Source organism: Spea bombifrons, chromosome 1 (assembly GCF_027358695.1).
Source record: "Spea bombifrons isolate aSpeBom1 chromosome 1, aSpeBom1.2.pri, whole genome shotgun sequence".
In the NCBI taxonomy this organism is placed as follows: Eukaryota; Metazoa; Chordata; class Amphibia; order Anura; family Pelobatidae; genus Spea; species Spea bombifrons.
In genome coordinates this window covers 85,896,316-85,968,404 of record NC_071087.1, presented here as the reverse complement: position 1 = coordinate 85,968,404, position 72,089 = coordinate 85,896,316, and the positions used below count along the sequence as shown (strand labels likewise).

The 72,089-nt window shown below is 39.4% G+C and overlaps 4 protein-coding genes across 5 annotated transcripts; 2 read left to right on the top strand and 2 right to left on the bottom strand.

The window, feature by feature from the left end:
* The first annotated feature begins 20,736 nt into the window (after positions 1–20,736).
* Positions 20,737–25,563, top strand: TRMT10B (tRNA methyltransferase 10B). The gene is made up of 8 exons (XM_053465799.1): positions 20,737–20,945; positions 21,339–21,453; positions 22,030–22,157; positions 22,669–22,821; positions 23,086–23,164; positions 23,730–23,797; positions 24,935–25,058; positions 25,288–25,563. Exons 1-8 carry the CDS (start codon positions 20,742–20,744, stop codon positions 25,413–25,415), a joined length of 999 nt encoding a protein of 332 aa, XP_053321774.1. The 5' UTR covers positions 20,737–20,741; the 3' UTR covers positions 25,416–25,563.
* Positions 25,564–26,998: 1,435 nt separating this feature from the next.
* On the bottom strand, positions 26,999–29,678 carry EXOSC3 (exosome component 3). Its single transcript, XM_053465802.1, has 4 exons — positions 29,390–29,678; positions 28,561–28,710; positions 28,154–28,305; positions 26,999–27,529 (listed from the first exon to the last, which is right to left on the bottom strand). Exons 1-4 carry the CDS (start codon positions 29,630–29,632, stop codon positions 27,325–27,327), a joined length of 750 nt encoding a protein of 249 aa, XP_053321777.1. The 5' UTR covers positions 29,633–29,678; the 3' UTR covers positions 26,999–27,324.
* Positions 29,679–38,400: 8,722 nt separating this feature from the next.
* IGFBPL1 (insulin like growth factor binding protein like 1) lies at positions 38,401–52,798 on the top strand. 2 transcript variants are annotated; one of them, XM_053465801.1, is made up of 6 exons: positions 38,401–38,421; positions 38,654–39,050; positions 47,215–47,324; positions 49,553–49,669; positions 50,456–50,615; positions 52,554–52,798. In XM_053465801.1, the coding sequence occupies exons 1-5, from the start codon at positions 38,416–38,418 to the stop codon at positions 50,609–50,611; spliced, it is 786 nt and encodes a 261-aa protein (XP_053321776.1). In that variant the 5' UTR covers positions 38,401–38,415; the 3' UTR covers positions 50,612–50,615; positions 52,554–52,798. The 2 variants fall into 2 exon arrangements, with proteins under 2 accessions (XP_053321776.1, XP_053321775.1); XM_053465800.1 differs by lacking the exon at positions 38,401–38,421 and having other exon boundaries at positions 38,522–39,050.
* Positions 52,799–53,340: 542 nt separating this feature from the next.
* ALDH1B1 (aldehyde dehydrogenase 1 family member B1) lies at positions 53,341–55,008 on the bottom strand. The gene has a single exon (XM_053456361.1). It carries the CDS (start codon positions 54,991–54,993, stop codon positions 53,725–53,727), a length of 1,269 nt encoding a protein of 422 aa, XP_053312336.1. The 5' UTR covers positions 54,994–55,008; the 3' UTR covers positions 53,341–53,724.
* Between the last annotated feature and the right edge of the window lie 17,081 nt (positions 55,009–72,089).

The window sequence follows — 72,089 nt, the reverse complement described above, 5'->3', positions numbered from 1 at the left end:
ATTTTTTAACCCCTTTGTGACAATGGCTGATTTTATTTTTTTGTACCCTTTGTGACAATGTCTCTTTTAACATTTCTACAATGCTCGTGTTTAGCTTTAATTTTCTCCTCTCTCAAATTATATATTCTTTTTTTTCAGGACAAGAAGGGCTTTCTTTAGATTCCATTATTTTGAGTATATCATCTAATGTACTAATAATTTTCTTATTACTTTTAGTTCATGGTATCTCATGTATATCATTCTAATTGTACTTTGTACCTTTATTAAGATCTATTTATATGATACTCTGAGATTACATTGTATTACTGTGAATATCAATAAAGGTAAATTGAACAGAAACATCTCCTGAGTAAAGTGATACAACCCATGCATAGGTATGCCTGGTTGTTTGGTGACCAAAGAGCCACATTATGGAGGTGCACAATTTTCAATGATGAACTCTGACATTTGATGATCCTGTTCCCTTGCCCTGTTTGGGACATCTTTGAAAGCGACCAATTCAACTTACCCCATGAAACCATATATTTTTTAAAACCATATTTATTGTTAAAGGGCGCCGCCATCTTGTTAGAGGCAGTATGTAACAGGTGGTGGTTTGAAACGCCCCTAGGAGTGATCAAACGGGGCTCCTAACATTTTACATTTTTTGTCTATTGTCATCAAGGGGTTAAAAATGTGTTACAAAATACCCTATATCCCTCCCAGTAGCAATATGAAATGAAAAACAGTAGCACTTACACTGTGGCCAAAATAGATTTTTTAAGACAAAATTTTCATCCAGTTTCTCTTATATGTTAATCTTAATAAATATATTACATTTTTAATATAGTGCCAGCTAAATTGAAAACCACAAACAATAACAGAGGTTGAGGGGAAATGAAACAGTAGGAGAGAACTGCTTGGACAGGGATGAGTTGATCAAGTAAGGATGATCTGTAGAGATTGTTGGGCGTTCAGATGGCTTGATTAGGATGTAGGCTGAGAGTGCTAGAAAGAAAGGTTGAACCCTTCTAGAAAAAGGTGGGTTTTCAGGCAGCTATTGAAAGTCACATACGAGGGAGAAAGTCTGATGGAACGAGGAAGGGAATTTTTATAAAAGGGGTACAGCATGGGTGAAATCCTGAATATGGAAAGAGGTAATGAGAGATGTAGGTCATTGGGGTATATTTGGATAGGAGGGTAGAAATATAAAGGGATATGGAGTTAAGGACTCTGTAGGTTATATGAAAAAAAAATTGAAATTATGTTTAAGAAAGACATAGAAAAAACACAAAACTTGTCCAGGTCCGAGAAATAGCATTGGTCTTCTGGGGGTTTATACAAGCCTTTGATGTAATTATAAACAAACTGTTAAACTATTTTTGTTATATGTCATAAACATTTTGAGAGGGCAGCTTGTTCTTTAGAAGTTACAGTGTTTTGGAAATTCACTACTCACTCACTCCCGGTCTCAGTTTGTTTTGTATGGTATTTCACCCATCTGGAATCTCTTGGTGCCCACCTCTAATGAAAAGCTGAGTCCAGACGTGGGACCTCCTTGCTCTTTTTTGCCTATAGGGATAGCAACCGGACCCCACTGATGAGGACCATGAAAAATATGTCTGGGGTTGTTGGTTCCCTTGTGCAGGGAAAGTTTGCTTCGCATTTCAGTTCTGGACTGCCCTTGGAGCAGGATCAGACAGATATGTTGATGGGGATATTTCCTCTGTAATGGTACAAGAGAGCTAAAACAGAGACCCACCGTAGGAGTTGCCATAAACAGGCATGTCCAAACTTTTCTCGAAGAGTGCCGGATTTGATGAAGTGAACATGTGCGAGGGCCGACCATTTTGCCTGACATTCTTTGAACCATTAAAATTAAATGCAAAGTAACTATTTTATGCAAAGTTTATTGAAAACGGGCCGCAATTGCTCCTCGGGCCGGACTTTGGACATGTCTGCCATAAACCATAGAAGCTTAGTTTGTGCAGGGTCATGTGACTATTTCTGCCTCCAAGGGGGAAATATCTGGCATCCACCCAATGCAGGGTCTGTCTGGAAAGGAGGTATAGGGCAGTATTAATATTTTAAAGGCTGTGCGCGGTGCGCCTACTTCAAACGTTATTTCCTTGACATTGTCGTTGCGCTTCCCTGCTTCAGCCACACCAGGGACCTAAATATAATAATTTATATTGTGTTCAGAGATAATTCTTATAGTACAAAGTCAGCAAATTCGTATGGTAAAACACTAAACAATGTGGTACAATATAGGTTTAAAATTACAATGAAAATAGATGATAACAAAAATGTTTTACCCTGTCAAAAAGAAAATTAGAAAAATAGTTTGCACATAAAATTAATAAATATATTAAAAAGAACATTTTAAATCGGGAGACACCAAAAATGTATCTTAATGGCAATTTACAAGAATACACAAATAGTCTTCATTGGGTGCATGGTACAAAGCCAGACATTTTGTTTTCAGCAGATTCCCATATGATTTGGCTTTCTGTTTATGTGTGGGTATCTTGCAGCAGCATGTAAATACCTTATAAATACTGAGAATCATATTGCTTGTAGGTGGCAAGAATCTGTCCTTGGGCTGATTTTGGATAGTGTTCTGTGTGAAAGCAAGGTTAAAAAATGTTATTCAAAACCTTGTATGGGAATCTTTTTCATCACTTTTATTTTTGTAACTTTAACATTTTATTTATCAGCTGCTTCTTACCTGGCAAAACGTGTGTGCCTGAGACACCATTGAACCAACCAAGGGGGCCTTAGCTGAGCCAGATCCCTGGACTTGAACTCCAACAGAAGGTGCAGAGGCATTATTAGATCAGCACTGCCTGACCCCCCTAACAAACTGGCTTAAAACAGTGTGCCTGAACCCACACTATCAAGCCCAGCATTAGTTTTCAAGCAGATTGTCTTCTGTTCAACTATTTGTATAGTTTCTACTGTTTAAATAAGGGCCATAGTACAGCTGTTTTTGGTGTATATATATATATATATATATATATATATATATATATATGTGTGTGTGTGTGTATGTGTGTGAAGAAATTCTAAAAATGTACATTTTAAATCTAAAATGCATTCGGATTTATACAAACTTGTTTTTTAATGAAGAATTGCATTTGTTTAAATCTCTGATAACGAGGAGGGACCCACCGAAACAAAGAAAACTAATGTCAAAACCCAACGAAGTTTCGTTAAGCTTCGTTCATTCATTCGTCTGCTACAGATGAGTCATCTCTCACTCTCCAATATTTTCTAGGGCAATTATAAGATGTTACTTTTTCTGGGGTGAGGCAGGATTAAACAAGCTATGATTAGCATTTTGGCTACACTGGGTACACTGTTAAGTTCAGAGTCCAATAAACCTGACAGGTGCTTCTTAAGTATTAACAAATGCAAACTGCCTGTAAAACAATTGCAATTCCAGACATACAGTCGTGTGAATAAAAAAGTACACCCTCTTTGAATTTTATGGTTTTACATATCAGGACATAATAACAATCATCTGTTTTGAAGGGCTGCCAGGAGAAAGCCTCTTCTTTCTTAAAAGAACATGGTAGCATTGCTTAGGGTGACAAGGTGTAATATGTTAGGTGTTTTCCATCTGATATTTTATTTGCCTGATTTTTAGACTTGCTAAGGAGCAGATGATTGTTATTATGTCCTGATATGTAAAACCATTGAATTCAAAGAGGGTGTACTTTATTTTTCACACAAATGCATCTATCCTGAAAAAATGCTATCTCAGATCAATCTAAAACTAAACATATTAATAATATCTTTGTAACCAAAACACCAATTGAGAGGTGCAAAGATGAGGAAATGAAAAATAAAAATCTCAAGGGTTATGTGGACCTCAAGTTATTTCTGCTATGAGGCTGTTCCACATACCCACCATCCTCCCAGTAAAGTAAATATTGCTTACATTTATTAAGCCTTTATTATATTAAATAAAATTACAAAGCTAAATGTTTATGGAAATCCCATTCATCCATCCAGGTTGCTGTGGAAACAAGAAATAAACTGGGGAGATTCTCCTTCTCTTAGTAAAGTTAAAATGGTGGTTGCAGCAACAAACAAATGGACAAAGATTTTCGTATTGCGCACATTCGTTTTTGGTTTCTTGGGGTAAAATTTGGCACGAAAACGAATGCACAAGTCTAAATAAAAGTACAAATCTCAGGGGGACCTCAAACTTCTGCTTGGAGGCAGATCCACCACACCCTCTCTAAAAGAAGTCTTCCTTACATTAAGTATAAATGTATTACATTAAATAAAAGTAAAAATCTCAGGACAAGCATAATTAATATGCAAATGATAATTAATTATTTCAGTGTCTGTAAGACAGAGCAGATTCTATTGTAGGCACTGTGCGTTTTCACCTGTCACTTTCCAGCAGGGCAGCCCCCCCCCCCTCTGTCAGCATGGTCTCTGCTCTTGCCAAGAGCTCAGAGGAGCTCAGAAAACAGCTGGAGAAGGTAAGTGAGCAGGTGGCGGGGACAGATACAAGGCAGGGGGAGGGTGCATGCGGCACAGATGAAAGAGTTTTTTACAATTAATTCTCTTTCCCAGATACAACTTATTTATTAATGATCTTGCAATAAATATTGAAAGTCACTTGTAGCTGTTTGCTGATGACACAAAATTAGGTAAGGGACTTTTTTTCCCTGTTGTGGCATAATTGGTAATTGTCCCAAGTAGGGTTGATTATGCCTTTTTTGGATCACCTTTAGAACTTTAGAAGTGGGTATGTGTGAAAGGTTGAACTTGATGGACTGAAGTCTTTTTTCAACCTACTATCCTATACTACAAAAGCCCCAAAATTTTATCTGAATCAAAAGGGCAGGAAACTGAATTAATTCTCAGAAAACTAATGAGCCAAAAACTAAAAGAAAAATTATTTCGGACCTCGTGACAAGTCTAGTTGTCAGTAAAGCTGGCTTATCTTGGTTTACTGATCCACGTCACCCAACCACCAGCTCATCTGTGCTTTAATGAGAACTTCTGCTTGTCTCTTAGGCACCTCTTGATATCATGGGTTCAGTGAATGAACCTGGTCAGTCAAGACTGGGTTCATGCAGATATGTGCGGAAGGTTATTAGCATTTTGTGTATACATGCTCCCAGTGCATCTATACCAGCAGCTGGTGTAAGATTCAGGTGCTGTCCCATAGAACATTCTTTACAATAAAGACAGGAAACATTTGTAATGCAATGGCTTGGTTGCAAGTATTGTGGGTTCTTTTAGAACTGGGTTGAGTTCCTTTAGGCATGAAAATACATGTAGCTGTACCTGTTTTAATTTAAAAAGCACTTGATTTGTTCTGTCTTTGGAGCCATGAAGGCTGTTTGCTTTTGGATCATTGGATGTAGACCGAAGTTGGAACTGTTGGGTGGTCTATGCCTTTTTTCAGCTTTACTATGTAGCTATTTAAGTGCTGTTTAATGTATTTAAAGTAAAATACAGGCCCATTGACCTGTTAAACAGTGGCGTCCCCAGCTTTCATATTTAGGGGGGGCACATGGGGGGCCAAGGACCAAAGTAGGAGGGCAATTATAAAACGCTACATTTACACTATATATATATATATATATATATATATATATATATATAAAGCGCCACGTAAACTGTTGTCGCTATATAAATAAAAGATAATAATAATAATGAAAAATACTCCTCGTCTTATAATCGGGGTCGTCCTATAATCAGACCTCAAATAGGTCCGACTATGAGACTAAGATCCATATCCCCCGCAGCGCTGCAGGGGACCTGGATCCTCCTGTCTTATTCCCCCCATTTAACCCCCCAAAACTTACCGGTGCTTTTGACTCCCTGACATCTAAGTTTCCTTTTTAATAATATTATTCAGATTGAAATAAGAGTAAATAACACAATACTTTTACTTTTCCTCTCACTAGGCCTAGAAAGTTTTGTCCTCGGAAGTGACCACAAATTCTGGATCAATAAAAATTACAAAGTTCTATTTATCCCTACAGTAAGTAAAATGCCAGGAAAACAGATGACCAAACACATATCAGGACAGGCTCTGCCACACTGACACCCAAACACACACCCCAGGACAGGCTTTGCCACATAGACCCCCACATCACGATGGGATAAGCTACTAAGAGTATAAAAAATGCTTTCCACATTGCTTTGTTGTTTGTGTGTATTGCCCTCTTGTGTATTTGTGCCCCCAGCCACCCCCCTTTGTGCATTTGTGCAATACACCCTTGTGTATTGATTTATTTGATGCCCCCAGCCAGCCCCCCTCCCTTGTGTATTGATGCACCAACCCCTTTTGTACTGGTTAATGTAATGGCCTCCATACCCATGTGTATTACTCCCCCGTTTGTGTATTGATTTATGTGACGTCCTTCTAACCACCCTGTTGTGTAATTATCTCCCCAGCCACTCTCTTTTTGTATTATTTAATTTTCCCAAGGCAGCCCCCGCCCTTGTATATGTCCCTCCTTCTGTCTATCGCGTAGAGCTCTACACGCTGCCCGGAATAAGCACTGGGGACTCAGATGCAGGGGACCCGGATCCTCCTGTTTTATGCCCCCTCCCAACTTACCGGTGCTTCTGAGTGCTAGGTGCTTAGTCCGGGCAGCGTGTAGAGCTTCGCTTGAGCGTGTAGAGCTACGCAATTCGCTTGAGCGGAAGCTGTCTACGTGAATCGCGTAAAGCTCTACACGCTGCCCGGACTAAGCACCGGGGACTCAGAAGCACGGGTAAGTTTGGAGGAGGGAGGGAGAGGGAGTGTTAAATGGGGGGCATAAGGCATTTCTGTAGGCAGAGTGCTCTGTGAAATGCCTTTTAACTCCCTTAATTCCACTCTGCCTCCAGAAATGCCTTTTAACCCTCTATACGCCACTCTGCCACCTGAAATGCCTTATACCTCCCTATATGCCACTCTGCCCCATAATATGCCTTTTAACCCCCTAAATGCCAGAGTGGCATATAGGGGTATAAGGCAATTCTGGAGGCAGAGTGGCACATAGGGGGTCAAAAGGCATATCATGGGGCACAGTGGCATTTAGAGGGTTAAACGGCATATCATGGGGCACAGTGGCATATAGGGGGTATAAGGCATTTCTGGGGCAGAGTGGCAAGCCTGGGGGCAGATGTGCATGACTGGGGGGGCAGGTTGAAAAAAAAGGAAATAAAAACAAAATATTTTTCTCAATCATAGCTTTTATTAACAAACAATTGTTCACATAGTTTACATGAATTAACATATACCGGTAAAACTTTTTTTCCTTTAGGGTCGTTTTATATTTAGGCTTTTTCTTTTTTTCATAAATTAATATTCAGATGTTGGGGGGTCGTCTTATAATCAATTTATTATCAATAATAAACGGTATTTAGAATAAAATACTTACTTTTTTACTGGCCTTTGTTCTTCCACCACAAGACCGCAAACTGCTCTTCTCCCTCGCGCTCTTCTCCCTGTCATGCGGTGACGAGCAACTGTTCTGTAAGAGCCCGTTCCCTTGAGCGCCACGGGGCGGGACGAAGAGCCTCAATGATCAGTGTAGGCAAGCCATTAAGCGGCCAGCAGAGGCGGTTTTACAGCCGCTTTGAAACTGGCAGCCGCATCGGCTGCAATTAGATCTTGGTGTGCCGGCACACCAAGAAATGCCCCGGTTTTCCACCGGTGGGTGGGGTCATTTCGTACTTGACTACCGGGTTTCAATTGGGGAGGCACACAGGGGGGCACAGCATAATGTAGGGGGGGGCCATGGCCCCCTCTGGCCCCCCCTGCCGACGCCACTGCTGTTAAACACAGTTGCACTATCCTATATAAATATTACACAATTTACTTTACCCACATTCTATTAGTTATTTGCTCACCTTATCATAACCAGTTAGACCCTTGCCCAGTTTTTTTGGGTACTCATCCAAAAAGTTATGGCTTGTTAGATTTATGACCACAATATAATTGTAAGTTGTTATTAACTGTTTACATGAATATGGATAGCAAGGAATAAGTCAGCCAAAACAGACAAAAGAAGGAACAAATTTATATGGAAGATCGAAATATAAGAATTATTATTATAAACCATTACACATTAGTTTAGGACATTAAATAGCAAACAGTTCTATAGACCAACTAAAACAGATACATCCAAATGATCAGTTAACATGCAAAAAAGTTTGAAAAATTAAATACAAACCAACCCTAGATTGTAAGCTTGTTTGACCAGGTCCCTCTTCACCTGTTGTTTCTGTAGGTCAAATTGGTATGTTATATATTACTTGACATGTCCTGTTTACCCATTGTACAGCCCTTTGGAATATGATGGCATTATATAAAACAATAAATAATAATAAATAACTCCAGGTTACCCAGTTACACCATACTGGCATTTATTTAAAGGCTGGAAAATTCCAATGAAAATAATTCTAATTTTTTGTCTATTTTCTTTTTTACCTTCAGTTTCATTATCATTGTACTACAAGCCAAAATGGAATTATTCTTTAATGGAATGTTTGAATGTATTGGTAACAATATTTTGGACAGCTGGTTCATGGAATGCATTGATAAAAAAGTCTACCATCAGACATCAAAACAGCTAAGAGAAATATTGGAAGATCGAGGAAGACATTCTGGAGGAAACAGACGCTCTTTCAATAATTCTGGAGCACATGCTTGTATTTACTCTTGATGAAAGCTTGTAGCATCTTTTTGTGTTACTATTTACATAAACTTTGAACAATTTGTTATGGCTAAATAATGAATTGACAGTTTGCAGTAATGCTCGTACATCTGTGTTCGTCTGTTTATTAATAGAAAGCAAGTTTAATGACATATTATACAATAGCTGTTTTTGAACCACTACTCAAGGTTTTTGCCACTCAAAAATTCTTGATTTAACATCTTTGAAAATCATGACAAGGCAGATGCTGTAAAGCATCAATAAATGATCTATAACATTACACAACATGGCTTCCCAAGTAGCTCAGAAAATAAGACATCTTGCAGTAGACTATTAAAGTAATAAAAGCAACAGTCACTGGGTTATGGGGACTAGGATTGGCAACAACAGCTCTCCCCAACTTTCCCATTGGCGCATATGGGACCGATCTCCCCCAGTAATGTAGCAGAGGTTTTGCTGCCCTAGCCACTGTGTAAAAGAGGGTAATTGCCTGGACTAGTTACTCTATAAAAACCAGTTGTAAGGCATCTGGATAAATAAAAGGGGTGGCTTTCATTATATATTTTCCCAGTCCTTCATATGTTTTGTCTACACACATGTCCAGTGTACTGTGGAATCGAAGAATGTCAATCCATGACGGATAGTTGTTATCTGGGTTGTTATGACATAAAGGATTGTGGCCACCATTTTGTCCATGAGTGTAACTACTCTAAAATGTTATGGTTATTTTACATGCTTCTATCCTCAATTATTGTCGTACTCCCTATATAGGTGTCTGTTTGTACCAAATGTGTTTTTTGAAGCATAGCAATAGAGCCGTATTGGTTAGTGACTAGAACTACCATATAAACAATCTGAGCAGCTGCTTAGAGTCCATCATTGGGCTAATGGTCCTCTTCATAGGATGTGGTGGACGCAAGCTACACAATCCTCATAGACATACTTAAAAACTTAAAAGGTCTCCACAACCAGAGCCCCCTTCTCCCTATAAGAAGTAGGAAGCGGGTGTGCCCAAGTTAACCAGTGCTAGGCATGTGTAGGGATGGAATTGGGCCTCTGAGCAAAATTTGAATATTTCCTAGGTGTGTATATAGAGTTATTTTTTTTTAACCAAACGTTTATGTAGAAGTACTATATAAGCTGTTGTTTAAATAGGGACCAGGAGGGCTTAGAATTAGACCCAAAATAAATATCCCAGGCCATACTGCAAATTTTTTATAATTTTATAATTACACCACCTCTGTGTTATTAAATGTTTATGAAAACTCTCAAATAATTGTAATCAGTATATGAGAAATATACTCACTTTAAGACCAAGTATAGGTGTCACATAAACCTCTATATAGTGCACATATATTTTAAATATTTGCATTTTACAGTTAGTATATTACATCACTTGTGGTGTGGACCAACAGATTACATCTTTTGCACTGAATATATTTAAATGGAAATAAACAGTGTCTTAGATTTTTGTAATTTATATAATTACTTTCTATGATTTTACATGTATAAATCTTTGAAAAACAGATGATGCCAAAGTATAAGAAAAACATGGCATCACATCTGTTATCCTATAAAAATGATCACAGCACCTGGTGTATATTTTCATCCAATGAATTGGTAGGGTTCACTTTTTATTTGTAGTACATGTGGGAGTTTATGCAATCTGGTAATACACTTTGCCTACATTTATAATTGATGTGATTTCAACATTCTAAATTGTAAAAAAATAACTGATTATCTCTCTAATTAAGCAAATTAGGATACTTCTAGTTGGAAAAAGGCCTATAAATTAATAAATAAATTAAACTTATTAAAATACCAGTACTTATGGGGATTTAATAAATGGAATATAGTATAATGTCAAATTAAAAAAATAGATTGTCATATCCAATCAATTATGACACTATTGTTTTTAAATAATAATGGAGAGTGTTGATGTCAAAGTGTCAAAAGTGCCAACATATATGTCATTTTTTTCACATACAAAATAAATGAGTGCTATAAACTAAGATTTAAAATTTGTATTTATTTCACACTACAATTTCTGAAACCCAGTTAAAACACAAAATAATGTTAAAAGACAGCTATTGAGGTTTATGTATATGCAACTACCTAAAAAGCATAAAATGTGAAAGGGGCTAGTAACAATTAAATACAATGGGAATATTGTGTAATGGTGTATTCCTCCTATTAAATACATGCACACACCTGAAAACCTAAACTATACCACTATGAAATTCAAAGTGTATTTTTTCACCACTGGCCTAACATTAAGCATCTCTGTCTAGCCACAACCTAAATAAAAGAGGCAATAAACAAAAGAGGCCCACTTCCATGCATCTACATGGTTACTATGTCAAGTTGCCACCAATAAATTAAAATTAAAGGTGCTGTTCCACCTACCCTGCTTACATTTGTACCTAATTGTAGAGTTGAAAATCTATTTATAGTAATGTCGGATTACCAAACTCGTTCCAGAAATTATTCCTTTATACATCTGTGGATGTACATATATATATATATATATATATATATATATATATACATTTTACATAAAGCCCATGCACTGTAGGTAACAATACACAGGGTAGGCACACGTAAGAAGATGTTAAATCCCATAGTTATGCTAGAAAATACATATTTACACAAGTATACCAACCTAAAGGGAGGAATCAGATTGTACTTTTTTGTTGGTTGCAAATCTGTTAATTGGTCTATGAAACCATCACTTTATCTGGAAGTTGACATATAATTTCATATTGTTATTATTATCTTTTATTTATATAGCGCCAACAATTTACACAGCGCTTAATAGAATACATATATTCAAGGGGTATGACAAGACGAGAATTGACGAGAAGACAAACCGATACATTAGGTGGAGAGAGCCCTGCTCGCAAGCTTACAATTTTGAGGGAATGGGGTGACAAACATAAGGCACATATAAAGGGTGAAAGATAGTGTGGTGGTTGTATCAGTGAGAAGGAAGTTCTAGCAGCTAAGATGGTGCGGCTTCTCTGAAGAAGTGAGTTTTGAGATTGTTGGGAGGGAGGGTAAATGTTGACGGTTCGGTGGAAGTAGATTCCAGAGATATGGTGCAGCCCGAGTGAAATCTTGTAGACGGGAACAGGAAGAGGTGATAAGTGAGGAGGAGAGCCTTAGCCCATGAGAAGAACATAGGGATCGAGTAGGAGAGTATTTGCTTATCAGGGAAGAAATGTATGGAGGAGCAATGTTATGGAGGGCCTTATGTTAGTACCAGGATTTTAAATTTAATTTTAAAGGTAAAAGGGAGCCAGTGGATGGTTTTAAAGAGTGGGGAAGCAGAAGAGGTGTTGTTAATGTTGATAGAGAATTCAGGTAGTGGAGTGGAGATGGAAGGAGGGAAGATAATGAGTTCAGTTTTAGAAAAATTAAGTTTCAGGTAGCTTTGTGACATCCATGAAGAAATAGCAGACAAGCAATTGGTAATACGAGACATGAGAGATGGAGAGAGATCAGGAGAAGACAGGTAGATTTGGGTATCATCTGTATATAGACGACACTGGAGGCCATCATTTCTCCTGATCTCTCTCCATCTCTCATGTCTCGTTTTACCAATTGCTTGTCTGCTATTTCTTCATGGATGTTTATTAGTTTGCCAAGAGATGAAGTATAAAGAAAGAACAGCAGAGGGCCAAAGACTGAACCTTGGGGGACGCCAAGCGAAAGTGGAAGGGGTGATGATGTCTTGCCAGAGAAGCTGACAGAGAAGGAATGGTTAGACAGATATGAGGAGATCCAGGAGAGAGCTGTGTTTCGAATGCCTGTAGAAGCAAATGAGTCAAGAAGAAGATATCAAAAGCAGCAGAGAGATCCAATAGAATTAGAATGGAAACGTGACCTTTTGCTTTGGCAAGTCATTGGAGGACTTGAGGGGTTGTTTGTGGCTCAAATTATAGGTAGAAAAAAATATTGTCAAATTTCCTCTTTAGTCTCAAAAGGGTAGAGTTAGCCTCACCACATACATCTCATTCAATATGTGACACATATATTTGATCTACCATTGTGTAAGCCTATCAGATATGATAATTTTGACATGTTGTTGATCTACTAGAAAAGAAGAATGTGATTTAACCTGGAAATGTATAAGAAACAAAATGTTTATATTCCAGGAATAAAACCAAGTTGTGTGTTGCACAACAATCGCAACTAAATGGCTGCAAACTACATTTGAATAATTTTTTAACTTGCAATCAGTGATTGCTTTGAAATGGTGCATTTCTTGGAACCTTCTTGGATGACTTTCTGTATTCAACTAATAGCCAGTGAACTGTATACTTTGTAATCACTTTCTGGTTTCCAGTGAGATGCCTGCATGAATCATGCTATTTTGTCCACCTACATGTTTATTTTTTTTAGATACAGATAGCTTTTCAAATATTGTGTCTTGCTCTAATTTCATGTTCTCACTATATAGCCATCTTGCATTTGTTAACCTGCTGTGGGTTAAGTTACTGTTGAATTGAAAACAGTGTTTGATCATGACCGAGGCACCGCCTATGTTGACACCCTCCCCTACAAACCCTCTCAAATAATACATATACAATCACATTAAAGTCAAAAATGCAGACAATTCCGCATTTCAGCTTCTTGTCACAAAATAACGTAAATCACAAGTAATATATGAAACAATGACATATGATTAAATATCATAAACATTACAAGAACCTTATTACAGCAACTCTCAACTTAACTGACAGTTGCCTTACTTTTACAATCAGTTTCACCGATCGTGAACCAAACCCAGTTTAACACCATGTCTCTGTTGAGACGACCAGCATTCCAGGCAAGGCAGCCAAAACACTTGGAATCACAAATGCACATGCCCAAGGAGACTTCTGCACTTATGCCTGAGGCTTGTGCACCACGAGTCAAACCACACTTCCTGGTGGTTAACCTGGTGGCCACAGCCAGAGGATGCAAACGCCCTTTCGCATGGGAATAAGTCTCTGACCACACAAAGACACACAAAGGGAAAGCAGACCAGAATTGCAAAAGGTAAGCTTTTATATCCTCAATCAGTATTTTGAAGTAGTAGAACCTGGGGCAAACCATGGACACAAACATGGCAACACTGCTCCATGGACACCCTGTCCCAAGTCATACCTTGGAAACCGATCCATCTCAGCATGACTTATCCAGATCCAAACCAAGCTGCCTGCCCACTGCTATATGAATAGACCTGAGGAATTCTAAAATTAAAGCTAAACAAAGCTCCCTAGGTGATACACAAACCACTTCCAGGACCCGGACCAGATCCAGAAGCAACCCAAAAGACACTGGTATGCGGGAATCAGCAGCCCTACACCCACTTTGAAAACCACTTAAGGCCTGTTTGATCATAAGTCCTTAGTCTGGTCTTGCTCCCCACAAACTTGGGAGATGAAGCCAAAGCCCCCTCCTAACAGTCCAGTCCCAAAACTGACACCCTAGAAAAAGAACAGGTGACCTATAAACCACAACAGGACATCCATCTTACTGTCCCCGTGGATGGGAAATTGGCACCACTCTTACCACACCTTATTGTAGAACCTACATGTGGACGGGACTAGGGCCCTCTTCAGAAACAACTCCACTCCTGTTCTCCCAGCTTCCACATCCACCTGGGAAACTGCCTTTGTCTGCCTTCAAGACCAAACAGAAGAATCGCTCCCACCGCAAACAAGAAAAAGAATCAGCAATACTGTTATCCATACCTAGGACATGAACGGCCCCCAAACTCATATTGCATTGTAAACAGGAGAGAACTAAATAGAGTACCAACCTAAGCTGATGAAGAGGTAAGATTTTTAACCATCTAGACCACTGACAAGTTATCACACCTGAAACTAACTTGCCAATTCGCCAAGTGGTTCCTCTAAAGTTCCACCACCACCAAGATCAGGAAGATTTCTAAAAAGGTCAAGTTCGTAGTTAGGCCTCCAGCCTTCCACTGGTCAGGCCAATTCCTGTCGCACCAGCTCACCTGAAAATAGGCCCCAAAACCAACCAAGCCTGTTGCGTCTGTCCACAATTCAATACCTTTGTTTGCTACTGGCTCCCCCAACAACAACAATTTCCTGTTGTGATCAGAAGAGTGTATCCCACAACATCAGATCCTCCTTGAGCCTCTTGGTCAAATGGACTAAATGGTAGGGGTCCATGGAGTGAATCCTACATGCAAAAATGAGCTTGCCTAGCAATGACTGCTGCTGTCTGAGCTTAGCCTTGTACAAATGCAAACACTAGCAACTAAAAACTGAGGATCTTCAATCTGCTCGGAAGCCAGTGGGACCTGAAATCCCTATCTACCTGTTGCACCAAAGCCAACAATACTACACACTGAGAGGAGCCTGAAGGGCCCAAGCAAAGAAAATCATCCAAATAATGAATTATAGAAGGGTGCACAGAAACCTCCCTGATGACCCATTTCAAAAAATTTGCTAAATGCCTCGTCTCCACTGGCAACCTAGCAAATGCACACAGCTTTGGTGAACCGCCAACAGCTGACATGCAGACTCAATATCTGTCTAGTTCATTAGGAAACCATTGCCAAAAGTCCTCGAAAAAGTGAACGTGCCTCCCCAATGCTGTTGAGATAGCAGAATAGCCCCAAGGAATGTTAATGTGTTTTCTGCAAACAATTTGTAAAAGTGTGAGGTATGAGGTGATACCTCCTTTTCTTGTTTTCTTCTTGCTAGTTTTTTGTGGCCCTATCCAGATTACATTTTCCAAGGGGAGAAGGGAAAAAATTCGGGTGTTGGCCCGGAGAGTTCCAAGGTATGACTATAGGGGAGGAGCCCCAAGGTACCTCTGGATACCCCAGTCCCCCCTGAACCCCCTAGCAGCCTCTATCTAAAAAAAATAGAGACCCATGTTCACCCTGCTTCTGATCTCCAGCCAAGATGGATGCTGCAGGCCTTTCCTGTGTGATACAATGGAACTCTGATGAAAAACATCAGGTGTACCCAACAGACCATATTCAGCTACATTTGTGTGTCTGCAACTGAGCTCCCCCTCTGATTGGGGACTCCCATGTGGTCTTCATCCCATTGCAGATATAGCAGGCCTCACTCCACACTGCCTTCCATCCTGACTCACCACCACCTCCACTAGAGAAACTTCCTTTGCACCAGCACCAGGGCATCAACCACGCTTCCTTCTTTTTCCTACTTCCTTTTCCAGCTTCCAACGCTCCCTGCTGACCATCAGGTCAAAAGAGGTGTGAAGGAAGTTACTGAGCAAATTAGGTTAAGTGCGAGTGGACTTTTTCATGCTATCCTTCCACATCAAGCTGCTTGTCTACTGCCCAATGATGGCAAGTACTTAAATTGTTTAATGCAAACTTAATAGCTTGTAGATAGCATATTCAATATCGCCTCATTCCTCATTCCTGTACTGATGCTCAAGGGGTGATACTAAGTATGCTCTATTATAAATTTCCATTAACTATTATTATAGATTTTATTTAAAAGAAACATAGATTAAGCCTTTTTCCCCAATGCACTATTCATTGGTTTTTAAACAGCATGTGCTATATTTACGCGGAAACTACGTGTTTTTTATTTGCACCAAATAAGGTAATGCTGACTCCTACTGGTAATATGTTGGAAGCACACCCAAATGAATTAACTAGGTCTCTTGTAGATGCTGTATGTACTTCAAATGATGACCATCACCCTAAACAATTTTTTTTAAAAAAATTTACCATATGTACCCCAATCATGATTGTTTTTCATGTTTAGTGTACCCACACAAACTAAATATTGTTTTTTCAAGGAAAGATTGTGCTTTAACCACAAGCTGATTTTATTTTTGAACCCTTCATGACAATGGCTGTTTTAACATTTCTGCGGTGCTCGTGTTTAGGTGTAATTTTCTTCTTTCCTGTTAACTGAACCCAAACAAGTTATATATTGTTTTTTAGGATAAGATGGCCTTTCTTTAGATTTCATTTTCATTATATTATATCATTTACTATTAAAAAAAGTATAAAATATGGTGAAAAATTTTGAAAAAATGACTTTTTCTGACTTTTACTTGAAAAATCTTTTACTCATCTATAAAAGCTAATGAAAAAACCTGCTACAGATTCCCAATGTTTTTATGTTTTTTGCTTATTTTCTGTACGTTGTGGGGCAATAAGTACAAGTAGCGTTTTGCTATTTCAAGACCATTTATTCCAAATCTGGTAATTCTTCCCCATGTGCCATTTTAGGTATCTTTGAAGCTGGCCAATTCAATGTGCCCAATAAAACCATATGTTTTTGAAAACAAGACACCCCAGGGTTTTTTCAAATGCTGGTATTTTAACTCTTTCCATTCACTAATTCTCCCACCAGCCTTTTGTCAAAGTTAGCAGTAGTATTTGTGTGTATTTTTCCCACACACATTGTAATTTAGGTATGGATTTACAGCTCCTAGTATATGTCACTGTCACACAACAACCCATTATGTGTTTAGCAACAACTCCTGAGTATAGTGATACCACCCATGCATGGGTTTGCCTGACTGTTTTGGGGCAAAAGAGCCATATTTGGGGCATGCACATTTTTCAGTGTTGAACTTTATTTGGTGATCCCCTGCCCATGCCCTATTTGGTACATCTTGGTACATGCATGGGTTTGTCGGGTTTTTGGGGGGCTAAAAGGCCACATTTGGGATGTGTGCATTTTTGAAATTGGATATTAGACACGTGGTCATCCTTCCCTCTGTGTTAATTGGGACATTGTTGAACCCAGCAAATTAAATTTACCCCATCAAATCATACATTTAACATGCCAGTATTTAACTCTTTCCATGTGAGAATTGTTTTAAAATAAAGTGCTAATTTTAAGACTTGCGCATAAATATATATATATATACAGCATCTGACAAAAGTGAGTACACCCCTTCCATTTTTGTAAATATTTTATTATATCTTTTCATGTGATAACACTGAAGAAATGACACTCTGCTACAATGTAAAGTAGTGAGTGTACAGCCTGTATAACAGTGTAAATTTGCTGTCCCCTCAAAATAACTCAACACACAGCCATTAATGTCTAACACCTTGGCAACAAAAGTGAGTACACCCCTACGTGGAAATGTCCAAATTGGGCCCAAAGTGTCAATATTTTGTGTTGCCACCATTATTTCACAGCACTGCCTTAACCCTCTTGGGCATGGAGTTTCACAGGTTGCCACTGGAGTCCTCTTCCACTCCTCCATGACGACATCCATTTGAGGATGCCCCACAGATGCTCAATAGGGTTTAGGTCTGCAGACATGCTTGGCCAGTCCATTAGCCTTTACCCTCAGCTTCTTTAGCAAGGCAGTGGTCTTCTAGGAGGTGTGTTTGGGGTCATTATCATGTTGGAATACTGCCCTGCGGCCCAGTCTCCAAAGAGAGGGGCTCATGCTCTGCTTCAGTATGTCACAGTACATATTGGCATTCATGGTTCCCTCAATGAACTGTAGCTCCCCAGTGCCAGCAGCACTCATGCAGGCCCAGTCTATGACACTCCCACCACCATGCTTGACTGTAGGCAAGACACACTTGCCTTTGTACTCCTCACCTGGTTGCTGCCACACACGCTTGACACCATCTGAACCAAATAAGTTTATCTTGGTCTCATCGGACCACAGGACATACTTCCAGTAATCCATGTCCTTATTCTGCTTGTCTTCAGCAAACTGCGGGCTTTCTTGTGCCTCATCTTTAGAAGAGGCTTCCTTCCGGGACGACATGCAGACCAATTTGATGCAGTGTGCGGCGTATGGTCTAATCACGGACAGACTGAACCCCCCCACACCTCCAACCTCTGCAGCAATGCTGGCAGCACTCATACGTTTATACGTTAAAGACAACCTCTGGATATGACGCTGAATACGTGCATTCAACTTCTTTGGTCAGCAGTGGCGAAGCCTGTTCTGAGTGGAACCTGTCCTGTGAAACTCCTGTATGATCTTGCCCATCGTGTTGCAGCTCAGTTTCAGGGTCTTGGCAATCTTCTTAAAGCCTAAGCCATCTGTTTGTAGAGCAACAGCTCTTTTTTCAGATCCTGAGAGAGTGTGTGAGCAATAACACCAAATTTAACACACCTGCTCCCCATTCACACCTGAGACCTTGTAACACTAACAAGTCACATGACACCAGGGAGGGGAAATGGCTAATTGGGCCCAATTTGGACATTTCCACTTAGGGGTGTACTCGCTTTTGTTGCCAAGTTGTTATACATTAATGGCTGTGTGTTGAGTTATTTTGAGGGGACAGCACATTTACACTTTGTATTTACAGCCTGTCATCTCTTCAGTGTTGTCACATGAAAATATATAATAAAATACTTACAAAAATGTGAGGGGTGTACTCACTTTTGTGAGATACTGTATATTTATTTTGGATTCCTGCGTCCCCCTGGTGGTAGAAGAGACGCGGCTCGCACATCTGCCAGGTAAGTAACGGGCCCGCTACTAGAGTGGCAGACCCGGTCACAGTTGTTGCAGGCTTAAGGGGCACGTGCCCCTTTTGCCCTGCATAAGGATGGCTGTAGACATGCCCGGACCGTCAATTGTCATCAAGGGGTTAATGTATAATAATATCTTACCAATGTCAGTAAGTGGGCAGGTCCGGCAAGGGAAGGCTCTGGGTACCAGAGCTAATAAGTTCCCAGGTATGGAGATCATGGATCTCCTGCTAAATGGCCCAGGGCTCCACAATGAGGAAATTCCATAGGGCTATTACGATTAAATTAAAATTGGCAATGTAGAAAATTGTTAAAACAAACACACATAAGACATAGTGGTACAGAAACAGAAGACAGCTCTGCTTTTGCCAATGTACAACCTAGAATTATTTGACTTTAGTGAGGATCACTGGCATGGAGATCTTAAAGTTGTTCTAGGATGCAAGTAGGATAGATTATATGATTTTCTGAACAGGTAGATTGTATTGAGTATTAGAACATGTTCTGCTCCATAGCCAAACCCTAAATTATTTCCCTAATTTATCTGATAGATCGGATATAGGATGTTATGTACGCAACGCACCCCTGAGATTCACCACACTCCACAAATTTCCCGCCTACACGGTTGCGTCTCGCAAGTTTCTGTACCATGTGACCACGCGAGTCACGCGTTCAGTCGATGTCAGCGGCATAATAGGAAGTAGCCTGTTTGATGTGCTTTCACGTGCTTTCCGGCTGCTGCTTTTAATCTCTCAGCCTGTCTGATTTTAATCTCTTTACGGGTAAAAACTGCACGACGATCCGAGAGTGAGAAGAGGTACGTAAAAAGAATTCTGTTTTCTACGAAGATAGGGTTTTTTTTTTCTTTGCAGTGTTTATCTCCTATAATTAATGCTTCAATGGTAAATTGCCTAAGAATAACGTGGTATATGGTCAGTAGTCCTTCCCAGCAGATTTTCCGTTTGCAATAGCGCATATTCGATCATGAGCTACTTCTCAGAGATTAACCCTTTCCGCAGTATATTTACTGCATTCATTCATTTAGTTTGTTTCTTGTTTTACGTTTCAAACTGGGGTATTTTTAGTTTAATTGCCCCTTGCATTATACTTAATATTCATGTCTTCCAGTGTTGCTGGTATTTTGGTTCCAGGAATAAAATATTTGATGATCCATGGGACAATGTAAATTATAATATCTTAATATTAAGAGATTGTGTGGGTGGGATTACTTTGAAGGTGAGTGGAAATCTAGATCCAGTTAACGCATCCACAAAAGTATTTATCTAGTCCACAGGTCACCTTTCTTGTTAGATACTCATGGTTATTGAATAATATTAAGAGCCGCTTAATTACACTAGAATTATTGGTTTATGTATGAAGAGCACATTGCATTTTAGTTCTTTACTGATGCTATGAATGTAACTGTTCGAAAAATAAATGTATTGTTTCTATAGTGTCTGAGAATGGACCATTCCAGATCATTAAGTTATTAAACTAAGCATAGATAACATGATGTAACATCTTGACTTCGGCTATAGACTCCATATTCTCTTGGACCAATAAAGCACTATACGTTGTCCTTATTGTTTCTATAGGATTGTGTTGGGGGGGGATGATGAAATCTACAGAAAGCTGTCCTGGTGGTGATCAGATGGGTCACATGAACGGAACAGAATCGCATCATACAATCAATGGTGGTATAAACCACAAGCTAGAACAGGGTGAACAACTGTCAGAATTCCTCTCGATACTTCGTATTGATTCAGATGGAGATGACTCCCAGTCGCCTGTTCAAGAAAATGGTGTGTGGTGCTCTGTAAGTATTTAACAAAGGCAAGATGGATGATCTAAAAAATGATTTCACTAAATGATACATTGAGGTCCTTTATTGGATGAGAAACTTTCTAGGGTTGTTCATTTATAATACCCAATGACTTCACCAAATCTTTAATTTATTTATTTTTTTAATGCAACTACTATAAGTGGGTTGACCTTCCTTTCTTAAACTTCATTCTATAGAGTGGGGATGTGATAACTAGGATTACTATTTTTAGCTATCAAAGGATAATCATAATTTATGCTTGCAAATGTAATATCTGTTGCAAGCAAGTGCCAATTATTTCTGGCAAAAAATACTGCCAACGAGCAAGCCTTAGTACTCTTACCTTTGTTCAAATGCTTTACATGCTGTTTGTAACTTTCTTTTCAGAAAAATGTTTTAAGAAAGCAGAGACATTGGGAAAAAATTGTGGCTGCCAAAAAAAGTAAACGGAAACTTGAAAAGGAGAAAAGAAAAATGAAACAAGCTAAAGATGCAAATACAGGTGTGTGGTCTGTGTTACTTATGAGTCTGCGTACATATACCTATATCCTGTAATACATGTGTGGAGAAAGTCAAGGAGCTGGCACCTAAGTGACCTTCCATCTCCCTGGCCTAATCAGAGGAGATCAATGGATTTCAACTGGCCCATGATACCCACTGTCAATAAAATCAGGACCATTCCACGCAAACTAGCACTGAGAGGTATGATCTATTGTGCACAGCAAAATAAAAAACTACGGCTTTGTGTAATTAAGATAAATGTATATGGTGTGCTATAAAGCTATTGTTTTTCTTTGCCTGTCTTATTTTATCAGTGATCTATTGTTTGTAGTACAATTTTTTTCTTGAAGCCTGTATGAGAACCAGGCTTCGCTATTCTTTAGATTAAAGAGTTCCCCCTCTTGGATTTACAAATAGGTGGGGGATTTTCCTAAAGGCATGATGGGGTTTTGGGAACACTTGCAATTACACATAGTGCAAATATTTCTGTGAACCATCATCTCATCAATGTTCATATATCTCTAAAGAATTATATAGTTGTTTAAATCCAAGAGTAAAGAACTTTTTGTCATCTCAGAACCCAGCCAGTTGCAACACAGCAAGCGCTTCCTGAAAGCTTTGACCAAAGAGCAACTTTTGGAAGCCAAGGATTCGGGTCCAAGACTTTGCATTGACTTGAGCATGACAGAGCACATGAGTAGAAAGGTAATATATTTTATGTCACTCACCAGAAAAAAAAACCTCATGTTTCTGTTATTCAGTGGAGTGTGCAAAGCCTGTCTGGATGTTGTCTTGCCTCCAAAATGTTCACCAGATTTAAATTATTTTGAGATACATTATGACTTGTGTGTAATTGAACATCTTATGCCACACACTGGCAAGACAGTTACGGGCCCTGTGTCACAGTGGACTCGGCTGCTTTGCGCCCCTGGAGGCATATTTTTGGGGGGGATTATGTCAGGATCAAAAAAGTAATTACACAACATGTGGGAGAAGTAGACATCGCTTATGGCAGTCCTTGCTGCACAAGGCCAGTGGACAATTTACAATCCCAGTGCATGAAATTTATGAGCATTCCCCACGCTTGATTATCTTCATATGATGTATTGTATTAAGTTCTTTTTTTAAATGCACACATTTAATTGCTAAATAATGTCCGAAGTGTTACTATTTGTAACATGGATAATTAGCAACCCTTTTGTTTTCTCCGTCGCAGGAAATAAGTCGTCTTGCAACTCAAATAAGAAGACTGTACGGATCAAACAAGAAACTTGCAAAACCGTTCTGGCTGTACCTGACAGGTTTTGTAGAAAACAGTCTTTTATATGATGAATGTGTGCGAATGAATGACGGATTTATGAATTACCTTGTAAGTTGAATTCCTCACTTAATTCATGACTTTAGTTTTTAGTTAAAATAGATTAAGAAAAAACTGATTTTAGATTTTAATCACTGGAGTAATTTTCCTGAAATTGAATAAAGCAGTAGTTTAAACGTTTTATGTATTTCAATTAAAATTGACTTGCATGTGGTTCAAAACTCTGAGTGCTTCTGGACTTGAGTTTCTTGTTTCTTTAGGATAAACACAATTCTAGATTGTATTGTTATTGCTATATGTTATTATATTTTTAAGGTTGATAAAACAGAAGATGGCTTTCTTGACATATTTCCATTGGAGACCATCATTTACCTCACACCAGACTCTGAGAATGGTAAGTATATTATAAATCTCCTTTTTTTTTTTAAACTACAGTATCGAAGTAAAAAAAATCTTGTTATATGGTGAAATAAATCTGTATTTCTATTGTAATTATCAATTGCCACAGTTTCTGGTATAAAGAACTAAACATATGGCAGAAATAACCTTCAGTCAATATCTATGAAACTTTATTTTAAGTAAATTGTGCAGCGACTTAAATCCCAGTCGCTGCACAATTAAAGTATAAGTGTACTTGATAAATATTTGAGTAACCCTAAGCTGTCAGTTTCCCAAATGACATTTATTTTGCAGTTCAGTATACTAAATAAACAAATGAAGTGGCGTGATGTATGTATGGTTAAGTACATGGTTTGATTTGTGTGGAGGCTATCCAGTAAAACCACTAATTCTATATAACTAACTACGAATGTATGACCACCATGACTATTTGGCTAGCGGCGCACTTACCAAATTGTTATAGACTCTTATTTCCCATCCATGTGCAAATTTAGTTAGCACAACAAAAAATGTCTGACATTCCCAGTATTTTCTGATCATTTCATTGGTTTCCTCCACAGTTCTTGAAGCTATTGACCCTGAGAATGTTTATGTGCTTGGCGGCTTGGTTGATGAAAGTGTTCAGAAGGTAGGTGTAAAAGTGGCATTTATCCATGTGGTTGCAAGGTCCTAAAATGAAGCTGTAGTATACTGTATCAATACAATACAAAAAATATATATATTTTTTTAAGGATCATTACAGGGAATATATTGTATTTGATGTGAAAATACTGCTTTTACCTACTGGGGACATGTTAAAATAAAGGAAAAAAAAGCAACTCTGCAACTGCCACTACTTTTTCCAATTGACTGCGTACACTGTATGGACAAAGGTATTGGGGCACACCTCTTAATTATTGAATTTAGGTGTTTCAATCAGACCCATTACCACAGGAATGTAAAACCAAACACGTTGACTGACTGCATTGTGCCAACTGTAAAGTTTGGAGAAGGGATAACGGTATGGGGCAGGTTTTCAGGGGGTTGGGCCCCTTTTTTCCAGTGAAAGGGATGACTATCTTCTATTCCAGCATTACTGTGCCCAGTGCACGTCCATAAATGCATGTTTTGGATGAGTTTGGTGTGGAAGAACTTGACTGGACCCCACAGAGCCCTTACCTCAGCATCGAACACCTTTGGGATGAACTGGAATGAAGATGGCCAGGCCTTCTCTTACTCACAAATAATCCTACTGGGTGAATGGGCAAAAATTCTCATAGAAACGCTCCAAAATTGTGTGGAAATCCTCCTCAGAAGAAAGGAAGCTGTTATAGCTGCAAAGGAGGGGACCAACTACATATTAATTTTATTTAGAATGTGAAGTCCTAAAACTCCCTCTGGATGTAATGGTCAGATGTCCCAATACTTTTGTCCGTATAGTGTATGCCTAATAACCCTGTGTAGTTCAGTATAATGAAACGTTACAGTATTAAGTGGGGTCTATTTCCTGAAAGAAGAGTTGTTTCATTTATTTTGCTATACATTATGAATATCCAACCCCAGTGCTTTTGCTGCAGGGGGAGCTTGGCTGGTCCTGTATACTGTATACTTAAATCGGTGAGTTTTTCAGTTTCCTCACTCATTGAACTATATATTATGCAGGTCAGTGTTGGTCCTTTGTAATAAGTAGTGAAGTTACACTCAAAAGTATCGTATACATAATTGTGTAAATTATAAGTATTATCTGAATAAAGGTAATAAATTGGAGTAATGCTTTGCTTTCTAGAAATTGACATACCGTAAAGCTTGTGAAAGTGGTGTGCAGACTGCCCGGCTACCAATACAAGAATACATGGTTAAAAACCCCAATGTGAAAAACTTCCATTCTAAAATATTAGCCATCAATCAAGGTAACAAGTTTATTTAAATCTTGTATTATGTGAATTTTTAAATCTGCTTTTCGCCATCTGAATCCCGTTATATTCAGTAATCTGTATGCTATACAATAGGACCTGCCTCCGTGAGCTTACCCCGCAGCTTCGTATGCCTCGCGGATACTTATTATTAACAATGTATTGTTTGCTTTTCATGCCAGGCTCTACATTATAATGGAAACTATTCCTTTTTGTCCCCCCATAGTATTTGATGTGTTGGCCACATACCTCGAAACACACAACTGGCCAGAAGCACTGAAAGCTGGGGTTCCACCAGGAAAAGGTTTTCTTCTTTGCAACCAAGTTATATCGGACAAAAATATTTCACTTTAATATTACAAAAGTTTGTGTATACTGTTGGTATGCTTTTATCATGTCAGAGCTTTACATCTGTTTGATATATGGCCTTGTAACTTAGTTTCCTTAATTTAAATTGTTAAGCATGGTTGTGTTTTAAATAAATATGTTTAGGTTTATGCTACCGGTTTGTCAGTATTCATCATTAGAAGTGACCAGAATGATTAAACTCTAACTACCTGCAACACACACACACACACACACTGCTGTGGCTTGACATAGAATTTTTTTCTTCTTCTGATAAAAACTAAGGTCTTAAGATCAGACTTGTTGTCTTTGATTAAGGAGAGTTTTATGTCTGTCCTATGCATGTTTAAATTCCCTTACTGTATTAGGTAGTTGAAGGGGGACACAGTTGATAGTTCAGGAAGGAAAAAATACTCTGCTGTAGTCTTAGTTCTTGAGGCCCTCCTGCAATCAGCAAGATGTCTGGCTCACAGGTAACAAACTGAGATTAGGAGCACCCTCTAAAAGGGAGTGCTCCTAATCTCAGCTTGTTACCTGTATAAAAGACACCTGTCCACAGAAGCAATCGATCAGTTTCCAAACTCTCCTCCATGGCCAAGACCAAAGAACTGTCCAAGGATGTCGGTGACAAGATTGTAGACCTACACAAGGCTGAAATGGGCTACTCGACCATCGCCAAGCAGCTTGGTGAGAAGGTGACAACAGTTGATGCGATCATTCACAAATGGAAGAAACACAAAATAACTGTCAATCTCCCTCGGTCTGGAGCTCCATGCAAGATCTTACCTTGTGAAGTTTCAATGATCATGGGAACGGTGAGGAATCAGCCCAGAACTACACAGGAGGATCTTATCAATGATCTCAAGGCAGCTGGGACCATAGTCACCAAGAACACAATTGGTAATATACTATGCCATGAAGGACTAAAATCCTGCAGCACCCGCTGAAGAAGGCACATGTACAGGACTGTCGGAAGTTTGCCAATGAGCGCTCTTGCTGGTGCTACAGGCGGGAACGGGTGCTCAGGCACTGTACCTGCGGGTCCCGGTAATCCCGCAAGGCTGCCTTTGCGCTGCTCCCTTACAGTGTCTCTTCTCCTGCTCTGCCCGGGAACAAAGCGGAGTCACGTGATGTCACTTCCTGTGACTCTGCCTTGTTCCCGGGCGGAGCAAGAGAAGAGATGCTGTGATGGAGCAACTCGAGGGCAGCCTTGCAGGACTGTACGGGGAAAATTGCACTTCAGGTAAGGAGGTGGGCATGATTGGCCACAAATGTGGCGGGAGCGGAACACCCACTTGGCACGAGCGGGATTGGGCAAAAAAAAATCAGCGGGACCGGGATTAAAAAAGCAGTCCTGCAGAGGGTTCTAGTACCAAGTCATGTTTTGCAAAGGGGTCAAATGCTTATTTCATTAAAATTATAGACTGATCATGTGTTTGTCAGTGGGCAAAGGTACAAAATCAGCAGGAGATCAAATAACTTTTTCCGTCGCTGTATGGGTTAGGGTGCATATGATGGCTGGAGTGTCATGTTAATTTAAATAGAAAAGTCTGGTCTGTTAGCAGTGGATGGTAAAGCGCAACACAAGCCCATAGTAACAAAAATATGGCTTTATTAAAAGGCTCTAAACCACATTTTTCTATTCTAAGATGCGGCAAGTTTGAAACACATAGCACTTTTTCAGCTTTGTGCTATGCAAATTTTGTGGTTTAGTTTTTCATTGAGATAGTCCAGATAATGCATGTTTAATTCACCCCATGACAATGCAGAGAACTTTACACTGTAAACATTTAAAAAAAAGTTTCTGCTATAATCTTCTGCTGAACCCACACCAGTGCTTCTCAATCCAGAAATGAAGGTTCCAGGTAATGGTGGTGGTTCTTGATTAATCCTGGTTTGTTTATATGGGGTTTTTTTTTTACAATACATTAGAAAATTTTTCAAAGACTTGCTTCCTCTGTGCAGCTGTTAAATATTCACAGGCCTCTAGCAGACTAGCAATAATTAATGTCTGTTGGGTGGTTTTCGCTTTTGCCCATATTCGCCCATTCATGCCGACAACAATCTCCAATGGGAAGACATTCATCAACTCTTGAATGATATCATTTTGTGGTGTCAGTAGTCTGCAGAAATAAAAGTATGAAAAAAGTGCTCAAATTTATATATTGGACATCTAGGAAAGTACTAAATGTAATATATATATATATATATATATAATATATATATTACATGTAATTTCCTCCCTATGCACAAGACTTGTTGAAACTACAGAATATTTGTACATTGTAACATTATCAAAACAAATACAAATTCACAAGCTTTTCATGGAGAAGGTATACATTGTTGGCCCATTAAGCGATCTATCACTTTTGCCAAAACTTGAATTTTATAGTTCAATACACAAAATCAAACTGTGTAATGTATGTTTGCATATTTAAACAAGCTATTAGAAATCCACTTATTTATACAATGTTGGTAAAGCCATCTTAAATTCCTTTTCCCACGATACGCAGGACTGTTCTTCCACATTAATGTTATCTCAGGCCAAGCATCCATTACTCAACTTTTAGGAGTATTGCAGGAGTAAGCGGCCTATTCAAAGGAAGTTATTTTAAAACATTTAGCATCACTTTATTTTTATATTATAAATCACGTATCCACTGCAGTATCAGTTTTCCATACATGTTCCCGGTTAAAAGTTAGGATACAAGTATGAGCTGTGATGAATAACATTATATTGTACTTACTTTCTTACTAAACCCAAAGAGACTTTAAACATGAACCCATCTTGTCCAATGACGCCCTTCCCGTTGGCTTTTCCTGAACTATCTATACACGCCAATTCTGGTTCCATGTCTTTATTGGCAACGATGAATTGCCCATACACAAGATCTCCAACCTGCAACATAACACAGCTGTATTATACCATATGCCACGTGATGTGCCTATGTAATAGTATCCTTTTATTGCACATATTTATACAATATTTTACAGTCAAAAGAGTAATCACGTAAGTAGAAAGGTGGACACTAAGCAGGAGAAAGCTTTTAGGAGCCACGAGACTTCAGGTAGACAGTGGAAGGAAACATGGAATAGGGACTTCACCGAAGAAGGTGTCCGCATCTAAAGATAGAGAGCAAACATGAAAACTCACCTTTACGTTTGGCCTGTTTTTTTTGGTTGCGCCTTCAAATGCCAAGAACGATAACAAAGCTTGCTCGCTACTGCCAACATCCAATTTGAAGATATCTCCTGATTTCGCCGTCACAATGCCAATGACATGGTCACCCTTGACTGGCACATACTATAAAGAAAAATCAAGTGTCAGATATCATACAGGCATTTTATTCCACTGACGTTTTCATCTTTTTGGGGCTGCTTTATGCAGAGATTCCACAACATAAGCACACTACAAACTATTATTTCAAAAACACCTGCTGTGATGCGTAAATTGTAAGAATAGCGACTGGCTAACTAAAATTACACTCCCATATACGTTTATATTGGTACCACCATTAAAAAATTTCGCAAGCCGTACACTGAGCTGCAAGTTTGATGTTACTATTACAATCAAGACTTCTTTGCTAAACTACAGAGTGTCCTAACAGTGCCACTAAAGTAGTTCTCTGGCTACTGGAAAGAGTCGTTCATCAACGTACATACATATTTTTCTGCGTTGGCTTAATTAAAGGTGATGGTAGGTACGCTTTTGGGAGATGAAATAGCTCAGAGATAAAAAAAAAATAAAAAAATACTTATGCAACTTTACTATGACTGTAAGAAGAATAAAAAGGTATCGATTTGGACTCAAGACTCTGGGGCTAAAACAGCTACATCCATTTGCCTTATCGAGAGAATTGGGGAAAAGGTAATTAGCAATAAAGTAATTAAATTACATTTATTTAATTAAATAAATATTAGTAATTATATAACACAGAGACACACACAGACTCCTTAAATAAAACCCCAACAGCACTAATTACCCTTTTCTGCTGCGAGTCTACCCAGTAGACAGCAGGCTCCTTGTGCCTGAGCAGCCCACACTTGCTGACCTGGAGATCATCACCTCGCCTCAGGAGCCCAGGGCCGCACACCACCTTGACCCTGCCAGGTTGTGAAGAGCCGGACAGAGACAACAGGCCCTCCTCAGACCGAGCAGCGAGTAACAGCACATCTCCGGGGAGCACCACCTGGCCGATCGCATCCTCAACCCGCGTTACAGACATGCTGTTCTCGCGGCTGAAATGAGAGGGCGACACAGGAAGTACACTCGGGACGACGCGCCTCCTCACCGGAAAAAAGCTCTAAACACTAGATACAGTACTACGTTACGCCGTGCGTCTCCTTTACAGAAGCCATTTTGTTGGAGACAAAACACTTAGGCTATTGATCGTTGATACTAAAGATCTTTTTGGTCAGCTATAACGCAGATTCTCATCAGTTTAATGTTAGAGTATGTATGTGTATGTGTTTAAATAATTCTGATAGTATCTGCAGTATTTGATCGGAATACAGATTTGAAACGTTACTGAATATTTGATCTATACTTACAGTTAAGCATTGTTCATTGGTCCATGACCAGGGCAATTTTACACCATATGCATAGCTGCCGATTGTCTCAAATTTGTCAGAGCAGGTCCTTACATAGCAGGCCTTATGGATGTATTAGGATATATCTGGGGACTCTGGGTTTTTAACATTAGTCCCAGGATGGATTGATTGATTATGAGGCTTTTATATTCTAGTCAATTATAAGACAACCCCCCCCCAAAATCTGAATATTAATTTAGGGGGGGCTGAATATAAGACGACACTATAGGAAAAATGTTTTACTAGTAAATATTAATTCATGGAAACTATTTTTTCATATTTAATAAAAGCTATCATTGAGAAAAACATTTTTTGTTTTTTTTTCCTGCTATTTGCCAACCTGCCCCCACCAGTTATGCACATCTGACCCCAGGCTTGCCACTCTGCCCCCAGAAATGCCTTATACCCCCCTATATGACACTCTGCCTCCTTGATATGCCTTTTAACCCCCTATATGCCACTCTGCCTCCAGAAATGCCTTATACCCCTTACATGTCACTGTCTCCAGAAATGCCTTATACCCGTATATACCAGTGGCATATCATGGGACATAGTGGCATATAGGGGAGGGAATAAGGCATTATTAGAAGCAGGGTGGTTAAAAGGCATTTCTGGAGGCAGTGTGGCATTTAGTGGGTTAAAATGCATTTCTGGAGGCAGAGTGGCATAAAGGGGGTTAACATGCATATCATGGGGCACTCTGCCTACAGAAAAGCCTTATGCCCCCCCATATAACACCCCACCCCCCTGACTTACCAGTGCTTCTGACTCCCTGGTGTCTGGTGGGGGCAGCGGGTGGAGGCCGGCGTTAGTTCCACCGGCGCTTCAATGACTGAGCACCGGAAGGTCGTGTGACGCCAGTGCTCCGCCATAGAAGCCCCGGTGGAAGTGCCAGCAGTAGCGGGGGTTGTCTGCGTCCATCGAGCGGATGTTCGCCAGCTGCCAGAGAATTCTCCTCTCTGGCTGCCGGGCAAGGTATGTGCGTAGATAACCTCCACTGCTGCCCGCACTTGGTGATAGAAGCCCCAGTGTGAGTGCCGGCAGCAGCTACCAGACAGGAGGTCCCCTGCAGCGTTGCGGGGGATCTGGATCTTAGTCTCATAGACCTCTATTCGAGGTCTGATTAGAAGACAACTGCACCGGTGCGGGGATTTTTCTCTGACAGTCGGGGAAGGTCTGCGCGATGGACGCAGACAACCCCCGCTGCTAACCGCACCTCCTTCCGGTTGCAGCGGAAGTTGCCTACGTGAATCGCGCAGACGTCTACACGCTGCCCGGACAACATACCGGGGAATCAGAAGCACCATTAAGTTGGGGGGAGTGTTAAATGGGGGGCATAAGGCATTTCTGTAGGCAGAGTGCTCTATGAAATGCCTTTCCACACCCTTAATGCCACTCTGCCTCCAGAAATGCCTTTTAACCCTCTATACGCGTCTCTGTCTCCCGAAATGCCTTATACCTTTTACTTCCCTATATGCTACTCTGCCCCATAATATGCCTTTTAACCCCCTAAATGCCAGAGTGGTCAAAAGGCATATCATGGGGCACAGTGGCATATAGAGGGTTAAAAGGCATATCACAGCATGGAAGCAGTATGTCTGGCTGAGCCTCATGAAACCTGTAGTTAACAGCAGATGATGTGACAGGTGTTAGTTGTGGATTACAACTCCCATGATGCGTAGTCATGGTGGACACCTGGGTGGCTGAGCATCATGGGAATTGTAGTTTACAGCTATCTGCAACTTTATCTACTGTTAACTGCTCAGCCAGCATCATGGAAGTAGCCTGGCTGAGCCTCATGGGAATTCAATTCAAGGTGTTGGTTATTTTTAATATGCATGACTGTGCTGACAAAAATGAAGCGGGTTTTAAGTGGCGATGCAAGCGCAACATTTTAAAGTGCAATTGCTTGTATTGGTGAGTTCCGCGAGAGTGATTACAAAAAAAAAGTGTCCCTCTTTCACATTTTGAAATGTTGGGAGGTATGCGAACCCATACAAGGTATCTTTTTTTTCAGGACAATAAGGGCTTTCTTTAGATGTCATTATTTTGATTGTATCATATCATTTACTATATTGAGAAAAAAGGGACTTTTTCTGACTTTTACTTGAGCTTCGAAATACCCAATGTTCTTATGTTTGTTTGTTTTTTGCTTTTTTCTGCACGTTATGGGGCAATAAGTACAAGTAGCGTTTTGCTATTTCAAAACCTGGTAATTCCCCCATGTGCTATTTCGGTTATCTTTGAAGAAGGCCAATGCAATTTACCCCATCAAACCATATATTTTTGAAGACTAGGCACCCCAGGGTATTTCAAATGCTAGTATTGCACTAATTCTACCACCAGTCTTTGTCAAACTTTGTGGTAGTCATTTTTTTGTGTATTTTTCCCACACATGTTGTACTTCAGGTATGACTTTACAGCTCCTGGTATATGTCACTGTCATAAAATAGCCAATATGTGTTCAGCAAATCTCCTGAGTATAGTGATACCCCCCATGCATGGGTTTGCCTGGCTGTTTTGGGGCAAAAGGGCCACATTTGGGGCATGCACATTTGTCAGCATTTGGTGATCCCCTGCCCATGCCCTATTTGGTACATCTTTGAGCTTGGCCAATTCAGTGTGCCCAATAAAACCATATTTTTTGATAACTAGACACTCTAGGGTATTTCAAATTCTTTCCATGGACTAATTCTACCACCTGCCTTTGTCAAAGTTTGTCAATTTACTCAAATCATACATTTTTTAAAAGTAGACACCCCATGGGCATTTAACATGCCAGTATTTAAACTCTTTCCAAGCAAGAATTGTTCTAAAATAAAGCACTCATTTTAGGACTTGTTCATATATATATATATTTTTTTTATTTGTTTAATTTTTTTTGGCCTTTTTTAACATTTTTTGGAACTGGGAGGTTACCCTGATGGTGACACCAGTGGGAAAGTATTTTTACATGTTACCATTTTCTTTAAACTATTTTTATGGTGGATGTTGTTGTGTCAATTGTCATTGGCCCAACAAAAACATTTTTGTCACAAAAATTGCTACTCTTCTGCTTCTCAGTAATAATGTTTATTACATTATTATATGAACTGTTACAACATATTATATTAACTTATTTGCTCGATTATAAGACGAGGTTTTTTTCAGAGCAAATGCTCTGAAAAATACCCCTCGTCTTATAATCGGGGTCGTCTTATAATCAGACCGCAGCTGCAGGGGACCTGGATCCTCCTGTCGGTGCGGTGAACTCTGATCTCGACAGTCGGGCGAAGGTCTGCGCGTTGAACGCAGACAACCCCCGCTGCTATCCACGCCTCCTTCCGGCTGCAGCGTAAGTGCGTGGGATCTACACGCTGCCCCGGCTACATGACAGGGAAGTCAGAAGCACCGGTAAGTTTGGGGGGGGAGTGTTAAATGGGGTGCATAAGGCATTTCTGGAGGCAGAGTGCTCTGTGAAATGCCTTTTAACCCCCTTAATGCCACTCTGCCTCCAGAAATGCCTTTTTTAACCCTCTATACGCCACTCTGCCTCCTGAATGCCTTAAACCTCCCTATATGCCACGCTTCCCCATAATATGCCTTTTAACCCTCTAAATGCCAGAGTGGCATATAGGGGTATAAGGCATTTCTGGAGGCAGAGTGGCACATAGGGGGTCAAAAGGTAGATCATGGGGCACAGTGGCATATAGGGTTAAAAGGCATATCATGGGGCACAGTGGCATTTAGAGGGTTAAAAGGCATATCATGGGGCACAGTGGCATATAGGGGGTATAAGGCATTTCTGGGGCAGATGTGCATAACTGGGGGGCAGGTTGGAAAATAGAAGGAAATAAAACCAAAATATTTTTCTCAATCATAGCTTTTATTAAAAAAAATAGTTTAGATGAATTAATATTTACTGGTAAAACTTTTTTCCTATAAGGTCGTCTTATATTCAGGCTTTTTCTTTTTTTCCTAAATTAATATTCAGATTTGGGGAGTCGTCTTATAATCAGGGTCGTCTTATAATCGAGCAAATACGGTACATAACTATGATGTAATAATGTTACAAGTGAATAAGTAAAGTTTTGCTATTGAGTTTTAATAATTTGGTACCCATTTATTACTGTAGGACCATTAACCTCAGCCAGTGGCATCTCCAGCAATCATATTTAGCAGGGAAAGGGGACAAAATTAGGTGGGCAATTTTAATATATATATTTACACATACATACACACTCATACACATATATATAGAGAGAGAGACACAAATATTTGCAAAACATGTATAAATTAACAACTTCTGTTAAATATGCCACCAAGTCTCTCTGTTTCAGACATCCTATTTTATCTTTATAATAGGTACATAAGGACTTGCCCCAGCACCAGGACTGCACCCATAGGACAGATTACACAGACAGACACAGGACTTGCCCAGAGCGCACCTACAGTGGTCTACTCTCAGAGTCTTATGTCTCCTCTGAGTCTGGCTTATGCCCCCTTTTATTCATTCTATACCCTCTAGGACAGTAATAGTTATGGATAAACTGTCGGAACACACACATACCGTATTGGCTCGAATATAGGCCGCACTCCCCCCCCCCCACTTTAAGTCTTTAAAGTGGGGGTGCGGCCTATATTCGGGGTCTAGCGCCATGCAGTTCCGGGCGCCGGGCAGGCAGCAGGGTTAGGATACAGATCCCCCGCAGCGGTGCAGGGGACCTGCATCCTACTCTCTGATACGCTCAGACAGCCTCCCTGCCAGCACTTTCCACGGGGGGGGTGCCGGCACGGGAGGTTGTCTAAGCGCATCGTGCCGACGTTCACCGGCAGCAGCGATGCGCGTAAACAGCCTCCGCTGCCGGCACGTCTGCACGATGTGCTTTAACAATCTCCCTTGCCGGGAATTCCCACGTGGGGGGGTTCCCGGCAAGGGAGATTGTTAAAGCACATCGTGCGTATTGCGTAGATGTCCCCCGCCGGCCCCGCAAGACACCCGGGAGTCTGCTCTGGTAAGTCGTCGGGGGGGGCAGAGTGGCAGCATATCTCGGGGGGGGCAGTGGCAGCATATCTCGGGGCGGGAGGACAGTGGCAGCATATCTCGGGAGGGGGGGAAAGTGGCAGCATATCTCGGGGGGGACAGTGGCAGCATATCTCGGGGGGGACAGTGGCAGCATATCTCGGGGGGGGGACAGAGTGGCAGCATATCTCGGGGGGCGACAGAGTGGCAGCATGTCTATTAAAAAAACTTTTTCTTTAAAAAAGCACCAAACTTTTAGGGTGCGGCCTATATACGGGGGCGGCCTATATCCGAGCCAATACGGTATACACTACTTTTATGAATACCTGGCCATAAACGAATATGCGTGCCAATACACACATACATACAGTTGCCCATTCACACTTGCCCCTACACATAGACATCCTGGCTTATACTTGCCCTTGCATCCATACACTTGCTTGCCTGTAGACATACTTGTTCTATCACCTTCAGAACACTAATACACTCTCTACTCTTTCTTATAATTTCTCAGCTACCTGATTATTTCTGCTCATGTCTCCCTTTTCTTGTTACCACCTTTTATCTCTCCCCTTTCTAATTATCCCTGCCCTTCTCTTTGATCCTCCCCTTATTTATTATCTCTTACATTTCTCTTTCTCAGCTTTCATTTTTCTCTTTTTTCTCCACCTTTCTTTTTATCTCTCCCTTTTCTCACCATCCCACTCATATCCCTTTATCCAATTTCTGTAACTATCCTCTGTCTCTTTAACTCTGCCCCTTCTCTTTGACCCTACTTCTCTTTGTGTCTTCTCTCCACTTTCTCTTTATCTCTCCTTTCTAGCTCCTTTCTATCTATCTATATATATATATATACATATGAAAGTCTGTAATAAACAAGACTGAAACGTTGACTTAAAAACCGAAGTTGTTTGTGTGGTCATTTGCAAAGTCCCTGGAGTGCCGGTAATTATTTTTGGACTTTATATTATTTACTGCTGCAGTTATTTGGCACCGGGCAGAAATTTGGCATTTGGAGTGCAATTGTTAATTTTGGACTTTATATATATACATATATATATATTAACATTAATATTGTGTAGTTAGTGTTTTGGGGTTAATTAGGAGTTAGTTAACTAGGGTTAGGTTTAGGTAAGGGTTAAAAAAATGTAACAAACTTTTTAAAAACCTAAAACCAAATTAGAAAACTTAAATTAGATGAATGATTATAAAGGAATATAGGGTAGTCAACAAATCGGAGCAGATTAACGAATATATTTTTGGTATTTTATATTATTATTAGCTTTTATTTATTAATCACCATCAAATTGAGTAGCGCTGTACAATTTAAGTGGGGCAGTTAACACACAAATATATACACAAATATACATTAATATTAATAAATTTTCTTTAATTTATACTAGGTGTCTGTAAATATATATACCTGTAAAACTGTGAAAAATGTGTGTGGGTAGGTTTATAAATAATTTTTTTTTAAATTTTGTTTATAAAAATAATGTCTTACATATATGGCTTGAAAAAAATATAATTTGTGCGGGTACACTAATGAGGGAAATAAGAAAGATTTAACAAAGATACAAAAAAATTGCTCTGGTCCTGTAGCATAAAGTAGCCCTGGTCCTTAAGGGGTTAAAGACCACTATTTTTATGAAGCCAGGTCCAGTATGAAGGACCAAGTGGAATAGAACGTACAAGCAACTAACAATAGTTCACATATATTACAACATGTATGGGCTAACCAAACCAATAAAAACTCCCGTGGTCCAGGAGGATGCGATAATAATAATAAGCCACAGCTGCAACAATAAGGCAATTAGTAACAAAAAGGCAGGGGAGGGGGATTTCTATAGCATGAGGGGGGCAGGGAAATTGTAGCCAAAGGGACTAATTATTTCACGCAGAAGAAAACTCATAACAAAAAAAACCTACCCACCACCTCGCACAAAAAAAAGGAAAAATCCGGATAATACAATGATAGACAGCTGGGAGAAAGTGTGGAAAAATCAGAAAAGAAGGGACTGACTGCGAGATTTGTAAGATCAGGATGACTATCGACTAGATTGTAAGCTCTCCAAAGCAGGGCCCTCTTCTCCTTTTATACCACTTTGTTATTGTGTGTAATTTTAAATTATTTTACTGTTGTAACAGCTCTACGGAAACTGCTGACGATATATAAATAAATGTAATATGATATACTGTTAATGCTTTATTAATAGCGATGCTCTTGTAAAGGATGGTAGTGTTTTCATTTGACTTGTTATATAGAAGATATATTAGTCTTCTTTTATTTTCTTGTAATGTTTTTTTAGTTTTTTTTCTCTTTTCCAGCATGATCCAAAATGCAAGCGATTTGGATTATAATTTAGTCAAAAGCTTGCCAGACTGCTATGTTTTTTGTTTTTGTTTTTTGAAGCCCCGGGGCTCAGGTGCTCCACTGAAAAAAAAGTGAAAACAAGGTGCCAAAACAAGCAAGTAGGGACACGGCAGACATCAGGCCATACTTTGTATCAGAGGCCACACTCATCGAAGAGATATGCCGGATAAACTATAGTCTGCTTTCTTCGTAATACCATTAGTGGCAGAGCCAGTCAACTCACTCCATACTTTGTCCGACATTGGTGAGGACCAAAATCATGAGACAGGGTTTGAACTGGTTTGCGTTGCCATCTTCTGCTCTTGCTGAACAAGCTATAATATCCTTCCCACAATGACAAAAACTGCTCTGAACTCTCACAACATGTTTAATTCGCTGGGTGCCATATCGTATTCTCAGTCCAAACATGGTTTTGATATAACGAATAACATTGAATAAGCAAGGTGGATTTGGTGAAGGCACACAAAACGTACATCTGGAAATATATAACTACTAGCAAGTTACAGGGCAGAGGAAATTGTCTTTGACCTCACATTGCACCAGTTGTTCATGTATGAATCCTTCAAAGTATAGAAAGATGCATAAATATGAAGCACTTAAGTATAAATAATTAACACAACCTTTCTCGAGCCAGAAACACCCCTGCTGTCGAGCATTCCCATTGTTAAATGTCGCGCATGGAATGTTGAATTCATTTGCAGTTATTATATTCACAGATAATGATGTGTTTCTCTATTCTGCGGCTACAAAAATGACAGTCGAAAGAAGCAGTGGGTTTTCGTTCAATAATTGATTGCGTGCCTTCTACCGCAAGCCTTGTTTTGCATTAGCATTGTGAAGGCCATTGTCTCAGCTGCTCTGCTTTCTTTTATTAAAGGCAAGCTTCCTGGGTTTTTTTTTTTACTTAGCTCTAGGGCAAGTCAGGCTTAATCCCAAACAATGATAATTAATGGGGTCACTTTAAATGAATGAGTGTTACCAATGTGGGGGATATTTTTGGCCATGTGTTCAAAGTTGATAAGGATGCATGGTCTGCTGAATGAATGATGGTAAGTAAGAGCTATCCTCTTTACAAAGTTATTTGGCACTTTGCTGTAAGGAGGTGTGGCTACCAGGCTACAGCTGTCTATGTCTTTACTGCGAGAGCATTAGCCACCTCAGTTTATTTGGGTGGAGAACCGAGGTCACTTGTTCCCAAGCACAAGCTCCTCAAGCAAAAGACGCAGACAAAAAATGCAGCCTTTCTTATCTTTGTTGCCATTGATTGTGTGTTTGCATCAGATTCCAGGAGTAGGTGCTGATGCTTCTTCTGTCTGTGGTCCTTGCAATAAGGAAATATGTAGCCCTGTGACTTGTGTGGCCCCAGAGCTGCTCACCAAAGACGAGTGTAACTGCTGTGAGCAATGCCTCGGCGTTGAAGGAGAAGTTTGCGGAGGGCGAGATGAGATGCGGGCTCGCTGTGCCCCTAGGATGGTCTGTGTCAGCAGGTCCAGCTCTGGCAGTGATTCATCCTCATCTGAGGGTACAGGGGTCTGCGTCTGTGAAGAAGATGGTGCTGTGTGTGGCTCAGATGGGAGAACTTATTCCAGTGTGTGCACCCTCCACCTGCATAGCTGGAAGTCCCAACACTCTGGCGCAGGTTCTGTTCACAAGGTGCATGATGGAGAATGCACATTTGGTGAGTGCTATTACTTTACCATTAAACCGATATAATAATTTACCCTAAATTTGTTTTGTGCCGTTCTGGCAAACTAATTTGACGGTAATTGGTGGTAGTTTAGTTGTTCATTTGTGGCAGGGTTTAAACACGTGAAGGGTCATTTCTGTTGATGAAAAGAATACAGATGAATCTGGATCAGGATGCAAACCCTGTGAACCATGAATGAAATCTACCTCATTACTAACAACTTTTCTACACATGAATTTAATGAAAACTATGACACGGGAGCGAGCAATATTTTTGTTTCATATTCTTAGCGATATAAATAGTACTAAATACTGTCATTAACTAGGATTTCACTTAAAGTCTGAATTGGGAAAACTGGTTTCTTTTGATACGGTCTGCTTCATTGTTCTAGATCTAAAATGTAACATTAAAAAAGCCCAATTTGCACCGTAGGCGTTCACAATCCTCACTATAGACACTGCTGTCCATGTATGGGTACCGTGGGATTTATTCACTTACCATATGCAACGTTCCAACATATCTGAACTTTCATGAAGGGCCAGTCCTAATGAACTTCTCCCGCAAGAAGCTAGTTAAAGCGGTTAAAGCATTTCTATCAAAAAGTGTCACCTCTTTGCATTACATAGACCTGGCCCAGATGTTCTTGCAAGAGAAGCTATTGACAACGAACAGTAAATAAATTTTGGAATTTTCAACTCTGCTCATGGTTTAGTGAATAAATCACTTTGCACACCTCTTTTCTGCACCTGAGAGTATCAGAACAATACATTTGCAGTAAGTAGCATGATCAATCAATAGTAAAGATTGAAATGTTGTCTATAAACATAGAAACCAACAGAATGGATCTGTTTCATACATTACCATATGGTGACCTACATTTATGGTAGCAGTACTAGCAAGTATTCCACCTAGCTTTTTTTTTTACAGTCCAACATATGTACTTTTGTGTAAAATTCTTGAGAAACAATGGGTATGCACCAAAGAAGCTTGATGCGGTTTTTATTCCTCAGTCATTTTTAATCCTGGTTAAGACGCAGTCAACTCTAGATTGTAGGAACATCAATGATTAAAATGAATATGTTCGTTAAGGACAGGAACCGAATATTGGGCATAAACTCTCTTACTATCTCCAACGTCAGCAAGAAAACCTTCTAGTAGAACTCCATCATCATCCACTCATATTGGGACCAAGTCCATAATGGGGTCCCCTCAACTGTGAGCCATCATCTTTCTTGATTCAGCTACGGGGGAAGAACAAACACAGTAACATCTTCGGAACACAATACCATGTTTCAATAAAGGAGATCAAGAAAAATCTAGTCGATACAAAATTAAACTGCAAACAAAATATGATAAGGGTAGGGAAAACATACACGGGCATAACATTTCCCTCCTGTTTTTAATTAAAATCCTGACTTTTCATCATTTTTATAGAAAAAACCCTCATATTAGGCTCATATTAGTGCCGTTTAAAGCAACGTATTAGCAATATAGCATAAAAAAATGTATGATAACAATACCTAGTATAATGGAATATTATTGAATAACGTATGTAGAAACATGCTAAACGTGGTTAAAATAAAAGATCTAAAACGTGGGTTCCCTACCCTAATTAGCAGTTCTGAGAATATCTTTTAAACTTGCCCTGTTAGAAAGAGGGACATCACTCCCTATGTAGAATGAAGACAAAATGTATCAATCCCCAAAGCACCCATCTGGCCAGAGGCAATGGAGAAATTGGAAAATGAAGTTTATGAATAGTGATTAATGATCGATAATTATAAAGTTGGTGCAAATGTGACGTTCGGTTCTTATAGGCTTGTAACAATTTGGCTTTTTCGGTCAGTCGAGTGCAGAGGACAATGCAATATATATATATATATATATATATATATATATATATATACTATATGGAAAAAATGGGTCGTTCCGAAGAGCTGTAAGTGGTATTATTGGAAAGTGAAAGCATTTAGGAACAGCAGCAACTCGGCCTCGCAGAACAAAACCACATAAAGTTACAGAGCAGGGTTACCGAGTTCTGAGGTGCATGGTATGTAAAGGTTAGCTGATTCCATAGCTGAAGATTTCCAAACTTCCACTAGCATTAATAACGACACAAAAACTGTGCGGGTTTGATGGAAAAAGCCTGGTTTAGCTCAACATGGTTTGATCACAAAAATCAACATTTCAGTTTATATATATATAACTTGGTCTCAATATGAGTTGATGATGATAGGGTTCTATTAGCAAATTTCTTATATTGTTTATCAATTTAACGTATAAAAACAGACAGAACACCTAGACATCAGCAATGTGGTACAGTATGAAATATAACCAGAATCATGGTGGACCTTCAAAACATTATATGAGTATCAGAGCCAGTTCTACAATATGATGAATTATGGTACAGACAGTATAACTAATATTAATTAACACATAATGTTAATCAGTTGCATATGTTTAAGCATGATTCACACCCTTTATCCAGCCCCCTTAGGAAAAACACATACAAAGGGTTATTTAGCGTGACATCTGGTATCTTTTTACTATTCACAATGATAGCGACCCAGACATCTCATCCCACCACCTGATTCTAGTGATAAGTTACCCTTAATTCTTAGGGAACTGCAAGTTCGGATCTAAAATTAAACGTGAATAGCTGTAAATTGAGTCAATGTAAAATGAGGACTACTACTGTATTTTTTATTGTATTTTATTGTTTCATATTTGAGTGTGTATTACGCATTTAGAGACGTTGAGCCCAAGGGGCACGCAGCCTATCCAAACGACTCATCATGTTATATACTTTATATTTAATAAAACTTTGCTTTAATTATGTTATGTGGATCTAATGCAAAGCCCATTGTACAACTAGAAACAGAAATTCCAGGGTTAACGGTCAGCTAAGTAGCTGGCTAAGCACCATTTGACTTGAAGTTTACCAGCAGATTGCTCATCCTTTTTTACTACAGCAAGAATTATGCTTCCTAAAGTTTTGATTTTAGTCTGTAGCACTTTTGGAAATACTAAGGCTTCACAGGTTTATTATTAGCACTGCATTACTGCCAGCTTACACAAGGGGATTATTTATAGAGTGGCTGATTTTATTAACCCCTTGAGGACAACCGTTTGTCTATAACTTCAGAAGGTTGGGGGGGGGATTCATGAATCCCAATGGGTTTAGAAAAGCTTTTATTAATTTGTCTACGAAGAAAGCCTTATATATCACCATTGGATTTCTGTAGCTCGGTTACAATGAGAGGAACGTAAGAAGAAGACAAACATTGGGAAAAGATTTGCGGAGCGCTCGGTAGAAGTTTTTTTTTTCTAATATTAAAACAAATATTTGACTTGCTTGTAAATTGTTGGTGTTTTCGTCAGATTGTTCTTCAGGTTCGTCAGAAAAGTAGTAAGTGAAACATAAGTTTTCAGTTTCAAATATATTTTTTGAACCATCTGATGGGGCTAATGCAAAAATGAAGAATAATTACAAACTATCAGTTTTTATCAATCATTCTCTATATTCTTTATTTTTTTTTTAAATGTTGCTCTTTGTGCAAATCTGTTTTAATAGAATGCCAAAAGAATTTGGTTTATTTATGCACACGCACTTTTTTTTTCTTCTAAAAGTGTCATTTGGGAGGATGAGTCTCATTGATCTGGACAAAGCTTCCTTCGTATTGTATCACTGCTTTTGAATATTTATTTCCTCCCATCCGTACCAGTGATTTTCACACACATTTTATCCCAAAAGCTGAGTCAGATCATGGGGGATTAAGGGAAGCTTTGGTCTGGCCGGCGCCCCTGCGCAAATGGAGTTCCATTATTCAGAGGCTGATCCACTGTTGAATGGCGAGTGTCTGTCTCTTTGATTTGCGATTCAGCATGACAGCTCTTGGCAATTCTATTGCAGTCATTCTAAATACTCTTTGCACCTGGTCATTTTGTCTTGGTATAGCCATTGCTCTTGGTCCATTTCATTATCTGACAAATATTTGAAATAAATTGGGGATAAAATATAACTAATTTTTAAAATAACTACATTTTTTCTTCTAATCAAAGAATAACAACCAATAATTACATTTACATAATTTAGTTTGTGAACCATTTGGGCATGTGTTTGAGTCATGTGTTAAAGCCACTATAAATATATATATATATATATATATATATATATATACATACATATATATATATATACATACATATATATATATATATATATATATATATATATATATATATATACATACAACAAAGGATGCCGCCTGGTCTGCAGATAAAGAAAATTTCACGGACCAAAATGAGATAAAACCAGCATCTGCAATATTCACAATGCTGAAAATTCTTAAGAGATGTCAGATCATTAACTTTTACTGAACTGAATCATTGTTTTTACCAGGGACACTAGTTAAAAAGCTATAAAAAGCTAGTACCTATTGAGTTCTGTCCTGTCTTTAACTATATACAAATTAGCAGGGGTTACTACGTTCTTATGGCATAAGTTAAAAGCCACAAAAGACAAACTGGCAAGGTGTTTTGTAGTCAATGTAATCCATCTGCGTGGTGTTCAAACATCTATGTATAACATGGCTTTGTTCACACCTATGGATGATTAATTTGTTACAAAAGATAAAATCCACTTTGACTCTGTGATGAGCTTGACGTAGCATTAGTCTGGGCAATCCCTTCATTCAGCAGGCACGAATAACATGAATTTAAAAGGCTGCACTCCAACAAATGGAAACAAAGCAGAAAGAGGGGGAAAAAATCCTCTGTCGGAATTTAATGGTGCCAAACTCAGCTCAGGGGATTACAGTCTATAATAATATTTTGCACTTTCAGTCATTGCAGGTGATCTAGAATACATCCCATGATATCTGTTTGTACTGGCACATAGTTTGCATTTTTCTGCCCGGTTTTGTTGGGCTCTTTGGCATTGATTCTTTCATTAGCCGAGTTTTGCTTATTAGCATTGGGATGCTCCTTTCATCCGGTGCTGAAAGGGTTGAAATGGATTTAGTTGTGTGCACCAACAGATGATGGTGTTGTGCATCTCGAGTGCAGAAGCCATTGTGTGTGTAGGGGATCCCTGCCGGGCCTCATTGCTTAACTGCATTCATTAACCATGAGGCTGTTTCTTGAAGTTAACACTTTGTACCCAAAGACTCGGTTTATATTTGAGGACCAAAAGTGTGTGTGATGCTAGAAAATAATTATTTAAGATTACCTGTTTTAGGATTTCCTCAACACCAGTGATTTTTTCAAATTTTATCTGAACTATAATATATCAGTAGTGTCGATTGTTATATTAAAGCCTTCATATCTATTCAAGTATCCAAACCTACATACAGGCTACTTACTTTATAAACATGGTTCAAACTTATTCTTAATGCTAGACATCATCATTGAAGGGATGTGTTCCCAAGCAGAATCCTCAACAAAGAATCCACTTTAAAGTACTTTATAAGTCCTTTAATATGCATTCACTTAAGCTACGATAAATACATACATACATACATAAATGACTTACTTTTAGGAGCAGCTGCAGATCCAGAGCTGCAGAGGAATCAAGGGTGGAAAAATATGGTGTGCAACCATAGATTTGACCATGAAAGGAAGGGACTTAGATCCACATATTGAGCAACTTGTCCGAGTTATCTGTATTTAGATTTAATCTCTGTGATGGTGTTAGGCCACTTTCCATGTTATACACCAATAATAAGAACCACTCTTTCCTTACAGTGATCTCTAAAATACACCTACCTTGGAACTCTTCAAGTCTCACCCAGAATCTATGGGTCACAGATCTTTTTCTACAGGGCAAGGAAGCAACATTTAGTCACAATCACTCCCTGTCAAATCCCACTCCTGACAAATTTACCTGGGGCTAGCATAGCTAACCACTCTGGGTAGTGTGCCCTGGGAATTTCCCTGTCTTTGCACTTAATGCCAGGCTGCACAGTGGTGTGTAGAGGACTGCATCGGGATGCGGGTCCCGCGGATCCTGCAGGATCTGTCAAAAAACTTTCGGGTGTGGGCGGTTTTTCAGGTGTTGTGGGCGGTCAGACAATGTACCTGCGGGTCCCAGTAATCCTGCGCACTCCCGCAAGGCTGCCTTCACTTTCCTCCCACACAGCTCATACAGAGTTTGTATGAGCGAGTATGCGTGATTGAGGGAATGAATGAGTATCTGTGAAGAATTAGTATCTGTGAATGAGGGAATGAATGTGTATGTGAATGAGTGAATGAATGTTTGTGAATAATGTTGCAGGAGTGGGCAGGATTGCACACATTTGTTGCGGGAGTGGAACACACACGTTGCAGGAGCGGGCAGTAATGGTCAGAAATTCAGCGGGAGCGGGATTAAGAAAACAGCCTCTGTCACTGCAATAGCTTGCTTAAGAACCTTAATTTTTCTTTTGTCTTATCTAGGGTTATCTAGTGCAGTTGGAATCTCTCTAGAAAAATGTTGGTCTTCCATAATGAATTGCTCAGTCTATTAAGTGACTTTTTAAAATGCTTTATAAAGGGCTATCCAAGTTATTGTTGGAGCGGTAACTCACTGAAGTTCGTCTGTAATAATGTCAAGTAAAATCAGTAAGATCATATTGTATCTCTACTGCCAACTCCCTTTTATTAAGCCGTATTGGGATAATTGGTATCTGGCATCTGCCCTGTACCACCAGATATGGTACATGATAACTTGGTTTCTGATGTAGTGATTTGATCTGTTACTAAGGCTTGAGAAAGTACATAGGTATTGCTTTAAATACTGTAGATTTTTAATAATATGCTCACATTGTTTATTATTTTATTGCATAATCTTGTCATGTGAAGTCTTTTCGCCATTACAATCTATGTCAACGTGTCTAAAAAAATAAATACATACATTTGTACCATAGTAAACTGAATTTTACTTGTAGCTGTTTAAAATATGCTCATGTGCCTGGACCAAGGAGGTTATTTTAAAGCACACAGAGACAACAGTGGGACGCAGAAGGCACTATGTAGGTATTAAAGCTTAAGTCAAAAGGGGACAATTTGGAGATATTGAGTAAGCCACATTATCTTCTCGTGCAGTCAATTAGGCACTTAAAGATGCAAATATACTTGTTTCAATGATAAATTACAGAAGGCACATCTTTTAACAGATGGTCTCTCGCTCATTCTGATGTATTTGGAGAGACAAAGTAACCTCTGCCAGCTGCCAATGAGTCTGCAGGAGTCCTGGTTTAACTGTGGACTCTTCATTATTTTATGCGTGCATACAACCCTGGGAGAATAATTTACTATGTCTGATTACCATTCAGTAGTTCTTATTCCAACTACTGAATGTTAATAACACAGACTATGGGCACTGCTGGTTACCACTCTAGCCATTGGGTCGATTTTTACGGCTTGTTCAGACATTAGCTGTCCTTGCTTACAACAAGCTCAAAAACTCACATGTATCTATACTTTATTCCAATCTATCTATCATCTATCCATCTATCTATTATCTATCTATCTATCTATCTATCTATCTATCTATCTATCGGTTAAATATAATTATCGTTGTTGGGGCTTTTAAAGTAGATTCACTTGGTGAAAGGGCACTCAAAAGGATATGTGTTCTTTAATTGTTTTTGTAAACAGTAACAAATGTAAATATAATGATAGCAATATAAAGCTACTCTCTATATACAGACAAATATATGCTCTTTACATTACATGACATTTATTTATAAAGCGGCAGCAGATTTCATAGCGTAATCCATGTCAGAACTGAATTATACAGATCAGATCTACCCTCCCAGTTTTTTTAATTAATGTATTAATGCTGTTAGTAAAAACGGAAATGTAAATACCTAAATAGCTATGTTAAAACACTAAGTAGTCTAGCATCCATATATTTAATTTATTCTGGTGTTGCACAATTGATTTTGTTTAGATGATATTTGATAATCAGGTAACAAAGGGAAAATACAATCATGATATTTAATGCAAATGTTAGTGTATATGACAATAACAGAGTTCTTAAAGCATTCATGGTGAGCTACACAAATGTGGGTTAGACATATATTGTAGCCGTTTCCTTTAACGCAAGCACCTCATTTGTTATAAAAAAAATATATATTTATATCCTCTTAACTCAGTGTACTCTTTGCCACAGCTCCCATCATTATTGTGACACCCCAGAAGATTCACAATGTAACAGGAGCCCAGGTTTATCTATCATGCGAGGTCAAGGCGGTCCCAACTCCCAGCATCTCGTGGAGAAAGGTATGACTAGAACGATTTTGTGAATGCAATAAGGTTTCTGTATTAATATAAATGTACATCTATATTTTCTCATTGGAAAAAAATCTACATATTTTATCTAATTTATACTTCTCATCACTAACAGACAAAAACATGCACAAAAAATATATGCCTAATGATAGTGGGTTCTAAAAGGGCCACTTCTTGCAAGGTAACGTATATATTAGACTTGTGCGAACATGAAAACGAACACGAAGGGTCCTATTGTGTGTGTGTTTGGGTGTCGGTGTGGCAGAGCCTGTCCTGATGTGTGTGGGTTTGTGTGTCAGTGTGGCAGAGCCTGTCCTGGTTTGTGTGTGTGTTTGTGTGTCGGTGTGGCAGAGCCTGTTCTGGTGTGTGTGGGTTTCTGTGTTGGTGTGGCAGAGCCTGTCCTGGTGTGTGTGTTTACGTGTCGGTGTCGCAGAGCCTGTCCTGGTGTATGTTTGGGTGTCAGTGGAGCAGAGCCTGTCCTGGTGTGTGTGTTTGGGTGTCGGTGTGGCAGAGCCTGTCCTGGTGTGTGTTTGGGTGTCAGTGCGGCAGAGCCTGTCCTGGTGTGTGTGTTCGGGTGTCGGTGTGGCAGAGCCTGTCCTGGTGTGTGTGTTTGGGTGTCAGTGTGGCAGAGCCTGTACTGATGTGTATTTGATCTGTTTCCTGGCACTTTACTTTCTGTAGGAATAAATAGAACTATTTAATTTTTACTTATCCAGAGATAAAATGCCCTCCTGAATTTGTAGTCACTTCAGAGGACACAACTGTCTAGGCCCAGAAATCAGTGAGAGGAAAAGTAAAGGTTTTGCCAGCGACTAATAGAGTCACTCGTACGGACCTTTAACTTCTGCAGCGGGGATACCATTGTTCTCCCCAGGCGCAGTTTCACCACGAAGACGAACACGAAGTGTTGATCGGCAGCCAAGTCTAGTGTATATACTCCTGTGCACCAGGGACCCCAATTCTTCATTGATTTCTGTGTGCCCCAGTAGGTTGTAAGAGGGACACAAAAGTTCTGTCCTAGTCCTTCCCCTCACCTTTCCCCTCCAAGTCCTGCTTTGGCTACCAGCAATCCTGGGAGGTAACCAACTAAGGGCATAGATGGATCTTTTGTTAACACACAGCAGCTCTTTAACATTGCTCAGACATATTCAATTCCTCACCGATGAAGATTTACCATTAGTGCCACTTAGGTTCCAAATTGAAAACACTGAATCTCACAACTTCTTTAAAAGTCAGAGACCATTATCATGGCATAGTTTAATCTGTTAACATTAGTAAATGTTTAACTTCATTTCTAGACCTCACACTCCCACGACAAGAAATATGGGCAGTATGTATGTATGGGCATTTGTGTTTAAGGGCAGTGTTTGAGTATGTGTGTGTGTATGGGCAGGCATATGTAAAGGCAGTGTGTATGGGCAGTCGTGTGTAAGGGCAGTGTAAATAAAATAACCTCTGTAAACATATAGTGCAAGGGCACAATTTTCCATTCTGAGTGGCATTATCAAAATTTGACAAAGCATTTAAATTATAGGTCACCTGATATACATAAATAGAGAAAAATAAAGAAAAAATAAAGAAAAATAAAATAAGTGTAAATCCATTTTTGTTTCTTTTTCATCACACTCTTCTGATTTAATTAATCTACAACCACCTTAGATTACTGTAATCTATACTTTCTGTTTTTTTCACACGTGTCAAATTACTGAGTGGGATTTTTTATAGACTGATCATATTTTGATGATTGTCTCTTTTTTATCCTTGTCTCTTTTTTATCCATATATTTATTTATGTACCAATTTATTTTTCTATTGTGCATCTGTTATTCTCACTTACTTACATTTATTTAATTAATCATTTAGGAGTGTTATAATTGTGTTTATTTTGGGATGGTATGAGTTATTTTTATACTTATTTTTTGCATAGTATTTATTTATTGGCACATTAATTCGTTATTTTATCAAGAGTTATTTGTGAATTATAAGAACTCTAATTAAGCACTTAGCACTTTAATTTTATTTATAATTAGATTAATTTATAGTTATTATCTTCATTAACATGTATTACTTTTTGTGTGCTGGTTCCATCAGCGCCCAGAACTACAATGGTAATACTTTTGACTTGATTAAAGGAGAGTGGATGAAAGATCGCTCTAAATTTAAATGATAAACAATTTTTTTGCATTAAACTGTATTGAATATTTTTTGTCTTTTGTGAAGGTCACAGAGTCACCTAAAGGAATAAAAATTTTTGAGGAGCTCCCTGGAGACAGAGTGAATGTTGCAGTCCAAGTCCGTGGTGGTCCTTCCCGTCATGAAAGCACTGGCTGGGTGCTGGTGAGCTACATATGCTTTATCATATGCTTTATCACATGTCAAATCTTTAGTCCGATGTGTTACTAATTTTACAACTAAGCTAAAAACAAAAATGACTAAGCAGACAATATTTACTAAACAGGTTTACCTTACTGAAAGTTTGATGGATAATTAATTGCTGGTCCAATCCACATGCACTTGCTACCATGATAACTAACAAAAAATCTGAAAGCGCTACCATGCTGTCAGATCTGTTGTGATATCAGCTGGCTGGCGTACTGGCAAAAAAACCTGATTCATACTACCATGCAGTGATAATACAGGAGACCCTTCCCCACCGTAAAACCCTTCCACTCAATAAAAAAAATGTAAAGACGCAAATTAAGAAAATAAAGACACGAGAACAAATTTATTTAAGAACATTTTTATTTGTGAACAAAAAAATGACCAATGAGACTTAAACTAGGTATCTATCAACAGCTTAATTGTCCTAAAACATATACAGTTTTCCTAGGTTAAGTGCAGTTGTTTATAAGACTAACCTAACTATAGCAAAAAGATGTCTCCCAAAGGGTTAAACTGCAAACGTATGTATTTATCAAAAAGCACATAATGATGCACAATCAGAAAATGTATTTCTTAGAGCAAGACTGTCCCACAAAGTAAAAACAAAATCTAAAAACGACTTAATGTTTTTAAAATGTATTTTTATATCTTGTTTTTTTCTTTTCTTATTTTGCTGTAGTGTTTTACATAGCACGTGCCCATCAAAGTAACTGGCGCAACCTTAACATATGTTTATTTCAGATAAACCCACTAATGAAAGAAGATGAGGGCACATACCAGTGTCATGCAACTAACATGGTTGGAGAAGCTTTTGCTGATGGAACAATCAAAGTCAGTGCGCATAGCTCTCGCAGGTCCAGAAAGAGCCATCGTAGCAGTTCGGAGAGCAAGGTCTAATGAGGTAACAACATAATCATAAAACATGCATGTTTAAAACTAATACTGTGTCAAGAAACGACATAGTATTTAACCCATTCAGTCCCATATGGAGCCTTACCCTTGCAGGACTGCCAGCTGACATCCTGGTGACGCCGGTGGGCGTTAACGCTGATATCGCAAGCGGTCCCCTTGCCCTCAGTGGACGTTCCTGCTGATGTTGCAGGAAGCCCCCCAATTTAAAGGGAAAATGGGCGGGGATTGGGGTGTGTCAGCACCCCACTCCCGCAACATAGAGGATTTAGGTGTCGATGGATATTATAAAAAACATCATATGCTCCTGTTAGCTCACAGACCCATGTTTACCAACCCCCTTTTCTCCCTTATATGAGCAGGGCCAGATATTTCGATCTTCTCCATTTCCTTTCTTTTAGAGATAATAACCAATGATGAAGTCCCTTGTTCTTTTTAAGAGACGACTGCATTTCAGGCAGTATATCTCATCAAAGTTGTCTAGATACGGTGTAAAGTTATACCTAGATCCCTCTGGCTGCCCAGACTCAGTTGGCACAAGGGAAAATAGTTTGGGATCTGCTTCTGCCCTTATTGAATAAAGGCTACCACCTCTGGGTGGATAATTATAGAAGCCTAGAGTTTTTTTTTTTTTTTTACACTTCAGCCTGTAGCATGGGCAGAAAAGACAAAAGTCCCCCGAACAATTAGGTCACCAAAAAGAAAAGTGACCTACACTTTCCTAAAATTCCAATTAATAATTTTAAAAGACATTATTTTTGAGGAGTCCACGCTCAAAAAATTATAATGCCTTTACCATCAGGCTTTTTCCTTCTCCAACCCCCCCCCCCACCACCGTTGGCCAAGAAGACCATACAGTCTGCTATAAAAAAGTATTATAAAGGACTCCAGGTACCACTGCATTTCGTGTCCCTCTGCAAGGACTCTGCATTGATAATTGATTTACGGCATATCATACAAGAGTGGATTATTAGGTTTTTTTCTATCATATATGTGTCTTCTCTTAAAAATAGTTTGGGTAAGACACATGGGAAAAGGGGGGTATTTTTGCTTGTCAGAAATATATACATTTAAGGGGGGGGTATGAAAAATCATGTCATGTTTCAACTTGTGCCCTGTAATGTCTAGACAACATAGTGGGATATTTGTCTAGATTTATTTGCCATAACACACAATCTGCGCAAAAAGGCCTAAGCAGCCCAGATGTGTTGGTGAAAAAAGCGCAGGAAATTATATCCACGGCATTAATTGGTGTCCAAATGGCTGCAGAAAAGGTGTCCAAATATATAATTTTGTGGGTATTTTTTTGTTAAAAACCCAGCATACTAAATGTAAAAACCCAACAGCTTCGAAGCAGTAATGTACACCTTATAATACGTGCCCTATAATCGCTAGGAAAGTATGACAATTCTATCTATCTCTAGCTCTATTCCTCAAAAAAACAATATCTAGTTTACATGGGTACAGTATTCACAGGAAAAGAAGTAAAAGGAACGGTTGAACCAACATATTGCAAAAATAGCAAAATAGCTCTGGGGGTATGAAACCCCCTTGTACTGAAGGTTTAAACAATACATTCTAAGGAAACACATTGTGCTATAAAGTAAATCACCTTAACGATAAGATACACAATATGCAATATGTATTTAATAGGCAGCAGGGTTCTTTCTGTAATTTAGATTTTGGTCAAGACCTAGCGTCCGGAGGTAGCCACCCCATTCATGTGATTAAAGTACCTACAGTATATCCTCAGAGAAAAAGGGCCCCAGATTTAATCTTAGTCTTTACTCCCAAGGCAGCACATGGTCAAGGTACTTTTTGGAACTTTTCAGAGTTTTTATCACAGGACTTCCCCTTTAAATGTCAAAAATACCACTTGTTGTTCTTAAATGTTATATGAGTGAACTTCTTTCTCCTTTTTTGTGTACAGGGGCACAGAAGAAGCATGGACTACTTTTGTATTGGCTTTTTAATTGTGTAAAAAGAGAAGTAGAACATTTTTTTATATTAGTGTATTTTGTAAACAATCAAAACGGACAAAGCTGTTACTTAGTAATGTTTTCAGGCTGCAAAGAAGGTCGATTTGATGGGATGCAAGAAGCACTCAGTTTGTTAAAATAAATAAAAGACTAACATTGTGGGTGATTTTCTATACTAAAGTTAAAACGCAAGTTGCTTCTGTGTGAACTGTGTGGTTATTTTCTTCCTGGTGACACAAATGTGTGTTCAAGGTTCTCTGAACACAAGCCCCACTTCATGTCAACTATGTCTTTTTCATGAAAAAGTATTTTTGACTTCAAATTAAAAGGATTTTGAACATGGCACTTTTTCAAATGCCACATCCGGGCTTCACCACTTTATGGGTTTTAGTATATAGGTTTGGTATATATTGACGTACCCCTTCTGTGTACAGCTTCGGGAACAAAAAAGAATACAGTTCCGTTGGTATGTCATGTCACTCAAACAACTGGAAGAGTTTCGATATCTTTAAAGATGTTTTGTGAATCATTTACTTAATAATACTTGGCACATAAATGATTAAATTAAAGGCTGTTACATTAGCCTCCACAATATTTGTGGTGTGTTATAAGCGTAGAAAAGGGGTATATTACAACCACTGTAAAATATCACTCACCCCAGTATAGGTAGGACATGAAGAACGTCCAGTGGTGTCTAAAAAGCAAAGAGGTACCACATTCACTTCAGACTAGACTCTGTCTTGGTGTTGTGCAAGGTGTTTGTGCTTTGTTACTGACACTCCACCACACATACTCACACAGATATATTAGACTGTCTAGCTCAAACCCTTCTACTAGGGGAAAACATACAGAGCTTAACAAACCACTAGAGGAAACTAGTTCAGCGTACTTTAACTGCTAAGGATTGGTAACTTTTAATTGTAGAACATGAATGTTATCGTCTGTAACGTAAAAAAAGCATTCAATGTATAATGGCCATTTCACTTAGGATACATTTAGTTTTATAAATGTGCATAGCTAGCCAGACGCAGATCTTTCGATATTTAGAATTACACTTCAGTATTTTAATTGATACCAGAAATTCCCACGCACCTGACCACATAATTAAGCACTTTTGCTTGCTTATGTGTTTTTGGGTGGGCTTTTAATTGTCACAGTTTTTACTTCAGTGTAAGGTTTAAGCCCATCTTCTCCAAGCTCCCTGCCATTTCCAGACTCTTTAAATCCTCCAAATGGTGCCTGACATGCTATAGCGTTGAATGTATTAACCCATACTGTACCAGCTTGTAAAGCTTGGATGAAATACATTGCTCTGTCCAAATCTTGTGTAAATATTCCCGCCGCTAATCCAAATCGAGTATCATTGGCCCTTGCAATAACCTCTTCAGTGTTTTTAAACCTAAACACTGACTGCACAGGCCCAAATATTTCTTCCCTTGCAATTTTCATGGTATCTTGGACATCAGCAAAAACAGTAGGCTTGATGAAGAAGCCCTCATCACCATGACGTTCTCCTCCACACAAAAGGTTAGCACCTTCATTTTTGCCACATTTGATATAGCCAAATATCTTGTCAAATTGTTCTTTATCAACTTGTGGACCATGTTGCGTATCTAGCTCGAAAGGGTTGCCTACTTTTCTTTGTTTAGCCTTCTCCACACTTCTTTCAATAAATTCATTGTAGATTGAGTCTTCAACAAAGGTTCTGGAACCTGAAGTACAACACTGCCCCATGTTGAAAAACACAGCCTCATGACACTGGTCTACAGCATGTTCTAAGTTTGCATCTGCCAGAACAATACATGGACTTTTACCCCCAAGTTCCAGTGTGACTCTTTTAAGGTTTGTCTCACCCGCTGCTTGCTGGATTAAGTGACCAACTTTTGTGGAACCAGTAAATGCTACTTTGTTGATGTCCATGTGTCTCGCTATGGCTGCCCCTGCAGTAGGTCCATAACCAGTTAAAATATTTACAACCCCAGGAGGAAACCCAGCTTCTTTAATCAAGGAAGCCATGTACAAGGCAGAAAGTGGTGTCTGCTCAGCAACCTTCATGACAACAGTGTTACCAGTGGCTAAGGCAGGAGCCAGCTTCCATCCTTGCATTGACAATGGGAAATTCCATGGAATAATCTGCCCACAGACCCCAACCGGTTCATGCCTGGTATAACAAAAGTAGTTACCATCCATGGGGATAGTTTTTCCGTGCCATTTGTCTGCAAAACCAGCAAAATATCTGTATACCCTAATGGTTAGTTCCAAATCTACAACATATGATGCAGTAAAAGGTTTGCCATTGTCCAGAGTTTCCAAGGATGCCAAATAGATCCTATCCCTTTCAATAAGGTCTGCAAGATGGTTGAGAAGCCGGCCTCGTTGTGATGCATCCATGCACCTCCATGGAGACCCTAATTTAAAAGCTTCTTTTGCAGCTTTAACTGCAAGATCAACATCAGCCTTGTCAGCCTCTGCTATGTATGTAATGACTTTTCCAGTAGAGGGATCCACCGTTGGAAAGGTTCTGCCACTGACTGCATCATGCCACTCATTGTTTATAAACAGCTTGTTGTAGTACACTTCAGGCTTCACTAGGGGCTTAGGAACAGCAGCCACGGAGTAAGAGGCTGCCAGGCAATGCAGTATACGAGTATTCCGTGGAACTTTAAAGAGCAACATGATTTTTACTGAAAAGATATCTGATAAAAAAAGATTTATGTAAATCCATATTGTATTTACAAAATGTACATACTTCCATATAGCAGACAATAACTAAAACATAACAAAATAGGATCAGGCCCAATAGAGATTAACAAACTGTTTTTTTTTTTTTTTTTTTTTAAAAAAAATTTTTATGAATTCTGTTTTTTCATTTCCTTGCAAATATACACAAAAAAATGTTAGACTTTCAGTGGCAAAGGGTTCAGGAATACATTTAACAGCCATCTGATACACAAAAGATATAGCCAAAATAGCCAATGGCCTCCTTGTGTTATGTAAGTATTTATAGCAACAAGGTGTTATTTGTTTTAAAAAAAATATTTTGCCGGGAATTGAGCTTTGTCTTGCACAAGAAGAACAAAGCCTTTCATACCAAAAGAATCATTGCATCGTTAAAAGTAAAAAAGCCACACAGAAATGCTGTAAACCATAAATCATCCGCTAAAAGTTAACATGTTTAAAGAAAGATTTGTGCAGCTGTGAAAAATATTCTCATTCTCGCCTTGGCAACGGAAAGTGATCTTCTTCCAAAAGGCTCAAACACCTCTAGCAATTCTAATCGAATGCTTTCTGTAATGGCATACATTTCTGCATAACCAATTAAACATGGAGTGCAGTTTCCTGTGTAGGTTTTATAGCCAGATATGCTATATGGCAGGTATATCTATATTAATATATATATATATATATATATTTGTTAAAAGCAAACACTTACCCGGTACAATGCAGACTAGAGATGATGCTTTCTGTCCCTTCTGTGATAACAAGGACCTTCTCTGCCTCCCTTAGTAAACATGACAGCGAGGAGGAGACTCGTGCTTAAACACTGCCCTCTTCCAAATGCTGCAGGAAATGTGGAATGAATGTGTTGTTAGTTCAGCTGTCTTTGAAATTACAATTATCTGTAATCATATTATGGGCTTTTACGCGCAGGAGAAATGTTTAATTTCGACAGTCTGTGAATAGTGTTGCCTAGCACTTACCTGACACCGAAGATGAAGCCCTGCTGCTGCCCATGGTGAACTACTCTTGCCACCGATTGGTTTCTGGAGCTTTGGAAATCAATGGCAGCTTTCCACACATGGGGAACCCACTTTGCCATGCCAGCCCTGGAACGGGCTGAAGATGAGTATATCACATGCAGATAAATGCGTTCAGTCAAACAAATCTCCTGCACAACATTTAGCTGGGGGGAGGTGTATATGCAAATAGGAATTCTGCAGAATCTTCCATGCATTTGCATTACATCGGGCCACACAGCTTTAAAGTGCATAAAGAACCCTGTGAGTACTGTAGCTCTTCATCCATGCTCCAGTTTGAAGCAGCCAATCAGTGGCAGGAAAATGCTCCCAATGAAATTCAATAAGCAGACTCCCACCGGCAGCATTTGTCAAGCCAACAACGGAGCTGACTGGTGGTAAATTTATCAAGGAGAAAATGTACCCCGCTTGGTAAATAGCTGAGGGGAGGATTGAAAAGGGGCAAATACATATGAGGATTCTGCAGAGTAGCCCCTCAACCTATTGCCTCCTCCCTTGGTAACTAACATACATGTATGCACTAAAACATACACATTCACACACTCACTCTATTAAACCCTTACATTAACTTGCCTGAAGCCTTTCTTTTATAGCTGTTCCAGCTCATATAACGAGGCTCCATTGTGCTCCTGCCTCCGTAATTTGAAGAATATATCATAAATACCATATTTGCTCAATTATAAGATGACCCGAATTATAAAACGACCCCCCAAAATTTGAATATTAATTTAGGAAAGAAAGAAAAAGCATGAATATAAGACTATCTTATAAGAAAAAAGTTTTACCAGTAAATATTAATTCACATGTAAACTTTTTCATATTTAATGAAAACTATGATCGAGAAATTTTTTTTTTGTTTTTATTTCCTTTTATATGCCATTCTGCCCCCCAGATTTGCCTTATACCTGCCTATATGCCACTGTGACTTCCTGATATGCCACTCTGTCCCCATGATATCCCTTATACTCCCTATATGCCACTCTGCCCCCAGATATGCCTTATACTTCCTAATTGTCACTCTGCCCCCCCGATATGCCTTATACCCCCTATATGCCAGTCTGCCTTCAGATATGCCACTCTGCCTCCACGATATGCCTTTTAACCCTCATAATGCCACTCTGCCCCCCAGAAATGCCTTTTAACCCCCTATATGCCACTCTGCCCCCCAGATATGCCTTTTAACCCCCTATATGCCACTCTGCCCCCCAGATATGCCTTATACCTGCCTATATGCCACTCTGACTCCATGATATGCCTTTTATCCCCCATTATGCCACTCTGTCCCCCCAGAAATGCCTTTTAACCCCCTATATCCCACTCTGCCTACAGGAATGACTTATATCCCCCCACATGCGGCTCTGCCCCCCCCGATTTACCAATGCTTCCCCTGACTTGTTCCTCGTACCTCAGACTCCCTGGTGTCTAATGGGAGCAGCCAGTGGACGTCTGCGCAATGCGCGTAGACAACCTCTGCCACCCGTTAGTTAGGCCAGGGGGTTTCTACGACGGAGCACAGGCATCACGTGACCTGCCAGTGCTTAGTCATAGAAGCCCCCAGAGGAAGTGCCGGCAGTAGCTAAGGTTACCAGACAGGAGGATCCAGATCTCCTGCAGCGCTGCAGGGAATCTGGATCTTAGTCTTGTAGTCAAACCTCTGTATGAGGTCTGATTATAAGAAGCCCTTGAACATAAGATGCGGGGTATTTTTCAGAGCATTTTCTAAAAAAACCTCATCTTATAAACTCCTCATGTAGGACAGTAATGGTTTTCAGGTATTTACAATGCTGTGCAAACGTTTAGGCAGGTGTGAAAGTAAAGGTAAGAATGCCTTAAAGAAGGCATTCTTCTGTAAAGTAAGAAAAAGACATGTTAATAGTTTATTTTTGTTATGTAACAAAATGCAAAGTCAGTGAACAGAAGAAAAATCTAAATCAAATACACGGGCATATACACCCGGGCTATACCAGGCCACGTTACCCTTATGCATGTGCTCACTGAATATGTAGTATTCATACATACAGCCATAACATTATGACCATTGACAGGTGAGGTGAATAACATAATCTTGTTATGATGGGTGGGATACATTAGGCAGCAAGTGAACATTTTGTCCTCAAAGTTGATGTGTTAGAAGCAGGGAAAATGGGCAAGTGTCAGAGCATCTCCAAAACTGCAGCTCTTGTGGGCTGTTCTGCAGTGGTCAGTACCTATAAAAAGTGGTCCAAGGAAGGAAAAGCGGTGAACCGGCGATAGGGTCATGGTCGGCCAAAGTTCACTGATGCACATGGGGGGGGGCACATCCTGGCCCTTGTGGTCAAATCCAACAGATGAGCTACTGTAGCTCAAGTTGCTAAAAAATGTAATGTTGGTTCTGATCGAAAGGTGTCAGAACACACAGTGCATCGTGTATGGGGCTGCAAAGCTGCAGACCAGTCGGGGTGCCCATGCTCACCCCTGCCCACTGCTGAAAGCATCTACAATGGGCATGTGAGCCTAGGAACTGGCCCACAGAGCAATGGAAGAAGGTGGCCTGATGAATCACGTTTTCATTTACATCATGTGGATGACCAGGTGCATGTGTGTCGAGAACACACAGCACCAAGATGCACTTTGGGATGAAGGCAAGCCGACGGAGGCAGTGTGATGCTTTGGGTAAGGTTCTTTGTGTCCTGCCATTCATGTGGATGTTACTTTGACATGTTCCACTTACCTAAGCATTGTTGCAGACCATGCACACCCTTTCATGGACACCTGATAGCATTGGCCTCTTTCAGCAGAATAATACACCTTGCCACAAAGCAAAAATGCAGGAATCAGGAATAAGGTGTTCATGTCCAGCATCTGCAAATACCCCTGCCTTTGTCCCCTATGCAGATAAAAAAAAAGCAGCCTTCTGTTCCTCTGTCCACTTGTTAGCTTTAGGCCCGGCAAAAATCAGCTCTATGAGCTCCTGACATCTGGCCCAGTTTTCAGGAACATTGCAACTTTCAAAATCCATAAGAGATACTTGTTTTCCATATTCAGCATATGTGCAACTACTTGATACATTTAGTAAGGGAGGTCAATGTATGTCATAAAAAATATTTTGTTTCTGATGTTTTTATTTGGTTTGGCATATATGGGGACTTTGTATCATTTACACCACTTTATCATGTGATTTACAGTTTGTTGAACTATACATAAAAAGAAAGCCCCTTCTAAAAGTAATAAATATATTTAGAGTTAAACAATGAAAAAGGAGAACTTTGGTTCAATAAACATATGGTAAAATGTTAAAACGCGCCAGGTTTTAAAGAATTATATATCTTTATTAAAGAAGGGGTTAATTTGTCAATTATTTTGAAAGCATTACTGCATTACTGCATTTTTGAAAGTATTAAGAGCATGTTGACATTTTGGTTGCTTTTTTCACTCCAGCTGGTGGCACTGTTGCTCTTTTAAAAGATAATGTTCTTATTTTTGAAGATCATATATTAGTTTGTTAATGTTCCAAAAATTCAATTTGTTCTGAAGATAGGGACAAGATTTATGCTTAATTCTGGAACCGAGCTATCTCAGCAGGATGCAGTCACTAGTGTCTTCGTTATAAAATGATTTTACATTGAGGTGCTGGCCTGGAAAATGATTTAACTTAAATAGCGTGCAAAGAGAATGTGATATTCAACATAATATTCTAATTGCAAGTAAATAATCTAAAGGACTATCACATTACCTTGGACGATGCAATAAATACGAGGTATGTATAGAAACAAAATACCTTGTTTTCAGCAACCAGGGATGAGCCTAAGGTTACTGACACATGGGCACAGAATTTTTTTGTGCCTCCCCAAAAAGTGAGACTTATTTTTATGCCCTTATTTTTTGTAAAGACAAAACAGTGGCTGAACAAATACACAGCTGGACAGAAGAAAAGCCTATAAGTATGTATATATGTTTATCTGTATTGACGGGCCCCTCTTTGCAACACAGCAGTGTCGTTTGGAAAACAACAAACAGTCCATTAATGCAAATGGAACACCAAAGCCTATATAGGATTGCCATATGAGTTTATTTACAGACACTATTTTATTAAGGTTTGTTTGCATAATTGAAATAGCGATTTCATTGTTAACTGGTGACATGGTAATATTGGGATATGAACATAATGGTATTGGTAGTATCTAGCCCAGAACTAGGCTCACTATTTAATGGACACTCCAGTCATCATATGCACTTTAATTTATAGCCATGTACAACTGGAGTGCTTTCCTGTCACTGATTGGCTGCTTTAGTGGGATTGTCAGGGACAGTAAACATATCTCTTTAACAATGATATGTCTAGTAACTTAATATTAAATAAAAGCTATGCAAAGCTTCATAACATAAGCTTCATTACGCACCTCACTTTTCAGTTATGTCATGTTGACCGACAATGTACACAGCACTAGCCTCACACTTACAGAGCTGGTGTTAAACAGATGTTAGCACTTTCTAAAGAAATACAGCTAACGTTTCCAATGGTTGGAAGCCACAATATACTTAACTCAACAAACACTGTTGTTTGCTTGACATAGAGTGGTGCCTGGCTTCACTTCATTAGCCTCATCACTCCCTTGTCAAGAACCATTAAGAAAAATAACCAGAAAACAAAAACTGCTGCAGCATGTGACTGCTCAGCACCATCCAGTTCCAAGAAAGTGTAAAAAAAGTAAAAAAAAAAATAAAACGTTTATTTTTATGAGCAAGTCTTAAAATTAGCACTGTATCTTTACAAAAATGGCATGTAAAGAGTTAATATACTAGCATTTGAAATACCCATGGTTTAATGGAGTAAATTGAATTGTCCAGCTACAAAGATTTCCCAAATAGGACATGGGGCAGGATTACCAGATGTCAAAATTCTAAATTGAAAAATGCACCCCCTCCATATGTGACCCTTTAGTCCCAAACAACAGGACAAACATATGCATGGGTGGTATAATCGTACTCAGGAGATACTGCTGAAGACATATAGGGGTGATGTTTGGCAGTGACATATATCAAGAGCTATAAAAGATTTTTCAAAACAAATCTGCAATGCTGTGATTTTGCTATTGTCCAAAGACATCAATAACATTTTGGTTAATTTTACCTCATCTTCCCATGATATTTCCAGAGCCAGCATTTTTTGTTTTAATTTTTATCATGAACTTCCATCATGTACATGGTATGTGGTCGACTTCTTGGCACTTTTTTGCTAACTACGTATCATGCACTTTTTAGGCACTGAAATGGCTAAAGGGAGATTCATATATGATTATAAGCATTTATAAGCGTGGTCTTATACTGAATGCAAGAGTTGCCAACTATACAACTTAAACAGCAGCCTTGCCAGAACATGCTGAAGAGGTCTGCTGGAGAAATAATTTAGATAGGGAATTAAAAACCCTAGCACCAGCTTTGAGAGGCTTCATAACATAATATGAAAAATCAGACATATGCAGATACAGCTTAATTGTACATTACATAATTACCAGTATACAACAGAATATTTTAGATATTTCTCATAATTTGAGTAACGTATTGCTCTATATGCTTGGAAGTACATTTATGCTGAATTCAGAACTTAATGAATCACATGGGTTGAGCCACATACAGCTGTTTACTGTGAATATATACTCATATTTTGGGGAGGTATTTAAGGGCTGTAACCACATAATAATTGTAAACAGAATCCTTAGGAATAAAGCACAGGAAATCTCTTTGTATAACCACTCCTAGATAATGTGGGTGTCAAGACATATGCGTTATATCACAAAGGCTGCATCTTAGTTCCCCAAAACATAGGCTACATAATTCTGGGTCATTAGTGCATTACTAATTTAGCTGTACAAACCTGTTTTCTCTTTGCTCCTTTAACAGTGAGAAAAACTGGGATCCTAGTCAAAGAAACTTGATCTGCCTGACTGCTGCTGTGTTTACTAAAATACCATGACTGCAAAATAATGGTAAAACAAAAGATTGTTGCATTGCAATGAAAGAACAAAGTCTTTCCTATTGTATTCTTTATTCTTTGTGAAGTTTTTCATAAAATACTATATATATATACATATATATATATATATATATATATATATATATATATATATATGTTACTGTGAAAGACCGAAATTGGTGAATGTCGACTTTCACCGGTGAATGTCAACACATACCAAATACGTTGGTGAAAGATCGAATATTTCATTTCATGATATGATATTCGGACACTCACCGGTGAATGTCGACAATCACAGATATGCTCTGGTGGAGGTCGAAAAGAGTACATTCGGACCCTCACCGGTGTATGTCGGAGACAAATAGGCGACTGGCTGTCTCCCGCTGCTGTCAGTCCGTATGCCAAATCCTTTGCTCTGCTGTCAGTCCGTATGCAACTCCCGCCAAATCCTTTGCTCTGCTGTCATTCCGTATGCCAAATCGTTTGTTCTGCTGTCAGTCCGTATGCAACTCCCGCCAAATCGTTTGTTCTGCTGTCAGTCCGTATGCCAAATCCTTTGTTCTGCTGTCAGTCCGTATGCAACGTTTGATGGTGCGAGTAACGTTTTCTACATTTTTTACGACACCCTTATTTATAATCAATGGATACCGCAGTGAATCGTGATCTTTTTCTTGAAAAGTTAAATGCATTAATTGCGGAAAAACGAGAAGACAATTGTTTTTATTTTTCTCAAGAAAAGTACTCTAAAATACTTTCTGAAGTGGTTTCTGCTAAAACTAAGTGCAATACACCTTTGGATTACAGACGATTAAAACGTTTTGATGTTTTAAAAATTAATGATGAAGAGAAGTTAATTGTACCATTAAAACAAGGAGACACGAATATCCAGTATTATGTTACCAATGAGGAATTGTTCAGTATACTATATGAAACTCACACCAGAATAGGCCACGGAGGAAGAACACGTATGCTGAAAGAATTGCAAGTTAAATACAAAAATATTACGTATGAAGTTGTCATGTTGTATTTAAATTTATGCAAACAGTGTCAAATGAAACACAGTGCACCTAAGAAAGGTATTGTTGTGAAACCAATGGTCAGTTCTGAGTTAAACTCAAGATGTCAAGTTGATCTGATAGATCTACAGTCAAACAGCGATGGCGAATATAAATTCATAATGGTTTACCAAGATCATTTAACTAAGTTTGTCCAGCTACGACCTTTGAAAACTAAGAGAGCTGAAGAAGTAGCGCATCACGTTCTTTCAATATTTTTAACATTTGGTGCTCCAGCAATATTGCAATCAGATAATGGTAGAGAATTCAGTAATCAAGTCATATCCGAACTATGCGCTATGTGGAAAGATGTTAAGATAGTCCATGGAAAGCCTCGTCACAGTCAAACACAAGGCTCAGTTGAAAGGGCCAATCAAGATATACAGAATATGCTATCCGCATGGATGAACGATAACGATACAAATAAATGGTCAGATGGTTTACCCTTTGTACAATTTGCCAAGAACACTACATACCACGAAGGAATACGCCAAAGTCCTTATGAAGCCATGTTTGGCGTTAAGGCTAAAAGAGGCATAGCATCGTCTTTTTTGCCTAGCGAACTAATCGCAAATATTGAAACCGAAGAACAACTCAAAGAAATTGCCAATACTTGTGAAACCGAAAAACAGCATGAAGAAACTGTTGATACTTCTGAAAAAAATTTGTGCGGTGGTCTTTCGGAAAACCATATTTCAAGGAAAAATATTGAAGAGGACCTGCATTCTACTACGTTTCCACATCAAGCTCTAACTGGAAAACACGAGTTAATTTCAAGAAAAAGAGCGGCCGCGAAAGAGAATCTTGTACTGCAAGCAAACAAAATGTTACGCACCTCACAAAAACAATTTCCTCCTGCTCAAATTGGCGATAGTGTACGAATACAAGTGCCTGATGTCGACCGTGGTCGTACAGATAGCCGAAATGTGTTAGCGGTTGTTGTTGGGATAGAAGACTCCGACTTCTATAAACTGGCAAATAAAAATGGTACCCTCAAGCAGCTTTACACACGTAACCAGTTCGTAATTTGTAAAGAAAAGTTACTTTCCATAAATGAGATTTCGGCTCAAGAAATTTCGCTGAGAGAAGCAGCTGCAGCTAATTCGAGAAGCGGCGGGCAAGGCTATACACGCTGTCATTGCAAAAGGAAGTGTTCCACAAATAAATGCAGTTGCAAAAGCAAGGGACTTCTGTGTAATTCAAAATGTCATAATAGTTTCAGTTGTTGCAATAAATAAGTTAATGTAGTTGCAAAAGCAAGGGACTTCTGTGTAATTCAAGATGTCATAATAGTTTCAGTTGTTGCAATAAATAAGTTAATGTAGTTGCAAAAGCAAGGGACTTCTGTGTAATTCAAAATGTCATAATTGTTTCAGTTGTTGCAATAAATAAGTTTCTAATCACATAATTGAATCCTTTTATTATCACCCTTGTGATATTTTATCGCCGCTGAAATACGGAGAAGAAAATAGAAATCTCCGACATTCACCATTAGTACTTGGTGAATGTCGACATTGGCCGGTGTAAGTAAGAAATAAGGGTATTTAGCAATTATTTTGGACATACACCAAGCGACTATGTGAATGTTGTGACTTGATTACTGGACATACTGGACATACTGGACATACTGGACATACTGGACATACTGGATTACTGGACATACACCAAGCGACTATGTGAATGTTGTGACTTGATTACTGAATTAGATCTATCAGATCAACTTGACATCTTGAGTTTAACTCAGAACTGACCATTGGTTTCACAACAATACCTTTCTTAGGTGCACTGTGTTTCATTTGACACTGTTTGCATAAATTTAAATACAACATGACAACTTCATACGTAATATTTTTGTATTTAACTTGCAATTCTTTCAGCATACGTGTTCTTCCTCCGTGGCCTATTCTGGTGTGAGTTTCATATAGTATACTGAACAATTCCTCATTGGTAACATAATACTGGATATTCGTGTCTCCTTGTTTTAATGGTACAATTAACTTCTCTTCATCATTAATTTTTAAAACATCAAAACGTTTTAATCGTCTGTAATCCAAAGGTGTATTGCACTTAGTTTTAGCAGAAACCACTTCAGAAAGTATTTTAGAGTACTTTTCTTGAGAAAAATAAAAACAATTGTCTTCTCGTTTTTCCGCAATTAATGCATTTAACTTTTCAAGAAAAAGATCACGATTCACTGCGGTATCCATTGATTATAAATAAGGGTGTCGTAAAAAATGTAGAAAACGTTACTCGCACCATCAAACGTTGCATACGGACTGACAGCAGAACAAAGGATTTGGCATACGGACTGACAGCAGAACAAACGATTTGGCGGGAGTTGCATACGGACTGACAGCAGAACAAACGATTTGGCATACGGAATGACAGCAGAGCAAAGGATTTGGCGGGAGTTGCATACGGACTGACAGCAGAGCAAAGGATTTGGCATACGGACTGACAGCAGCGGGAGACAGCCAGTCGCCTATTTGTCTCCGACATACACCGGTGAGGGTCCGAATGTACTCTTTTCGACCTCCACCAGAGCATATCTGTGATTGTCGACATTCACCGGTGAGTGTCCGAATATCATATCATGAAATGAAATATTCGATCTTTCACCAACGTATTTGGTATGTGTTGACATTCACCGGTGAAAGTCGACATTCACCAATTTCGGTCTTTCACAGTAACATATATATACACATACATACATACATACACACACCTCTTTTTACCACCAAAACACTCCTGACCCGTCGAGGCATGGACCACCTCACAACCTAATCATCTAGCCATCACGATGCGGGCTTGTCAAAGTCACTCAGATCCTTACACTTCCCCATGCTTCTAACACATCAACTTTGAGGACGAAATGTTCACTTTACCTGTCAGTGGTCATAATGTTATAGCTTAATGTTTTATCAATATATATCAATATATATATACCGTATTGGCTCGGATATAGGCCGCCCCCGTATATAGGCCGCACCCTAGAAGTTTGGTGCTTTTTTAAAGAAAAAGTTTTTTTCTTTAAAAAGCACCAAAAAAAAAAAAAAACATTCTGCCACTCTGTCTCCCCCCCCCGAGATATGCTACCACTGTCCTCCCCCCCGAGATATGCTGCCACTGTCCTCCTCCCCCCGAGATATGCTGCCACTGCCCCCCCCGAGATATGCTGCCACTGTCCCCCCCCCCGAGATATGCTGCCACTGTCCCCCCCCCCCGAGATATGCTGCCACTGTCCTCCTCCTCCCCCCCCGACTTACCGGAGCAGACTCCCGGGTGTCTTGCGGGGCCGGCGGGGGGCATCTACGCAATACGCGTATACAACCGGAAGTTGTATACGCGTATTGCGTAGATGTCCCCCGCCGGCGCCCCGCAAGACACCCGGGAGTCTGCTCCGGTAAGTCTTGGGGGCGGAGGTAAAACGCATCGTGTGGACGGTCACCGGCTGCGCTGTCCAGACGATGCGCTTAGACAACCTCCCGTGCCGGCACCCCCCCCCGTGGAAAGTGCTGGCAGGGGAGGCTGTCTGAGGACATCCGAGAGTAGGATGCAGGTCCCCTGCACCGTTGCGGGGGATCTGTATCCTAACCCCGCTGCCTGCCCGGCGCCCGGGACTGCATGTCCCGGGCGTCGGGCACTAGACCCCGAATATAGGCCGCACCCCCACTTTAAAGTCTTAAAGTGGGGGAAAAAAGTGCGGCCTATATTCGAGCCAATACGGTATATATATATATATATATATCCAAGGGAAGGAGGAAGGAGAAGAGAAATAGAGAGGAAATGAGTGCAAAAAGTTAGGGATGGTTAAAATGGTGACTTTATGACAGAAGCTTCATCAGAAAATATAGCTATGACATATTGAAAAGATGAAGCAAAACCTTCTCGCTGCTTTTGTGATCCATGAGGTATCAGTCACCCTATGCTTTCCACAGAATCCACAGACAGGACCAAGTCTGCAAATATCCAGCACCTGCACACCTCATTACTATAGTTCATCATGACAATGCACAGAACCTAATGCACAGTCCCAAAGAGTGAGATTCCTCTATGTGAGACTTGGTGAGCCTCAGCCTGGCATTTCTCACATCCTCTAAGACTCTCTAATGTTCTGATTTAGTTAAGATCATTAATTAATTAATTAAATAAGTCTGCTACTAGCCTTAACCCTATAACTCTAACCTAATTTGACCCTCTTTCTTCCATCCATTGGTCTTAAATTCCCTATTCATCTTCTATGCGCTTATTTCTTGTTTCCATGACAACCAGAGGAACAAATGGGATTTCCGAAAATGAAAATGTTGGATGAATTTCATCAAATACAAAGCCGGAGATGGACGGATGTCATCGGATACGAAGAAATTTTTCTTCCCGAACACAAATTTTCCAACGGCATCCAAGTTTAATATTTATTTTGGAAATGACTGGGTTAAACCCCTTTTCACCAAGCTGTCAATAACTAGCATACCTGGGAACTCTCCGGTTCTCTGGGTCAACACCTGAATCCTCTGGGTCATGGGAACAGTGACTTGACATGCCCTGCTCCCCGCCCACCGACATCAGAGGTAACGCCCCCAACGTCATTGAGACCACCCACTGATGTCATCAAGACCATCCACTGATATCATCAAGACCACCCACTGACATCAGCAGGACCTCCCACTGACATCAGTAGGCAGTCCTGGCCGCATCCCGCAAGGTAGCCAGAGCTCAGAAGTTCCCAGGTATGCTAATTAGTTAATATAGTTGGGTGAAGCCATTACCTAATATTCATCTTGGACTGGATTACAGATACTGCAGCTTCTTTCTATGAATACGTGTAGCAAAACAAAAGGCCCAACCTGCTCTCATTCATTAATCAATACATACATATATCAATATCTCCCTGGGGCTATCATACTCCAGGAAAAGAACTGTACAATATCATTGGTGCAAACAGGGAAAAGAAAAAATGTCGGTGCGCTAAGATAGTCACAGGCTCAAATAATACAAATGTATAATACGAGGCCTACCAAACAGGTGTAAGCATGCAGCAAAAACAGTGTATTGGCTGTACAATGTATACAAAAAAACAAAAACTGTCTGCGCTTCTTACCCTAATAAAGTTTTCAATATCATTGGTGTCACATATCTTTATAAGCTTTGGTTCAGGGGTCCCTTTCCCTCTTAATTTTGTGGTAGCAAGTCAACCGCTATAATTTAAGACAAATTACAACTGCTCCGTAGAGATTACTATTTTAGCAGGAGTAAGCAGCAGCAGACTTTGTGTTGGAACATTGTATTGTATGCCCCATATGAACAAATCATTTTTACAAAAGAGGCAATGACTGCCTACTCTGCCTATCTCAGGCTTTGCACAGGAAGTTCCTGGTGAAAAAAAACCTGAAGTAGAAGTGATATTAATCAGCTGGGTAAACTACAAAGACATAAAAATAATTTGCACAAATTATGCAAATGTGCAGCCATTTAAAGAGGGAGACAAACTGATTTGGTCAACATGGGTAAATTAATTTGTTAACTAGTGAGCTACAATAGATGCTCCAATGACCTACAGCCATTTTGCGATCCCAATATCTGATGGTAAAAAATATATATCTTGGTTATCTTGGTCAGGAGACCGTTATAGTTTGTTTTAATATATTTTTGCTGTTTTACAAGTAGACCCTTGTAGACAACAGTTTGACAATATTCTAAATTATTTTATGTCTTTATTGATATTAATATAGGTTTCATAGCATATGCACTTTATTCGAAAGTTCAGTGTGCTTCAATTAAATTATAAGAATAGCTCGATGATAAATAGAGTCTCTGTAATTTAATTATAATTCATAAAAATACTAGTCTACAAAATAAATGAATACTTGATGTTACCATAATGCGGTTTTCCAATTAAATGAAAGGATCCTAATCAATCACATATACAATCTGGTTTAAAAAATATTTGATATTTGTACAATGCTTCTGATTTCAAAACTTCAACATGATTATCTTTTGGTCTTTTTATTATTTAATCTTCATGTAACAGTAATTGTTTAAAATTATATGAGTTTAGTGATGGCCATGCCTGGGAACCTTGGAGAACAGGCTGTATGACGCTGAGGGAATGGCTTCATGAGGTGGTGGATCTAGCCACACATGAAGGTGGGCCTAGTTGTTGGATGGGCAGGACGAGCTGCAGACAAAGGAATGACTAAAACGATCAATAAGTGTATAAGGGGTGGGAGGTGAATTAGGCAGGCAGTGGACATGGCTAAAAGCTACTCCTCTACCCATGAGAATGAGGATTGTGATGCTGAAATTGGGGGAAGCAGCACGTCACCCAGAGAGTTCATATGTATGGTATGGCCTACAAAATACAAATTTCCCAAGAGGCCAGTAAAAACACCTGGTCCACAACTATATGCACAATAGTAGTAAAAATAAAAAGTAAAGAATGCAGCCAAGTCGGAAATGCTGCCTATAGACCTGGTTTAATCTCTAGACCTGGTTTAATCTCTGGTTTGTCTCTCGTGCCTCCTACTACATGCAGTTTCTTGCTAATATAGGTGAGACTCTGGTGGTTTTGTACCCCTTCCCACTAGTTTGGAGCTCTAGACCAAAGCCTAGGTTAGAATCTACCCTTTCCATTATGGCCATGCATGTAATTAAAAATGAGTTGGCATACATTTTTCTGATCAAAGCAGATGCCCCCTTTATTCTGACATCAATGCAGATATTTTCATGTTTTGCTGTAACATAATATGTTCAACAACTGTAAGAAAAAAAATATTTCTCTCATTGAAAATAATGCAAAACCTGTCAGAATCCACTTGCATTTGAATAAATTAGATGCATGTTTCATGTATTCTCTATAGCGCCTGTAACTAATTGAGACACCAGGTTTATGAATAATGCTTGAGGTGTTGGTGTATATGACAGATTGAAACATAAGTCCCCATAATTAACGGATTAGTGTCATGTGACTGCACTTAATGTCAAAGATTAATGTTTTCTGTTGTATCTGTGAAAGTGTGCATGTAGCAGTCATTGTGTAATCATATTGTGTTCACTTGTATATCCTCATGTGTGTGTTTCATTCAGAAGCTTGTGAGCAATGATTGTTGAATTCTTGAGTAATGTCTTCCAGCTGTGTGAGTATCCATGCATCTTAAAGGACAATTCTAATAACAGTTTGACCAAACTTCCCTTTTAAGTGTCATGTTTTGCTGTTTTGCTGTATCTATTTCCCTATAAGACCCCTCCCCTAAAATGCTTGTCAAATTAGTATCCTCTTTAATTGATGCTACTACCATTGAGTGGAGCCTCTCATCATGTCCCCTCATTCGCTTGTACCTTATCTAGCTCTGTCCACCTTAAAACTATAAATGGGTATAATATTTAAAATATTTGGCCCACTGATGTCATGCTACATGTAATGTCTCATTATGTCTTGTGCCCACTGTGGTATCACAAAGTGAAATGTAAGGATATTTTTTCCACAAGCATTTCTACAGTGTGGAAAGAATCACCCAGTTCTTCTTAAATTGTTTAACATGTAATTTGCTTCTTTGACTTAGTCTTGATCTAGACAGGTGTGATGAACAGGGGAGACATGATGGGAATGGGAGTGCTTGTTTAGCTACTTTATTGGGTGGAAGAAGCTAATCCAGGAAAAGACTGCTGGTTCCTGTGACATTGGAAGATCCAGGTGGTAAACAGGGTGAGGCTGCAGAGCTTTTTCCCCAGAAGCATTTATAGATACCAGTGGCAACTCTAAATCCAGTCATGTGAGGAGGTGACAGTATTTCCTCAGTGGCAGATAGAGATGCAGGGATGCAAGAAAGTGGACTTCTTCCACAGTGACAGACATAGATGCAAGGATGTGAGGTGCTACAGCCCTACAGCCCCATCCTCAATGGGAGATATAGATGCAGAGAGCTGCAAGAGAGATCCAAAGCTGATGTTACAAATTTGCAACAATTCAAGTCAAGGGATCCTTAACCAACTGGCCATCCCAGGATGTCAGGGCGAGCCTCACTTGGAACAGAAAACAAATATGCTAGTGTGCACTGCAGTAGAGACCTGTCTCTAGACACGGCTCTCGGTTGTAGTATGTGCAGCAGTGAAGCCCAGAGAATCTTACAGTTAGAGGTGCAGGAATGTGAATTTACAGAGCCTCATATCTACAACTGCACTTTGGGGCACAGGAATGCAAATTGGAAAAGCCTTATCCCAGACAACTGCCCAAAACAGAGAGATGCAGAGAAAGTGATAGTCAATCCCAGCAGCAGTCTAAGAGAGAAGACTGCAAGGTGGAAAAACCACCCTGCAGGCAGCAAACCCAGGTGAAAGTATGTAGGGGTGCATCGACCGTTTATATTGGACACTTGGAATAAAGGATATTTTCATATAAGTAGGCTGTGTATGGGTACAGTGCCCCAGAGACATGCAGCCCATTGTCATCTACATGATCATTTACTGTATGGAACATGCACTCATTACCAGATACATAGTAGAGAGCTGGGACATTGTTTCAGCAGACTGAGATCCCCTACTGGAACGGAGTGGTGATCGATGGTTCAACTAGGACTAGGAAACTGAAACACTGTAACATCAGAAACCCCATAAACTGATGATTATCCACTTTATTGGGTGGGGAAACCTGATAACAGGTCCCTGCAAAGGAGCTATACTGCTTTCTACTCGGGAAGACTGAGAGCTGCTGCCTCAAACCCTTGT

What these genes read in the sequence shown, in the direction of transcription:
- TRMT10B (XM_053465799.1), top strand. Translation starts at nt 20,742, where the DNA reads ATGATGAAATCTACAGAAAGCTGTCCTGGTGGTGATCAGATGGGTCAC. An exon ending in CAGAGCACATGAGTAGAAAG is followed by an intron (nt 22,158 to 22,668) that starts GTAATATATTTT and finishes TCTCCGTCGCAG; the next exon opens with GAAATAAGTCGTCTTGCAAC. An exon ending in CACACCAGACTCTGAGAATG is followed by an intron (nt 23,165 to 23,729) that starts GTAAGTATATTA and finishes TTTCCTCCACAG; the next exon opens with TTCTTGAAGCTATTGACCCT.
- EXOSC3 (XM_053465802.1), bottom strand. Translation starts at nt 29,632, where the DNA reads ATGTCTGTAACGCGGGTTGAGGATGCGATCGGCCAGGTGGTGCTCCCC. An exon ending in TAGACTCGCAGCAGAAAAGG is followed by an intron (nt 28,711 to 29,389) that starts GTAATTAGTGCT and finishes TTTTCTTTATAG; the next exon opens with TATGTGCCAGTCAAGGGTGA. An exon ending in TCTTTGGGTTTAGTAAGAAA is followed by an intron (nt 27,530 to 28,153) that starts GTAAGTACAATA and finishes TTATTTCTGCAG; the next exon opens with ACTACTGACACCACAAAATG.
- IGFBPL1 (XM_053465800.1), top strand. Translation starts at nt 38,606, where the DNA reads ATGCAGCCTTTCTTATCTTTGTTGCCATTGATTGTGTGTTTGCATCAG. An exon ending in TGATGGAGAATGCACATTTG is followed by an intron (nt 39,051 to 47,214) that starts GTGAGTGCTATT and finishes TCTTTGCCACAG; the next exon opens with CTCCCATCATTATTGTGACA. An exon ending in AAAGCACTGGCTGGGTGCTG is followed by an intron (nt 49,670 to 50,455) that starts GTGAGCTACATA and finishes TGTTTATTTCAG; the next exon opens with ATAAACCCACTAATGAAAGA.
- ALDH1B1 (XM_053456361.1), bottom strand. Translation starts at nt 54,993, where the DNA reads ATGGATGCATCACAACGAGGCCGGCTTCTCAACCATCTTGCAGACCTT.